This window comes from Tursiops truncatus, chromosome 18 (assembly GCF_011762595.2).
Source record: "Tursiops truncatus isolate mTurTru1 chromosome 18, mTurTru1.mat.Y, whole genome shotgun sequence".
Taxonomy (NCBI): domain Eukaryota; kingdom Metazoa; phylum Chordata; class Mammalia; order Artiodactyla; family Delphinidae; genus Tursiops; species Tursiops truncatus.
This window is the reverse complement of record NC_047051.1, coordinates 52,629,184-52,701,272: the sequence shown is the minus strand read 5'-3', so window position 1 is coordinate 52,701,272 and position 72,089 is coordinate 52,629,184. Positions and strand designations below refer to the sequence as shown.

General features: G+C 39.4%; 1 protein-coding gene and 1 long non-coding RNA gene across 4 annotated transcripts; both read left to right on the top strand.

Annotated features, from left to right (window-relative positions):
* Window positions 1-5,734: 5,734 nt before the first annotated feature.
* On the top strand, window positions 5,735-10,139 carry SPRY2 (sprouty RTK signaling antagonist 2). Its single transcript, XM_019921152.3, has 2 exons — window positions 5,735-6,212; window positions 9,070-10,139. Exon 2 carries the CDS (start codon window positions 9,121-9,123, stop codon window positions 10,066-10,068), a length of 948 nt encoding a protein of 315 aa, XP_019776711.1. The 5' UTR covers window positions 5,735-6,212; window positions 9,070-9,120; the 3' UTR covers window positions 10,069-10,139.
* A 15,126-nt stretch (window positions 10,140-25,265) lies between these two features.
* LOC109547620 (uncharacterized) lies at window positions 25,266-65,748 on the top strand. 3 transcript variants are annotated; one of them, XR_012327728.1, is made up of 5 exons: window positions 25,266-25,377; window positions 25,551-25,631; window positions 32,293-32,550; window positions 45,003-45,142; window positions 63,936-65,748. It is a non-coding gene; the product is annotated as an uncharacterized lncRNA (long non-coding RNA). The 3 variants fall into 3 exon arrangements; XR_012327727.1 differs by having other exon boundaries at window positions 62,679-65,748; XR_002173461.3 differs by lacking the exon at window positions 32,293-32,550 and having other exon boundaries at window positions 62,679-65,748.
* The last annotated feature ends 6,341 nt before the right edge of the window (window positions 65,749-72,089 follow it).

Below are 72,089 nucleotides of genomic sequence, written 5' to 3'. Positions count from 1 at the left end.
GCTATTTTAAAAATGCTTCGTTGAAGGTTAGCAAAGTGCTAACTTCTTAATTTGAAACTACAGATTAGTACTTAATTTTAATTATTAATATACTTAGACTTTTGCCAAATGGACTTTTTCAGTAAAAAATTCATGAGTTTTCTTTTACCTATTCTTTAGCACCCCATGATCAGCCTTTTTGTTAATTTCTTTATTATATAGTTTGAGAATAGATGTGGATTTTCTTCCAAACACATAAAATTTCCATAAAGATTTCTTTTTTTTTTTTAAGATTTCTTTTGAAACTTTATAATATTTACTATTTCAGGGGTTAAAAATCATGGTCTGAACAAACTTATTTCAGTCACTTCCTAATAATTACACAAAACACAGTAGTAATTTGCAGGTTAACGGAATGATTCAAGTTCTGCCATTAAAAAATCCAAAAACTCTTTATTTGCTTTAAGAAAATTAAGGCAAGGGATTTCCCTGGTGGTGCAGTGGTTAAGAATCCGCCTGTCAATGCAGAGAACACAGGTTCGAGCCCTGGTCCAGGAAGATCCCACATGCCGTGGAGCAACTAAGCCCGTGCGCCACAACTAGTGAGCCTGCTCTTTTGAGCCCACAAGCCACAACTACTGAGCCCGGTGACACAACTACTGAAGCCCACATGCCTAGAGTCTGTGCTCCGCAACAAGAGAAGCCACCACAGTGAGAAGCCCGTGCACCAAAACGAAGAATAGCCCCCGCTCGCTGCAACTAGAGAAAGCCCGCACGCAACAACGAAGACCCAACACAGTTGAAAATAAATAAATAAATTTAACCAAAAAAAGGATGAAAGAAAATTAAGGCAAAAAATATTTACTTATTTTAATTACATTCATTAATTCATTCATTTATTGGAAAGCACTTATTGAGTGGATAACGTTTAGAGTGATTTTTTTTAAAGAATAAGATGGTGAAGAACCTTTCTATTTCAGTTCCAGCCCACTAAGTCCAAGGCAGTCCTGACATAGACTCCCTCAGACCCTTGGAGCAGTCTAGCCTTTCGAAGAGTCACACCCAATACACAGTTTGTATAGAAAAGCTGGTTTATATAACACCACAATATTCTCAAATGATTCACAATTCACTGAAACTTCGAAATACTTCCTGTGCAAAGGAACAGGACAGGAAGAACAAATTGAATCTGCATGCACCCATATTCCATTTACCATATTGAAGATTTTTAGACCTGACCTGTTAACTGAGATTATTAATTCAGGGCTGGCTGGAAGCCTGGATTTTATGTCTTCTGGATCATAAGAATGGCTGTCGTGGAATCTGTTTGATGAAATCTTCCTTAGAGAACAGGATGAACTTCCTATGCCCTTTTGATCACGGGTCCACATAATGGGAAGTATAAAACCCAAAGTTCCTATTTATTCAGAGGCTAAAATCTTCCTACTGCTACTAAGCTTGGCCAGTAATATCCAAATACTCATTTCAATTTATGATTTTCACTTTAGCATCTGGGTTAAAAAGATTCCAAAATAAAGGGATCAAATGTTAAAAACAAACAGAATAAAACTAATAAACCTAGGGCTATTTGGGGACAGGCAAAGCAACAATGCTGTGGTCTCACTGATTAGACTTTCTCTGCACACATCAGTGCTACAAAGAAAGAAGCTTGACTGTAAGGTCAAGGGATAAATATATTGGAAATATAATGAGAAAAATCATGTTGGACTGCAGAGAAATTTTGCCTTGTTACAGAAATTCAGTCCACTTCTGACTTTGCATAACTTGTAGTAATAAAGTGCATGGAGCCAGCAGGAAGACTGATTAACCAGTAGAAACCACCAGGTGGATTCAGGTTGAATATAAGATCTCTGAAAAAAGACCCGACCAACCAGAGCCTCTGGTTTAAGATCAACTCATCAAACCACTTCTCTTACCCAGGGATAACTCCAGATCTTTCCCCCAGTTTAGATAAAAGGACATCACCAAAGAAGGTCAGATGCAGAGATAAGCTGTCCCCAGTCCTCCTAGGGATGTAGATAAGAACTCAAGTGTTCTATTCTGAATTCCTATTGCAGCCACTTCCAGTTCCCTCCAAAAGGTAGCAGCTATAGATTTGGAGATTCAAAGCAATTCAAAAAAGTAAAATGACTACAGTCCTGGCTGTCAAATCAAAAGGTCATTATTGCAAAACCATTTCTTTAACTTAGGAAGGTCCCTCCCAGAAGAGTCCATGCATAAATTGTTTACTAAGGCAATTGGGATACTAAATTGTTACTCGTGGAAGCAGTATACGCTGTTGTATTCTGGGCCATCTTTAAATACGAATACATATATAATTCACCTTGGTTATAAAACTAAAAAAAAATAAAATAAAATAACCATATAATCAATATTCTTCTTTGTCTTAAAAACACATCATATCACTGCAAGATATCTCTCTGGTTATCAAACCTGGGCCTGAACCAAGTAAGCCCAAGTGGTTTGGTCAATCTCACAAAGAAACTGGAAATAGAGTTGTTTAAAACTACATTCTCCCATTACTAAGACATAAATCAGAAGCTCAGATGATTACGTGCAACCTTGAAAATATCTGACTTAACTTGGCCAACAGACCTACTGGTAAAGAAGCATGTCCACAGTGTCTACCAAAGACTGGGGGAGGCAAAATTCATGTCAGTTTAGAGTAAGAGTAAGAAGGCATGTTACCTAGTCCCTCCAGAGAACTTAGAGGTGAGTACCAGTGTAGCAGGCGTTTCCAAGGATTGGACATTTTTCAACATCAGGGAACAGGAACACGTGTTCAAACATCAGGGCTGCCTCTCTAGAACCCTCCACAGCACGTTTGAAAATGGGCTTCATTGTGAAGTTTTACATAACATCCTTTCAAAATTTAAAGTATCTTCCAAAATTAACCCCAGTTATAATTTTGGCATGTAACGTGAGAATCAATTTTGGGACACATTACAATAGCTGCACCAAACACTTCATTGTGTGTGCATGCACACGCATACCTGGAAGCATAATTCCTCTTTGGGATGACAACTAAGTAAACTTTGCAGGCAGAATATAGTGCTTTATACACCACTTCTGAAAGGTAGTAATAATAAATAATAAATTAAATAGTAAGGAGTAAATTAGAACGACTCCAATAGATTCTCGTTTTTACCTTGTGCTTAAGTTAAAGGGTAAATGTTTTCCCAGCTTGCAAACAGGAGGCTGCTGGGGAAGAAGGAAGAGCTAGATTACATGGGATTCCTTCTAGCTCGTGAAAGATAAGTATAAATTCCTAGATTCTTCTCTATTGATTCAGTAAAAATGGAAGGTACTCTCAGCAGCCGGAGGCTTCTAATTTAAATTCCATTTTATACTTTGAACCAGAACAACGTGTTTTCACAGAGTTCCTGCAGCGCCGGGAGCACAGCCTGGGCACAAGTGTCTCCTAAGAAGCAGCCATCGGGTGCAGGGGTTTGAGGAAGCGAAGAGAAGGCGTTTCTTTCACCTGTTCTGCCGGAGACTTGGCCATATTCTGGCAGCGCATTCCCACCAGCCTTGCACACCCTGGTTTTGGCCCCCAAGTCCGTCCCCTCGGTAAAAGCCGGGGTTCTTCTGCACCTGGTACCTCATCTCACATTCAAAAGGAATGTGTCCGAAAAGAGGGTAGGGAAAGCCACCTGCTGTTGCACTTACATAATAAATGTCTTTTTATTCATTGTGAACCAGTCGGCCCAAGGTACATTCTGGAAGGCACCTCCGCCTGCCTTCGTTGAGTCCCGGGTAAGAAAGCACCTCAGCCCCGCGCCGGGCGGGCGGGCGCCCCCTGGTGGCCCGACGGGCCGTGAGCGCCGCGGCGCTTGAGTTCACCCGGAGGCTCAAAAGACTCGGGCGTCGGGCGAGCGGCCAGAGCTGGGGTGGGGGTGGGGGGCAGTCGTTCCGTGTCCTCAGGCCCGGGGACGCCGTGGAGCAGGCGGACGTAGCCCGGTCCACCCTCACCCGAGGGGTGGGGGGACGTAGGCCAGCGCCCGGAAATAACGCATGCCACTTCCCCTGCCACCTCTGGGTCCAAACCTCGGGCGAGGAGAGAGAGCCCTAGAGAAACATGGAGAAGGCAGGGCGAGAGCGCAGCGCGGCCGGGAACGGTCCGGGGACGTTCCAGCACGAGAGCTCGGGAGAAGGCAACGAGTGCCAGGGTAGCTGTGAACGGATGTGGGCTGGAGCCGGACCCGGGAAATCTAGCACCAACCACGTTTTCCTAGCACTGTTTCAAGAACTCTAACCCCAGCACGGCGAGATCGCAGGTGCTCTTCGGGAGTTTTGACCGTGCTTCTCTGTAAAGTAAAACCGTTCTGTAAATCATTAGAATCCAACATTAGGAGTGTGTTGGGAGGGGTGTTAATTTCCCACCGGTGCTCTCACGTGCAAGCACGTTTGCTTAGTAAATGAACGGCAGTTAGAGCAGTGCATATGTATGCATTTTCTATCTTTATATACGTATACATATTTTCTTAAAGTGGGAAAACACAGACCACCTTCAAAATGGACAATAGGATCTTCTTGGGAAATGTTCTACGTGACAAGGAGAGTCGGAAATGAAGGGTGACTCTTTAAGTGGAGGAGGACATCTGCAGTGAAACAGCGTGCCCCCTCCCATTTCAGAAGCCCGTGATGTCGCCCTTAGTAATCGTTTATGTGTGTATGACTGAATTAACTAATTTTAAGAAGGCCTGTATTGTACAGTTTCCTTCCGCTGTTGCGTCAAACAAAACAGTAAGAAAGATCTTCAGAAAGCCTCCATCTGTAGCTAACTGCCCCTTTAAAATTAAAATCTAATATTAAACAGAAAAACGACACAATCAAAAGCAAATCCCGGCAAGAGCAGAAGGCACTTGAAACTCGAATCTGCATTCCGTTCCTCTCGTACGCAGCTCTGAGGTGGGAGTGGCGGTTTGTGCTGGTGCCTGGTGTATAATCGGGTTAATCCAGTAGACAAAGAATAAACCAATAGCCCTCCCACCTCACTTCCCGCTCCCCTTCCCCTCCCCCTTCTTCTCTCCCCGTCGCCCCCTCGAGGGGGAACAGAAAAGGGGAGAGGTTGGCTTGCAATGGATTCCGAATAAAGTCTCAAAACCTGCAACTTGCTTTTAATGCTAACGCTGCGTGGCCCGGATTAGTTTGAAATGTTCATTCCCTTTTCCTAGTGGCGGGGAGAAAGTTCCCTAAGGCCAGCCGAACTAAGGCTCGTCCTCATGGCCCCTGGGGAAACCTTAAGGTCAGTGTTTCCTTGAAACTAGATAAACTGACCCCGCCGTGCCCAGCCCGGCCCCGCGGGCACCCCGCGTGACGGCGCCCGGGCGGCAGGACCAGCCTAGGGACGCGCGGGGCGGCGCAGTTGCCCTTTTGAATGCCTCCTGCGGCTCGGAGCGCTGGCGGGCGCTGGAGTGTGAGTGAATGTAGCCCCGCGGAGCCAATGAGCTGGGACCGGATGCGATATATCCTCTGGGACAACAACTGCTCTGTTCCGCCTCGGATCCACATGACGCCATTTACTGCTGCCGCGGCCGCCGCAGAGCTGCTCCCTGCCTCCTCCGGAAAGGCGAGGGCGCAAGCCAACGGCGGGCCCCCCCCCCGTCCGGGCCCCAGACCCTCCCCCTTCTCCTCCTCCTTCGCACCCACCGCCCCCGCCTCGGCCTCGCCGCCGCGCCTCCACAACGCCCAGTCTGCACCGCCGAGAGCTGCGCGCCGCAGCGCGAGCGGAGGAGAGGGGCCGGCGGAGCGCGCAGCGCCCAGGCCCCCGCGCCCGCCCGGCCCGCAGCCCTGCCGCCCCGCACCCCCGCGCCGCCTCCGCTCGGACGCGGCCGCGGCCGCGCGACTTGGCCATCTGGCTTTAGGTTCCCTGTAAGGCCGTTTTCTTTTCTCATTCGCTCATCTGCCAAGAAAGGAGACTCGCCGTTGGCGCTTTGGCCTCCAGTTCATTGAGAAAAAAGAGGAAATACTCCGCGTGCGCGTTTAGAAAGGGGGTCGCCTCCAGCCCCGAACTCCAGAGTGTTCATCGCCTGGGGACTTCGCTCCGGATTTTCCTCTCCTTTTCTCGTCCAGCCGATTGCTCGGAAGTTAGGCTGAAGCAGAGTTTAGAAGCAAGAGGGGAAAAAGTTTGCATCGGGGCTGGATTTATTTGCACATCGCAGGAAGAAGAGAATCCAACGGAGAGGGGTTGGTGCAAAGCCGCGATCACGGTGAGGCGCGTTTGGCTGGCTCTTCCCCGTCCTGGCTCCGTGGCCGGCGCGTTGTGGGCAACATGGAGTAGGTGCAGCCGGACCGGGAGTGGGGTCTGTCTTTCCTCCGGCCTCCCTTTCTCTAACCCCGCAGGTTTTCCGTGGGGAACCCGGGAGCTGCCCGCGGGTCTGCCTCGCCTCGGGCTCTGTCTGCCTCGGCGGGGGCTGCAGTGCGCGCCGGGTGCAGTGTCCCCGACCCCACGCGCCCGCGCTCTGGGGGGTTGGGGTGGCGGACGGCTCGCGGCGAGTCGGGTCCCGGCGGTGCACTGGCCGCGAATTAGGCGCTGAGAGCGGGAGAGGGAGGGAAAACACTTTGTGTTTTCCAGGTCGCCGTTGCAGGCGCCCGCATTGCTAACCTGTTCCTCTCCGGGGAAGGCACGTCCTGAGAGAGGCTGTCCCGAGGCAGGGGCGCCGGGGTTACCGAGGGAGCGTGGGTAGCTCGCCTCGCGGGGGCAGCTAGACCTCGCGGGTGAAAAAAGGACAGGGTGCCGGGTGGAGGGAGCCTCCGCCTCTGCTCGGTGTGAACACAGGCGAGCACGGAGCCGGGTGGGAGCGTCGCCCTGCCTGGCGCCGCGTCTCTGCGGTTCGAAGTGCAGCTTTCTCTTTTTTCCGTTCGCCGTGGTCGGCTTGGGTCATGCTTTTTTTTATTTTTGGAAGATTGGGCCGACCCAGCACAGGAAGAAAGTCATCAAGCGGTCGCGATCGTTTTCCATTACCTGAAAGTAGGTGGCAAAAGTGGCTAAGGTTTTTTTTTTTTTTTTTTTCCCTCCCTTTTCCTTTGATGGGCTGATCCACTTTTTTGTTGCTGCTGCTGTTTCTTAATTCGGAATCTTGTGCGTTTTTACAAAGCGGTTTCTGTGTCGGTTTGCCCCACCCTTGCTTGTGCTGAAGTCCTTTCCCCCTAATCCTTAGTCTGATCACACACTGTCCTTAATGGGGGTTTCGAAGCGGGGGGCGGGGGGGCGGGGGCGAGGGAGCGGGGGAAGGAGGGGTGCTGCGAAGGAGGCCAGGGATAAGCAGAAATCTCTCTAGTAAACCTCCTTACCCGCAAAGATGCTACTTTGCACTGCAAGCAAATCTGCGCGGAAACTTTCCAGTTTGGGGATCTGGGTCTTGCACGCCCGGCGTGGGACCCTGGAAAATGTTCTTTCTTTTAAAAGCATTTTTTATTTGACTTTAAGAAGTATATACATGTATATAGATATATATTTTTTCAATATATAGGCGTTTGCAGATTGCAGGCAATGCCCCTTCGGTCAGCGCAGGGTGGAGTCGCCCGGTGTGCATGGGTTAGACCTCGAAGTACCGGCTCTATGTCCAAGGCAGGGCCAGTGCCCCGTGTTCGAGGGCCTTGGCCGCAACGTGTTGCAATGGGCGGTGTGACCTCCGCCTAAGGGTGGAGTGGCTCCCTCTTGGAGCTGGGAGGCAGTTCTCTGGGGTGGGGGAGATTCTATCTGCGAATGAAGAGAGGGGGAAGCGCGCTCTAGCGTTTCAGGGCACGTCCCCTTCCGAGGCGCCCGCGTCCCCCGCCTGTCTGTCCGTCTCGGAATTGTGCGCAGGGGGGCCAGCTTGGCTTCTGGGCTGCGTCAGTCCTCCCGGAAAAAAGTCCCTTGGGGCTCCGACTGTGTGTCCCACCTGCTGGGGACCGTGTCGGGGCGCAGATAGAGCCGATAAACGGAGTGAAAGCAAAGAGCAGCGCGATCTCGTCTAGCCTCTCTGTTGGAACTGAGATCCGGTCTCCAGCTCTGCCTTTTTCCGAATTGGAAGGCGTGTGTCACCTGCCTGTGTCTCTTTTCTAAAAAGCCAGACTGGATGAAGGTCCACTTTTGCGCGTTTTTAGTCATTGTAGACTTGGTTGGCAAAGGGGGTGGTAGTTTTGAAATTTTACAGAGAGGTGGCGATTTAAGCGGTTACTTGTCAGGATGATAGATTTGAGATGTGACACTTGAATTTTTAAAACACTTCCTGTTACCGCCAATCAGTTTATTAGGTTCTTGGAAATGCGCAAAGTAGTTAAGATTTTGGCAGAATTTAAAATGTTCTCCCAGGCTCTCGGGTTGTACAATATGTGATTCTCAAGTTGTTGGGAAGTTGAAAATAAGTTCCTGTCTTTTTGTTGCTCCTGGTTGTAAGTTTGCTTTATTGTAGTCCTGGCACCTGACAGGATTTGAATTGGTGTGTTTTTAATTCTATTACTTTGTGCTACTGTGTAGTTAATGATAATTCATGATTGTTGTATAAAATGTATAACTATTCCTGGGGGGGGGATATTTAGTTTTTTGCATGTCAGATTCATCCTATGAGGTTTTATAAAGTTACAGAATAGTTCAAGGTATTTAATGCAAAAGCAGACTTAATTAAGAACCAAGAATTTCTAGGCTGTATTTATTGATGTTTAAGGCAAAAATGACCATAATAAGTTTAAACCTGTTTCAGAATCTGAAAAGGTATTCAACTTTTGAATATGTCAGTATCAATGTTATATTCCAACACTACTTTCCCACAGTGTTTTACATGGAACCTGAACCTTGCAGATTTTATGCTTATTTGAGTAAGGAATTGTTACTTACGCGATTGAAACAAAGATCAGCCTGGTGTCACCACACATCACAGGATTGAAGAATTGCTGATGCACAGCCGTAATTTTTACTTTTTGGTACAGGCGTGGCTCAGATGGCTGTCCGAATACCCTCCACAGCAACTCCGCTTGAAAGCCTGTTTCTCTGGGGGAGGTGGGGAGTGAAGAGTTAACTCAAGGGGGTGGAGAGTGGGAAGTATCCTGGAGTGTAAACCGTCTCCTTCCTCTTGGTTTCCGCAGGAATTCAGATGTGTTCTAAGCCTGCTGGGGTGAGCATACTTCCAAGACCTGATGGAGGCCAGAGCTCAGAGTGGCAGCGGATCGCAGCCCTTGCTGCAGGCAGCCCGTGACGGTGGCAGGCAGCGTGGGGAGCCCGACCCCAGAGACGCCCTCGCCCAGCAGGTACACGTGCTGTCTCTGGATCAGATCAGAGCCATCCGAAACACCAATGAGTACACAGAGGGGCCTACTGTGGTCCCCAGACCTGGGCTCAAGCCTGCACCTCGCCCCTCCGCTCAGCACAAGCACGAGAGACTCCACGGTCTGCCTGAGCACCGCCAGCCCCCCAGGCCCCAGCACTCACAGGCCCACGCTTCTGCGAGGGCCACTCTGTCCAGGTCCGTCAGCACAGTCAGCTCGGGGTCTCGCAGCAGTACTAGGACAAGTACCAGCAGCATTTCCTCTGAACAGAGGCTCTTGGGATCATCCTTCTCCTCGGGGCCTGTTGCTGATGGGATAATCCGGGTGCAGCCCAAATCAGAGCTCCAGCCAGGTGAGCTTAAGCCGCTGAGCAAGGAGGATTTGGGGCTGCACGCCTACAGGTGTGAGGACTGCGGCAAGTGCAAATGTAAGGAGTGCACCTACCCAAGGCCTCTGCCATCGGATTGGATCTGCCACGAGCAGTGCCTTTGCTCGGCCCAGAACGTGATCGACTACGGGACCTGCGTGTGCTGTGTGAAAGGCCTCTTCTATCACTGTTCTAACGATGACGAGGACAACTGTGCTGACAACCCGTGTTCCTGCAGCCAGTCTCACTGTTGTACACGGTGGTCGGCCATGGGCGTCATGTCCCTCTTTTTGCCTTGTTTATGGTGTTACCTTCCAGCCAAGGGTTGCCTTAAATTGTGCCAGGGGTGTTATGACCGGGTGAACAGGCCTGGATGCCGTTGTAAAAATTCAAACACAGTCTGCTGCAAAGTTCCCACTGTCCCACCCAGGAACTTTGAAAAACCAACATAGCATCATTAATCAGGAATATTGCTGTGATAAGGATTGTTCCCTTTTTTTTTCTTTCTTTTTTTTTTTTTTTTAACACACACATATGCAACCAACTAAACAGTTAGAAATCTTGGCACTGTTGATAGAGGGTTGGGATATCCTTTGCTGTTTGCAGTGAAATGCTTTTTGTCCATGTGCCATTTTACGCGTGTTAGAATTCAGCTAATGGAGCTCAGAGTATGTGATGCAGATCTTGGCAACCTACATGTTGCATAAGCTAAAGCAACAGACACTCCTAGGCAAAGTTTTTGTTTGTGAATAGTACTTGCAAAATTTGTAAATTAGCAAATGACTTTTTTCCCCCATTGTTTTCTCCAGAGATAATGTGCTATATTTTTGTATATACAATAATATTTGCAACTGTGAAAAACAAGTTGTGCCATACTATATGGCACAGTCACAAAATATTATACTAATATGTTGTACATTCGGAAGAATGTGAATCAATCAGTATGTTTTTAGATTGTATTTTGCCTTACAGAAAGCCTTTATTGTAAGACTCTGATTTCCCTTTGGACTTCATGTATATTGTACAGTTACAGTAAAATTCTACCTTTATTTTCTAATTTTTTCAACATATTGTTTAGTGTAAAGAATATTTATTTGAAGTTTTATTATTTTATAAAGAAGAATATTTATTTTAAGAGGCATCTTACAAATTTTGCCCCTTTTATGAGGATGGGATAGTTGCTGCAAATGAGGGGTTACAGATGCATATGTTCAATATAAAATAGAAAATATATTAACGTTTGAAATTAAACTGAGCTGGATTGTCTTATTTTACCTTTTCTTTTGTTTTTTGAAGTGAAAAACCATTTTATGTCAAGGATAGCACTTCAGTGAAATTGTTTCACTTATCTATGAGATTATCTTACGGTTGCTGCTTTAAAGTAGAGTGGAGATTTGGTGATTTTCAGAGATAACTCTAGCCATCAGGAGAGAAATAGCTGAGCGCCTGACTCAATAGTATAAATCGAATGAGGGCTCATTTTCGGCTCCTGTTGTTTTACTGATTTGCAGACTAGCCTTTGTTTTGCAGGTTTAAAAAAAAAAAAAGTCTTATTCGTTCAGGAGACTTCCCTAAAAGATGAACCATTAGACTTTTTCTTTATATACAATATTAAGAATTAATGTCATAAGGCTAATTCAGGACCAGAGAAATGAGTTCATTTCAACAAATATTTATTGACTGTCCTCTGTGTGTCAGGCACGCAGTATACACAGATCAATGCTTATAATTGAGGCAAAAATGTTTTCTTGACTTAGCAGATCATGGCTCTGTTTTTTCTAGTCTCTTTGGTTTTAGACTCTTAAGTTTATCACCATGATACCAAGTTCCTTATGTTAGGAAAGACATGGAAAACATAACTTGTTTTGGTTCAGGCACTGGGTATCATGAAATTTCATCCTGTATTGGTCTAATAATTCAAGCACAAGCAGGCCAACTTGAGAGGCCCTGTTGTATTTAATCAAATTATCCAGAAAATTGTTAAATTTTACACTGAGAAAAAGATGCAGAATGGCAAAAAAGTCAGTGTTTGCGGTTATCTTTTGGACGCAAACACAGCAAGCTGCTAAAAGCCCATCTTGACAAATATTGGGTTTTCTTACTTGTAATAAGTCACTTGATTAATTAGTCACTTTATGGCTGATTTTTTTTTTTCCCAAAGCACAACCTTTTGCTGCCAAGAATCACCGGAAGTCTAGGAAATGATTTACCTGACATTATTGTTTAATCTCTCGTTTCCTGTTCTAAGGCTCCTTCTCTTAGGTTAAGAGCTCTTAGTACAGGCTGTCTTCTGTTTTGTTTTTTGAAATTGGCTTTCAAGAAACTATATAGCCTCCTAAACCAAGACATTGCTATAAGGACCTTCAGTTTCCTCTAAGCTTTCTCCAAAAAAAACCCCCCAAAAAACACAAGGGTAAATCAATTTAGAAATTACTCTTAAGTTTCAACTCTGGGATACTGAATGTTGCAATTCTAATACTCATATCTAACCATTATGGTCTAAGAGGAATTAAAATATTGAAAAAAAATAGGACAGGGTTTCTTATTCATCACATAGTTTTCAGGATTTGTAAAGCACAAAAATTTTGACTCCCGGTTTCTGACTGTATCAGAAACTGCCATACGCACTGAGAACTGTTTTGTGTAGAAACTGTGAGAGGCCTTTTTTTTTTTTTTTAAACCACATGAGCAGCTTTCAAAGTGTTACATAGACAAATTGAATCAGATGCAATTCGGTGTTTATTGAAGATGTAGAATAAAGACCTCTTTCCATGGTTATGGACTCAATCTCTGATCGTGTGGCCTAGGGATTTGCATTTTTAATCATTCCACTGGTGATTATGTACAGTTTGAGCACTACTGACCTAGATATTGCTTTCTAATTTAGCTTTGTTTTTTTTAATGGATTCCATTGTAAAGCATAATTCACGAGTTTGAATGTAGAACATAGTGATAAACCAGCTGAAGTTAGAAGAGGACTTGGTGTAAGTATATATGAAGTCTTGATCAAAATTATTTAAAGATAAATAAGGAAAATTGGATTCCTCAAGAAGCTTCTAACTATTAAATGTTGAATTTGTCTATAAACCAGTATAGAATTCATTTTCAGAATATAAAGAATGTTTCTATCTAAACAGATTGAAAACAGATGGTGCTCACTCTTCAGTGTGTTAAAAGAGTTTTTAAATATTCCAGGTCATCTCACTGAGGTAAAAGAATAATCACCTCAAGTTCTTTTCTTTTTTTTTTTTTTTTTTGCGGTACGCGGGCCTCTCACTGTTGTGGCCTCTCCCGTTGCGGAGCACAGGCTCCGGACGCACAGGCTCAGCGGCCACGGCTCACGGGTCCAGCCGCTCCGCGGCATGTGGGATCTTTCCGGACCGGGGCATGAACCCGCGTCCCCTGCATCGGCAGGCGGACTCTCAACCACTGCGCCACCAGGGAAGCCCCTCACCTCAAATTCTTAATCTCAAGTTCGTGAAAATTCTTATTATAAATACCAGTTGATAATGCAATGGCCATTATTCGGATATTGCGATAGATTAAAAGTATAATGATACAGCCAACATTAGTTGACCCCTTACCATTTAGGGGCCTCTTAACTATATATTTTTCTGGTTTCTTACCTTTTTATTTTTTTAGAAACCTGTGCATTCTCTATATTGAGATTCATTTAAGGATGACAACTTGATTGCTGTTACTGAAAACAGTCATTTATGTGTGTTGAGGAGGAGACTAAGGCCCTGCCAGGTTTCTCCATGTTGGAGCATGCTCTGGGCATTGTCTGTGAAAGAAGAAAGCCAAAACCAAATACAGGTACTCTCAACCAAACTCTGCATGACTTTTTTCTCCAATACACCTTTGTCTCAAGGACTGCTTGCCTCCAGGATATATAAGATAGTGATAATGTCAGATAAATGAGTTTGCTCTTTGCACAGTGCAGTGAGGTATTGGATAGACAGTTGATGGGTTTAATGCTTTTGAACGTATATGTCAGAACTTTCAAGGGTTTAACGGGTTTCGAGTTTCACTTGTAGTTATATCCAAATCTGGCCGTTTGCCTTCCTCTCTTAAATATGCAGAAGGACCAGGATGTACGTGCAAAAGTCTCAACTTTGAAAATGGGTTAAACTGTGTAGATCAAAAACATTAAGTTTGTCATCTTGTGCGCAATCTTTTACACTACTTTAGTAAAGAACAATAAAAATAGGCATTAACTAGTTACATCAATACTGTATCAGTATCCATTCTTTGGTTTTCAATATTCATTAAGACACAAGTTATGTTAATTTCTACTTTAATTAGGCCAGTTGCCTCATTTCTCTGCAAGATACCAAGGGTGGGTCTCCAATGATTGAAGACTAGAGCAGAATTTTAAAATCAGGTGTGTCTGATTTGCCTGAACTGATCGTTAGAGTGAAGCTTTACATCTGGAATGTTTAACCACTGGTTTAGCCATTCATGGGAGGATAAAGCTGTCAGACTGTATCCTATAGTTGCATTTTATTTGGATATCATACACCACCTTCCTTACATCATGAGAGACAACCATTTGAATAATGAGAGATAAAATGTGAATTCCACTAATAGTGCACCTCTGGTCAAAATTAAATTTAAGAGACTCATTTAACTTGTAGTTGAAAAAAGAGAGAAAAATATCTAGAATATATGTTATATAGAATATAATACACATTATATATTCTCTATATAGAGAGAATGTAAAAATATATAGAAATAGAGCAAATTAAAAAAGATTAGCACTTAAACCTTTACCAAATGTTTCACATTTTTATTTAAAACTGCATTTTGATTGACCTAAAGAAATTTTAAAAGCCAGTCTTACTTGGCAACTAATATTTTTTTAATAAACTATTAAAGGAGGTTAGAACGAAGCCTGTTTGTTGCCTTGGCCTCTGGCTTGGCTACATGGGGCATGTAAGGCTTCAGCATACCTTGAAGGAGTCAATTTCTCAAAACAGTTCTAATGCACACAGAAGACATGAAAAATTCGGCTGAATGCAAGAACCACACTCCCCACCCCTGGAATGGAATTTGGGTCCCCAAAATTAGGCATTTCAATTGAACACATTTTTTTTGAATGCCTACTCCTTAACCATCACAGGGCTAGTGGCTGAAGTACAAAAGGAAAGGGTTAGCGACTCTAATGCAAGCCAGGACTTTCCACAGCAAAGGCACAAGCAAGGTGCTATGAGAGACAGAAAATGGGTAAAGCACTGATGCGTTCACGATGGGTTTGATCTCCAAGGCTTTGCAATGGTTACAGATAGTTAAATAGGCACAGAGTTTTTTGCTGAGTCAGAGGCAACAGAATTCCCACTACTCATTAAATAAAACTGTGTTCACCATGCTCATATCTTAAATTCTAAATGAAATGTAGAGAGGAATCCCTGGTGGTCCAGTGGTTAGGACTCCAAGCTCTCACCGCAGAGGGCCGGGGTTCAATCCCTGGTTGGGGAACTAAGATCCCACAAGCGTGAGGTGTGGCCAAAAAAAATATTTTAAATAAATAAATGTAGACATGTTTAATATTTGGACACCTATAATTTGCTGTATTTATTCTTAATTTTATGATTCATGATTGATTAAAACTTTTCCCTAAAAAATGTGGATTAAAAGATACATTTTTAAGATATATAACTAAGACATAAGTTGGAAAGATCTGTTTATTCTTGTTTTTCCAGTTTTTACTAGAGTTTCCCTCTTGTCACTAACCCATAATTTTAGCTTGCTTCTGTACCTAGAAAAATGAATACTTGTGAAGAACAAATTGGGGATAATGAAACAGAAAAAAACGCATTCATGATAGTATGAAAGAAAGTAGTTGAGCTTTGGAGCAATTCCACCCTTGCCAAAAAACAATGCCTGAGACCTGACTTCCCAGGTCCACACGGCTCACAAAGCCCAGATGACCACCTCTGGCAACTACGTTAACACAACTAACATTTTTGAAATGGTTTTGTGCTCCAAATAACATCTGGTTTATTGACTTGCATCAATAGGGCTCACAGTCAAGCAGGCTCTGGTAAATATATTTGTATCGCCTCTCATTTCTCCAAGTTCTTAATAGTCTCAAGTGCATCCTTCCTAGCCCCAGCTTTCCTGCTCCAAAGTAGGCACAAAGTAGCCCTAATATCTGCTGCTAGTCATAGCAGAAGTTGTTCCTGAGATTTCTGTTACAAGGTCATCTTTGTAAGTTCGGAACTGTGTTCCAGGATGCATATCTGAGGGTCACTGTGAACATTATAAAGCCTAGTGACAAAGCAGCCCAGCATACATCGAACAGCAGCACAACAGAGCCTTGGGATCAACATTTAGTAGCTGTTATGTTGGCAAACTAATGGCTAGGATGTGTCGGGAGATGTTTGTCTTTAACCCGTCCCTCTGCTAATGAGGAACTAACTCCAGGACCAGTGATCTCAAGATCAACATTCGCATTCAGGTCTTGATGTCACACAATTAGGATACAGCCTAATTTGGTTTCATTCCAAACATTCATTAACACTATACTGTACCTTTGAGCTTAAACTTTGGCAGTGGTTCTTTTACAGACTATTGATCTGATTCTAATAATCATTGATCTGATTCTAATCATCGTATCACAAGATACGAACCCAACAGTGTGTCTTCTGAGCCTTTGCCCTGCCATGGAAACAATAAAAACTACAGGCTCAGAGTGCAATTTCTTGTCACTGATGTCATATTTATGGTGTATCTTCAGTGTAAGAGATGTTACAGTAAGTGGGGAGAAAGCATTAGATCTGTGATTGTGGATTAGCAAAATAAGTATGATGCCCACAGCCCTTTGGAAGCTAATAATCTAGGATTTAGGTTTTTAGTCATAGGAAATGACTGGTAGCATTACCCACTTCCTGCCCTGGGCAATTTGATCCCCCAAGGGGACATTTGCCAAGGTCTGGAGACATTTCTGGGTTTCACTACTAGGGGTGGAAAGGAGGAGTTATTGGCATTTGCAGGTAGAGACAAATTGCTAAACATCCTCCACTGGCCAGCATTCCCAACAACAAAGAATTATTCAGCCCCAAATGCCAACAATGCTAAGTCTGAGAAACCCTGCTAAGAGGAAGCTAGGAGAGTAGTGGGGAGACTCAATGAGAATTGAGTAGTGGGGTACTCAATGAGAATTTGATGAATGAATGAATAGATGAATGAATTCAATCGAAAGTAAGGATATATTTATCCTTCTGAGGCAGGGCAAGGACAGCCATCAGCTGTGTTGAGGGACAGAGAGGTCAAAGGACCTGGGGGAACTGCTGTGACCATAATTTTGGAATTTCAAATCTGAGTGCTAAACCTCCGAAATTCTTCTAATGGAAAACACCCTACATTTGTAAGTATCTATATATGTCCACACACCTACTTTTCCATAGTACTTGAAGTTCATGTGCTCTGGAGACAAGCGCTGTGCAGATTCCCTTGTCTGTTACCTGTTAGCTGTGTAGCCACATGCAAGTTACTTAACGTCTCTAAGCCTGATGTCTTCATCTGAGAGATAATAATTCTTGACTCAAAAGTTGTGAAGATTGAAGAGGTATGTGTGAAATATTAACCCTTGCGATGGGTACAAAATAAGTACTAAAAAAAGTATTTACTACTATTTTGTATTTGGGTGATTTTTCTTCTTCTTCTCCTTCTCTTTCTCCTAATTCCCTCAGGCACAGTGTTAAATGCTGGAGACTAAAGACAGTATCTCCCGCCCTCTTAGAACTTGTTTGTAGGAAAACCAAATATTTACTATAGAGTATAATACATGTGATTACAGACTTAAAATACACATAAAGAGGAAATGATTAACTCTATCTTGGGTGTAGTACGTGGAATTAGGAAAGTTTCCCAGAGAGGATGATGTCTGCAAAGCAACTTGAGTGATTCTTTAAACTGAGGTGGTGGATAGGAGCCCACAGACAGCCAGGTGTAAAAGAGAAAGAATTCCATTCTTGACTGTGAAAGAAGAAAACAGAATTGACATGATGCCAAAGGACTGATAAATTTCAAATAAGTGTTTCTTTATAAGAGATTTATGAGATTTTAGTTTCTGAAAATTGGGTTCTAATAAATCTGTGTGTGTGTATGTATATATATATATATATATATGCACTCAAGAGATGTGCATCTTTAGAATTTATTGATGTAAGTGTTTCTGACATTTCTTAATGGACATAGATTTGTTTCAAGTAGCAAAACTTAGTCAACTGTGCCATCCCTTTGCCGGCTGAAAAAAACCACACCAAATGAAGCCCCTACTCCAGGATGATTCTGTAAGTGAAATTATCAGCTTTACTCTAGTTTTAATCAATTTGTGGTATGTATACTATCTTTCATATTAAGCTATTTTAAAGTTCTTGGAGAAAAGGTAAAAGTACAAATCATTGTAAATAATACTCTAGTTAAAAAAAAAATTGGGGTTGTTAAAATTGAAGATCCGTTCAGAAACCCCATTTTTTCTTTCTAGACTGATTTTTGCTTGTTGATAGGTGCTATTTTCTTCCCACTTACCTAAGTAGTTGACACACTGAAGTATACTTTAAAAATAAACTTCTGTTGAAAAAAAGACACAGGTAAATCCCTTTGTAAAGCAATGAAAATTTTCATATGACAAATAACTCCAAATCAGACTATCCATAATTAAGATAGAAGTCTGAAAAGGAACTATGTAAAACTCTTATTGCTAGATATTAACTACTTCTAAGATATTAAAGGTTTCAAATTTGTGTGGCTTAATATGAGGAACATTGGCTATAGAATCATAGGACATGCATCTTTGTGGGCAAGTTACATACCTCTCTGTGGTTAACCTCTTAGTTTCTTCCTTCAAATAAGGGGTAATAATACATACTTCAAAACTAGTCTGACAATTAAATGAGATACTACTCTTTAAATAAAGTACCTGTTAACAGAACACTGTTAAATGGACATTGTTAATAATATAGTTGTGTGTTCATTTTACTACAATTTCTCCAGAGAGACTGCGTGCATCTATATATGCATGTGTGTGTGTTGGTGTGCACATGTAGATTTTTGCAATATTTCTACTAAAACAGATAGCTATATTCATTTCATCCGATGTTAATGTACTTTGAGAACACTATCAGAAAGAGGAAATTTAGGAACTCATGCATAGTCCCAAGTACTACAGCTTCACATTGATGACTTCCCAGTTGGATCTGTCACAGTGTTACAAATTTAGGTTTGTTTTTGTTTTTGCTTTTTTGGTGAGGGGAGGTGGAGGTTAACGGTAGTTGTGCATTTGGGCAGAGCCCAGTACCGGCATGTAGGAGGTACTCCATGAGAATGTGATGAATGAATGAATAGATGAATGAATTCAATCGAAAGTAAAGGTATACTGAAGGAGCCTAAGAAGGAAAAGATATGAATAATAATACATGGCAAAATCTAAAATTAGTTGATTGGTATAGATATAGTTCTTCAATTCTAAGATGAACATTTCTATTCTCGTTTATGCATCTCTGAAATTAAGAGCATCTTACAATCAAACGTGTTTTACAGTTGCCATTGGCTAGGCGGCAGTCATGACATACCTGTCATTGTTGGCAGTGGTTGAACTTGACTGTAGCTGTTCATCCACTTCTACTGAGTTAATATGCATTGTTAGTTCTACACATTTTAAGTTTAATCGTGTTTAAAATGTCTTCATGAAACAGCATGAAAATGAACTTATCATGTGCGCCAAAAACAAAACTATTAAATATTGTGTTATTGGGCTTAAATTTAATACTAAGGAAAAATGTGCTATTTGAGAAATGATTCCAATCTGATTTTTCTTGCAAAAAAACAAATAAACGCCTATAGGACATAAGAAACAGAGAGACTCACAAGTCAATGAATAGATGAGATAAATTTCAAAGCCATGCTAAGCTGGTATGACCAATTTATGTAACTCAACAGGCTGACGTTAAGATTTTGTTATGAATTTATCAACAGTACTTTCATTTTCTTCATGGTTCAAAAACACTGGTGTCTCTTACAATCTGTGGTGTCTTAAATTTTCAGAAACAGGGTAGTCATTTGGGACATTTAGAGAAATTGGCAATGTTCAACCAGGGTACGGAGGACAGATAAAATTTTGTCTGGCTGTTGAAAACAGGTAGTGAGGAGGTGTTCTGGAAAGTCAAAAATCAGGATTGAGCAAAGTTTCATTCAGGGCAGAGTGAATAGACCAGTCTGGCTGAAATGCATGTTTATGTAAGGGAGAAGTGAAAATGAAGACTGGAGAGACAGATTTGGCCTCAACTCTGAGCAATCTGAATGTTAAACTAAAGAACCTGGATTTATTCCGAACATGTCCCCAAATCCATTTTTGGCCATTCAATAACATTTTCCAGTTAACAGTAAGCATAATCCTTCAAAAGTGTATTATAAACATTTTGATCCCTTTTTAAACAGATTTGATGACTTCCTTTTGCTCTTGGAACAGAGTTCCAGTTCTTCCAAGATCCTGAATGATCTGGTTCCTCCCCACTCCAATACCTATGCTTCTGTCCCTTTCCACCCTAACCCCAAGGGTCCGCCTTCTCTCTTTTTCTGACGTCAGTTTCTTTCCTTCCCTCCACACATCCTTCACAAATACTATTGCCTCTACATGGAATCGTCTTCCTTAGCCCTCATCTCACATCCGTTCATCTGAGAAATTCTTACTCCTCCTTTAAGATTCAGTGAAAATGTCACCTCCCAGGGAAGCAAGTTCCTTCTCACCCTTAGTCTAGATAATGTCCCCTGGTGATTCTCTCTCATATTATCCAGTCTTTTTCTTTCATAGTCTGTGTTATCAATGTAGCTACATAATCATCTGTGTGATTATTTAATTTTTCTCTCTGTTAGACCTTTTTTATTTAGTTTACAGCTGGATTTCCAGGGCCAAGTCCCATACCTGGTGCATAGGAGGTGCTCAATAAATATTTGAGGAATAAATGAATGGATGAATTTAATAGACTTCAGATATACTGATGGTGTCTGAGAAAGAGAAGATATGAAGAAGTAGCCATCTGGGGAAATTCGGCTGATCATTTCATATGGAATGAATAAGAAGAGAAAGAATTTAGTTAAAGAAAAACTTGCCTCGCATAGCCATTTGTCGGAGGGCAGCTGTAACTTGCTACTGCTCTAACTTACTTACATACCTATCCTTCGGAACTGACTGTAAGGTTTTTAAAGACTGGAATGAAATCTTCCTGTCTCCAGCACTTATCACAATGCCTGGCACAAAGCAGATGCTCTCTGAATGTCATTTCAGATGAATGGGTTTTTACTAACCACAATCCAACCATTACTGAGATGAGGCTATTATGATTTTATATGTATATATCTCTTATCTTAGATACACATGACTCTGAGATTTTCTTCGGAGGCTCTGCATTTACTCCATCAGTCCAAACAGAAATATGGACTAGCTTTCCTAGTGGCAATGAATTAGATCACAGAACTGGAGAGAGTTTTATCAAATTTTTTGAACTTTTGCAGTAGTCGACTAGAACCAGCAAAAATTTCCCTCACTTATCCCTCACTGCCCCAGAGTCTTCAACTAGCCTGAAATTAAAGGACCCTCAAATGCCCCGAAGACAGACAGCAATCTAGCAGAAATACACTTACAAACATAAAAGGAAAAGGAAAAAGAGAAAAAAACACCTTGAATTTCTGATCATCCTGGGTAGGACTTCTTTAACTTAACTGTGTGCATGAAACACCTGGGGACCCTGTTAAGATGCAGATTCTGAATAATAGCTTGAGGGAGGGGTCTGAGATTCTGCATTTCTAACAAATTCCCTGCATGTCTGCTGATCACTCTCCAGCAGTGTATTAGTCAGGGTTCTCCAGAGAAATAGAACCAATAGGGTATGTGAGTGCGCATGTGCGCTTGCACGCAGAAAAAGAGACTTATTTCAAGGAATTTACTCAGGTGGTTGTGGAGGCTGACACGTCCAAAATCTGCAGGATGGACTGTAGGATGGAGACCTAGGTAAGAGCTAGTGTTGCAGTTCAAGTCCAAAGGCATCTGCTGGTAGAATTCCTTTCTTGGAGGAGATCGGTCTTGGTTCTATTAAAGCCTTCAACTGATTGGATGAGGCTCACTCGCGTTATGGAGGGCAATCTACTTTACTCAAAATCCACCAATTTAAATGTTAATCTCATCCAAAAAACACCCTTACAGAAATACCCAGAATAATGTTTGACCAAATATCCGGGTACCATGGCCCAGCCAAGTTGACACATAAAATTATCACAAGCAACAAGGATCTAGGGAAACACTTGATTCTTAATCAGAATAGTTATGTCTGATTTGCTTTGCCTATAGGCCTTCATCAGTACATCAAAAATTCACTACATGGTGACAAAAGAATGGGACTTTTAAAAATGGGACACTAAGCCTCTGGTATTAAATAATATAAAATATATTTCTCTTCTGAAAAAGGATATATTTAAAATATCACTGTGTGTAAATAACTGTATAAGAGAACAATTTAATGTCTAAACTACCTATTAGAGCTTCAGTGGGTCTCTAAGAAAGCACCAAAAAATTGATTTTGATGCCATACAAACATAAGCAGTCCAAATCACTTACTTTAGAAATTGATAGACGGTATCTCATGTTGGTGTCATCGCTTGCTGACCGACTGGCCTTAGGGTGGTTACTTAACATCTCTGAGCATCAGTTTACTCACATATGAAAGAGAGATTTTAAACTATTCTTTTCGTGAACTGTTTTGTGATTAAAACTATGATGTATCTTCGCAGTCTTCTTTAAGTTGGTTTGTATACTCCTTGACGGGGCAGAGGATATTTTATCCCCAGTATCTGGCATGTCCTTTGCATTTGCAATATTTGTGGCATGATTACATGGCAATAAACAAAGTACTTAATAAATGGCAGCTTTGGTTGTTAGGCAGACACTTCACTTTCTTTATAGGGTGAAGCAAAATAGAAATAAGACCATTTTAGACTAAATATCATTATGTACCAAATGTACCCTGTCTCTGTTTTTGCCCCCTAGTTTTTAATATGCAAATTGGGGCCACATCTGTGCAAATCATAGTAATTTATTACAGTACCCTACTGTTGACTTGTTGCTTTCACATACAGAATCTCATTTTGACTTTTGATGGTGGCCCTGAGATGCTTGTAAGGACAGAAATTAATATTTCTATTTTACATAACAGGACGCTGGAGTTTCCGTAGATGAGAGGATTGCTCCAAATCATGTAGGAAGCAAGTAAAAATATCTTCAAGCCCAGACTTTTGATTCCAAGTCCCATGTTTTGATCATATCATAGTTGAATCTTTCTATTAATGCTTGCAGAGAAACAGCTTAAATGCATTCTGCGTTGATGACATTTTTCATTCTGGCGTCTTCATACATGGGCAACAAATTATTATTTAAAATGAGGCTATTCCAAACTATCTTCTTACATGAGGTCTAACACAATTTTTATTGTTGTAATTATCATTGCCATTGTTACTATTCCTTCAAATCAGGGATTAGTAATAGATCTCATCCAGTACTTCTCAGCAATTCTAATCCTATAAGATAATGAAAGAATACACAGACTTTCGTATTTTTTATATGAAAAGTACTTAATTTGAAAACATATCTAAAGAGAAAGCCATGAAAATATATTTTCTATCCTCTACTGTGTTGCATTTTAATGAACCAGAATTGAGAAAGTAGTTGAATAACAAGAGTTCCCTCATGGACCTTGAATTTAAGAACAATTTATATAATAGTTTACTCAAAATTTGCCATTCAATCCTCTGGTCAGTTATTATTAGGAAACATACCATTTTATTTTAATTGATTTTCCTAATAACTATAAAATGCAATTAGTTTATAATTATTCTAATCATACTAATCTAAAAATGGAAAGAGTTATGAATTTTAAAACTGAAACACTAAATTTCATATTCTATTTGAATTTGATTGAACTGATAAATAAAGGTTGCCCAAGGACTATACTGGGGTCATAATTGTGAACCTTCCAAATTCTGGGTTGGTTACTATTGTAGCTTTCTTTTCTTCCCTATAGAAAATGAAATGATGCTGATTTATTGAGTGTGGCAGATCCATTTTTATTTATTGCTTTAATTCATTGTTAATTTATTTAATTGTTTTAAATGTATTTAATTTATTATTGTTTTATTATTTATTGTTTTAATCTGTTGTCTGTCTCATATATCATTAAACCCTAGGATTCACATCTGCAAATGCACTTACCAAAGGGGGAAGAAAAGAAGAATTTACTTAAACTTTTCCCAAGTTCAACAGATTTGCAGGTGCATTCAGATACATATAATTATCTGCTATCCCATCATCCCTCTCCCCCCTCCCCTCCACAAAGAGCCTCCTTTCCTAAGACTCCGAGTTTATTTTTTTACAAGCAAAGGTCTTATACATACTTTGAAGGGAGAGATGAGGCAGGATTTGACTTAAAAGGCCAAACCCTCTCAGTTACCTGCCTAAATCCTTGGAACCAAGCCTAAACTTTAAGTAGCAATTTAAACAGTAAATAAATTCTGCTAATGGCTATTAGATTGCTAGCTGGGGAGATTAGCATAGGGAGTAATTCTAATTAAATAGAGGACACTGAAGAGAGTTGAAACGTTTCAAGAGCAGATTTTGTCTCCCATGCCTCATTAGGAATATAAAATCAGCTTCCGCTGTAAGAAAGACAACCTTTCAAAAGACTGCTCTTGGGCAATAACGAGGTTGTATAAGCTTCATTTTCAAATTTTGCATTCCTTTTTCAGCAGTGAAGGGTATTTTTTTTTTGCCCAAATCCAACAGAAACTATGCTAAATCACCATGTCTGTTGACAACAATGTATCTCCCGTTTAGACACATCGAAATCACCATGTCTGTTGACAACAATGTATCTCCCATTTAGACACATAGAAAGGCTGACTTCAGCCTCTGTAGCAGAAGGTAAGACTTCACAGACTGTGGCTTCCCAGTGGTTCTTAGATAGGCCTTGGAGGAGTGGGTGTCGGCTCACTTAACCCTCTCCACCTCACCTGCTTTCTGGACCCAGACCGCACACATCTTGCAGCCCTGTAGGTATAATTCATAAACAGAAGTGCAGAAGAAAATGAGGGTACATCACTAAGTAACTAATTGGGTCTGCCTGATAGTCTTATCAATTCAAAGTTTAATTGCACAATTGATTAACTTAAAAAAAGGTGACTGAGTTTGGTGGTAAGCGACACTATGAGCATTTATAAAAGAAAATCGTGTATTTGTTTCGTTCCTTTCTCTATGAACATAAGCGAGTTAGCACTAGTTCTTACAGCCTTTGCCTTGAATCTTTGACTCGTGTTTGCTCTGCAGGTATTAAAAACATGAGAGCATTTAATACAGGAGAGACTGTAGTTTATTCATTTTTTATTGTTGTATAATCATGATAGTTTAAAAAAAAAAGCTTAGACGTTGAAATAGACAAAAAATCACTTTCAAATTTTGGAAGTAAATTTCTAGGGGATCTCTCTGAGAATGGAAAACATAGGAACCGCCCACACTCCCCTCCCTAGCAAATGGCACTTACTGCTCTAAGCATGAGGTAATGAACCTACCAGGTAACTTAGCCAGAAGGAAGGGCCAGGTGCCTAGTTCTGTCCCCTCTCTCCTTCACTCAGTTACTCCCCACTCCTGTCTCTCCCTGTGGAACCAGAACAAATTATGCTGCGCTGTTGTCATAGATTATGTCAACATCATCAAGGTAGGCTGATCCTTTGCTTGGAATATACGTGCTCGTAGGGAGCACACCTATAACTAAGACTCTTATGAGTCATTTTATTTATTAGTTTATTTGCTTATTTTACTAAGGGAGTAATTTCCTGCAAAAAATAAGTAGGCCAATTTATTTATTTGTGTTACTGATTCATTGTGCAGTGTCCCAGAAAGAACATGAGACGAAGTCTGCAATACCCTAATTTGGCCCCTGCTCTGCCAGAAGAAACCATGTGACCTTGGGTGAGTGTCTTAACCTCTCTGGGTTTCTTCATCCTTATTGAAAGGAAAAGTAATGCTTATTTCTCAAATTTTATAAGAATTCATGATAAGATACGGTATGTGCATTTTCAAGCACAGCATCTGGCTCGTGCAGGGTGGTTCACAAGTATTAGTTCCTTTTTATCTCCAATTCTCTTTACATCTCTCAATCATATCAATCCCTGATGTGACAGTCTAGTTTCTCCTGATACCCATGGTTTTGATGTTTTAGCTTTAGATTTGTAATTAAGACACACTGAATAAGTATCTTTTAATTCTCTTTCTACTATAGTGCCCCTCTCATCCTTCTCTTGAGGAAGGATTGCAATGAAAGTCAATATCCCTTTTAAGGAATTATACTTTTTCTCTCAGGGTGACCAGCATTTCCCTGAACTGCTCAGGATCAGGGAGCCAGCCCTGGTTTTGAGATGCTAGGATGTTGGCATTATCTGAGGCAGAATCAGGTGGTAAATGCTCGCCAAGTTCAAGCAACCCTAATGTCCTGCATAGTCTCTGCAAAATCGAATGATGGGAGCCCTCCCTTTCTGTGAGGTAATTACACCGTTATGTCCTTAGAGTACAAATTCAGCCTTTCTGATAGCATGTCCTCCTACACCAGGGGACAGGACCTTGCTTTGGACTGTCAAGAGCATGCTGGGGATCCAGCACAATCAGACCTGCCAGGCATGCAAAGCAATGGCGTCATGGGGTCCTTAACCACAGGTGGGCATATATTTATGTCACAATCAACCTAAAATGAAGCTACAATAACTGCACCAGCTTTCACTGTTTCTTTACACCCTCCCACATACTTTGTTCCTGCTGCCATTAGTGCAGTCTATGGAAATAACATGGGCAAAGGGAGTAACTAGATAACACTTTCTAGAGAGTGTCCTATCCCAAGGTCATTACTTTGCTTATGTGATCCCAGATTCGCTTCTCTCTCTCTCACCTTTAAGAGTTCGATTTCTCTTCTCATTCACTCCACATGAAATGATCAGCCGAATTTTCCAAAGTGTCTACTCCTTCATACTTTTTCTTTCTTAGACACCATCAGTATATCTTCGCTCTATTAAATTCATTCATTCATTTATTCCTCAAATACTTATTGAGCGCCCCCTATGTCCCAGGTGCTAGGTTTCGCCCTGGAAATCTAGTGGCTGCCAGTTTCTTGCAACTGCCTCCCTGAGAGCCCCAGTCCAAGCTGAGCAAATTTTCCTGCCCTGTTCACTTCACATTGCAACATGGCACTGCATCTGGGGCGGCCATGACCAGGGAAAAGACACGGGACACAAAGGCGACCTGGTCCTGGGAAGGAGCCTGGGTGGGGCAGTGATAGCCATTGGTGGTGCTTACTCAAGCAGTGCCCCAGAAGCGGCCCAGGTCTCTGCTGGCAGCCACTCCACCACAGCACACCTCCCGATACACTCCAAGAGTCCACGTGGGCCCCGTCTGCCCTGCTGAGTGGTTTCACAGCAGGGTGGGGCTGGCAGAGGCTGGGGGCAGTGACTGGCTGTGAGGAACAAAGGGGACTTGCGCCTGAGGCTGTGTCTGAGTGGACACATGGGAGCCTACAGAGGCAGCACATCAGATCTCCGTCTGCGGGGGACCTGCATCCATGTCAAATGCAGCCCTCGCACTGAAGGCACCAGGCCCATGCCACCTGTATAGGGATGCTCCCACATAACATCACCACTTCAAGACCACAAGAGATGACTGTTTTACCTAAATTCATAGAAGCAGAGGAACTACTCTCAATTGAAAGAAGGGAAAACCCCTGAAAAAATTTAAAAAGAGAAAGTAAAAAAAAAAAAAAAATCCCATTTAAAATCATATCAAAAATAATAAAGTGGGCTTCCCTGGTGGCACAGTGGTTGGGAGTCCACCTGCCGATGCAGGGGACACGGGTTCGTGCCCCGGTCCGGGAAGATCCCACATGCCGCAGAGCGGCTGGGCCCGTGAGCCATGGCCGCTGAGCCTGCGCGTCCGGAGCCTGTGCTCCGCAACGGGACAGGCCACAACAGTGAGAGGCCCGCGTACCGCAAAAAAAAATAAATAAATAAAAATTAAAAAAATAATAATAAAGTACCTAGGAATAAACTTAACCAAGAAAGTGAGAGACCTGTACTTTGAAAACTATAAAACATCGATAAAGGAAATTGAAGAGGATATGAAGAAATGGAAAGATATCCCATGCTCTTGGATTAGAATAATCAATATCATTAAAATGGCCATACTACCCAAAGCAATCTACAGATTTAATGCAATCCCTATCAAAATACCCATGACTTTTTCACAGAACTAGGATAAATAATCCTAAAATTTATATGGAACTACAAAAGACCCAGAATTGCCACAGCAATCTTGAAAAACAAGAACAAAGCGGCAGGTATCACCCTCCCAGACTTCAGACTACACTACTAAGCTACAGTAATGAGTACAGTACAAAGCATAGTACTGGCACCAAAACAGACACACAGGTCAATGGAACAGAATTGAGAGTCCAGAAATGAACCCACTCAGCTACGGTCAATTAATCTACAACAAAGGAGGCAAGAATATACAATGGAGATAAGACAGTCTCTTTTCTCCATTGTATATAGTGCTGGGAAAAACTGGAGAGCTATATGTAAAATGATGAGATTAGAACATTTTCTCACACCATATAGAAAAATAAACTCAAAATGGATTAAAGAACTAAATGTAAGACCTGAAAATATAAAACGCCTAGAAGAGAACATAGGCAGAACACTCCTTGACATAACTCACAGCAATATTTTTTTGGATTTGTCTCCTAAGGCAGAAGAATAAAAGCAAATATAAACAAATGGGACCTATTTCAACTTAAAAGGTTTTGCATAGCAAAGGAAACCGCTGGGGGGGAAAAAAAAACCTACTGAATGGGAGAAAATATTTGCTAATGATATGACCGACAAGGGATTAATATCCAAAATATATAAACAGCTCATACAACTCAATAAATGGGCAGAAGACCCGAATATTTTTCTGAAGAAGGCATACAGATACATGACAGGCACATGAAAAGATGCTCAACATCACTAATTATTAGAGAAATGCAAATCAAAACAACAATGAGGTACCACCTCACACCGATCAGAATGGCCATCTTTAAAAAGGCTACAAATAATAAATGCTGGAGAGGGTATGGAGAAAAGGGAACTCTTGTACACTGTTGGTGGGAATGTAAATTGGTGCAGCCTCTATGGAAACAGTACAAGTTTCATCAAGAAAGTAAAAATAGAACTACCATATGATATAGCAATTCCACTCCTGGGTATATATCAAGAAAATATGAAAACCTTATTAGAAAATATACATGCACCCCAATGTTCATAGAAGCACTATTTACAGTAGCCAAGATATGGAAGCTACCCAAGTATCCATCAACAATCAGATGGATAAATATGATTGATACACACACACACACACACACACAAAAACACACAATGGAATATTACTCAGCCATAAAAAAGAATGAAATTCTGCCGTTCGCAGCAATGTGGATAGACCTAGAGAATATTACGCTTAGTGAAATAAGTCAGACAAAGAAACATAAATACTGCATGATATCACTATATGTGGAATCTAAAAAATAATACAAACGAACATATGTAGCAAAACAGAAACAGACTTACAGATATAGAAAACAACCTATACCAGTGAGGAGAGGGAAGAGAGGGACATATTAGGAATATGGGATTAACAAACTACTATGTATAAAACAGAGAAGCAACCAAGATATATTTAAAGCACAGGGAATTATGGCCCTTATCTTATAATAATTTTTAACGGAGTATAAACTGTAAAAATACTGAATCACTATGCTGTACACCTAAAACTAATATAATATTGTAAATCAACTATACTTCAAATAAGAAAAAAGGAAAGAAAGACAATGATAAGGATGTTATAAGTCAGGGAAACTTGGAGTTTTTTTGAAGTAGTTCGGCAGAAATATATCTTACAGATAAAATTCCGGGACAACAGATGCCACATCAGAAAAGGGTGCCTTATAAAACAGAACTCTTTTTAATTGCTTGATTGCTCAAAGAAATGCTCTGCTCATCTGCTTAATACGGTAAATTATGGGCAGTAAATAAGCTGCACGAGCGCTTTGCACCTTGGTTTCGAGGTTATTGCTCTACAAAAGGCCCCTCAGATATGCTTCTTAAGTGAGAAAATACGGAGCAAGTGGAGCTACAGTGAGGTGGACTGGCTTCTGATCCTGATTCGCTCACTAACTGTTTAGCAGCAGGCAAGTCACTTAGTCCATTTTTGCCTCCTATAAAGTAGGAGACGTGGATTAATACTAAATGATCCTTAAAATCTTTTACAGAAATAATGGGTCCTACTTTTTGGAAAAAGAAAAATAGAACTTGGCAATAGCTAAGCTCTTACATCGTTTCCCTATCTGGTCACCAAGAAGCAATTCTCCTTTGATGTCTTTAAGCACCCCTACCTTCTCCAAAGTGCACTCTCAACCCTCCTTGTTGTCCGTGAACTAAATTTTCAACACAGAATGAACAGATATCCTATGGAGTCCATTACACTGCATTTATATATGCCATTAAAAAAAAGATAAAGGTAGGCTGATTGACGATTTAAAGAACATTTGCTCAAGGGAATAGCTTTTGCTTAGAGAATAAATTTATTTTGAATCAAATGCTACTCTACTGCTAAAAAGTGTTCATTTTCAAGCGGTAACAAAATTGTTTTTTCTAACCAGTAAGAGGTTTTTTTGTGTTTGTTTTTTGCTTGTATTGAAACTAATATTTCTGATCAGGTTTCATCTTTTAGCGTGAACGGTTTAGAGGAGTAGTCTCCAAAGTGGGATGGGGACTCCCCAGAGACATGTATAATGAACTACTGGACTGTAGAAAGATTATATATATATTTTTTATTTTAGAAATAATAAAAGTTAATCTTTCTTAATTTTTAATTTAGGGTTACATACTAATGACTTCAAAGTTCTCATGCAAGTGTGTGATGTTCATCCCAGGTGTGGGGAGAAGGACACTGAGGGAGAGTGGAGGAATTAACACAGCTCTCACTAGCACCTTGCTTTCAGCACATACTAACATTTGATAGCTATGTGTTCTGGGTTAACTGCATTTGCCCATTATATTATCCAGTTTAACCTAACCTAACGCTCAAAGCCTAAACAAATGCTTAAAAATTTAGTTCAACTAGTGCAAGCACAAATAAGCAGTAAGAAAATGAAATAGCTGATATTTCTACTCCAAATCCTAGTTCTTCATTGGTCAAGATACAAGAAAAAAAGAATGATAGTCTGAACAGAAATGGAAAGAAAACAAGAGTATGTAAACTATGGACATATTCACTAGCATGAGCAATAAACATACCTTAAGTGTTTATTTTATATAACAGCACTTTGTAACATGTCTTTCCCAACAGCCAAACGAATTATCAACATTAACTGAGCCTAACCTAGAATCAGATTTTTTTTTTTTTTTTTTTTTTTGCGGTATGCGGGCCTCTCACTGTTGCGGCCTCTCCCGCTGCGGAGCACAGGCTCCGGACACGCAGGCTCAGCGGCCATGGCTCATGGGCCCAGCCGCTCCACAGCATGTGGGATCTTCCTGGACCGGGGCACGAACCTGTGTCCCCTGCATCGGCAGGCAGACTCCCAACCACTGCGCCACCAGGGAAGCCCTAGAATCAGATTTTTAAACCACTGTGTCACAAAACATTAAATTTAAAATATTCAATGATGGTGGTTTTATCATTTGTAGTAAGGGCAAATTTATTTTTGTGCTCTTAATAATAAGATAAAGGATTACTTTAAAGCATTCATTATTCTATTTTTATCATAACCTTTTTAATTTTTTGCTCTATTTTATTATAGACACAATACATTAATATAGTAATATTTGTATATTTGTAAGTTATGATGTAGTACACTGTAAACTGTTACTGATGGGTACATGAACAAATGTTTGGTTATCACTGAGTTAGAGAAAAATTTAGAAAGTGACTTGGAGGAGGACTTCTTTATTGTCTATGTGACTTTGGGAAAGTGTTTTAGGTTTCTCACCTGTACAATGTGAATATTAATAGTACCTAATATATATGATATTTGTGGGGATTAAGTGTGTGTATATGTATGAGTATGTGTATTTTTTAAAAGTGCATGATGTTGACATGTTAGATATTCACTCATTCATTCATGTTACTGCAGAATTTCCCGAACTGTGTTCCAACATACTTTTCCGGAAAAGTGTCTGTATAAATGTGAGCAATGCTGCATACTCATCTTTTCTTGGAGATTTGCAAAACACATTACTATGTCAATAGTTCTGAGACTTCCTAAAGTAAAGGAATCTGTTTAATTTTATTTAATTCTTCATTGCTCAGATGTATTTGAGCCCAGAAGCCATTTTGTTTTTAAGGAACACATATGAATATCTCTCAAAACATGGTTTGGAAAAACTGCCTTCCTGATTATTTGTGTCTTGTCTTAATATTGTTCTGCTACCTTAGATGTCCTGAATGTTAAAGGTCAAGTTGGTTGATACAAACCCTCAGTGTTAGGTCCATGTCCAGAGAAAACTCACCCTTACGTGAGTTCTAATTCTAATCATAGCACCTCCTTTTATTTCAGTGCTTCCCAGAAATCAGAAAGATACCAGGACAACCCACTCAAATCATAATAACACAGGGGATACCTCAATTTAAAAACAAAAAGAGGGCTTCCCTGGTGGCGCAGTGGTTGAGAGTCCGTCTGCCAATGCAGGGGACGCGGGTTCGTGCCCAGGTCTGGGAAGATCCCACATGCCGCGGAGCTGCTGGGCCCATGAGCCATGGCCGGCTGAGCCTGCGCGTCCGGAGCCTGTGCTCCGCAACGGGAGAGGCCACAAAGGTGAGAGGCCCGCGTACCGCAAAAAAACCCAAAAAACAAAAAGAAAAGAATGAAGAAAATACTGCTACTACTATTAATAATAATACTAGCACAGTGGCTCCATTAGGGAGGTGAAGGGGGATTCTAATCTCACTGAAATCTTTAGGCTAAGATAAATGCACTTGAACATCCCTTGACCTTCTGATATAGAGCATAAACCAAGTATGAATATTGCTGAACACAAATTTCACAGCAAGTTTTCAGGGGAGAGTTTGCAAAGTCCAGTACACCGCTGTTAACTCTCTCAGAAGAATGAGTTTCCATTTCCGTCTCTGGTGTTTAAGGTTAAAGTCAGACCAGCAGAATCCCTGTTCCCCTTCCCTCCTGGGAAAGTCACATTTCCTTCCAATCTCCTATAAAAACTTTTCTGAACAACTGTCAACATTAGCTAGCAAAACTTCTAACCCTTCCAGCAAATAACAAAGGACAAGGAGAGGCTTTTGAAAATTCTTATTTAAAATGTCATTGGAATCTTTCCTGGTTCTCTTCATTCATTTTTTGTGCTTTTTCAGTAATACTATTCCTATATTCCCCTGGAAATTCACATTCAAAAGTATTTCAGTATTCGTGTTTCTGAAAAAAATATGTGTAATATATGAAATGAAAAGCAGGATATAATGGAATAACCTCTTTAAACTGCTTTAAGAAAACTTAATAGCCTTGAATAAACAGAACTATTTCCAGGAATAACAACAGTTCTTAGAGCATTTTTTCTCCTTTTTATTTCAAAATAAAATACAGCATAAAATCTAAGCTTCATAAATCACTGAGATATGGAAATAAAGGAAGCTATGTAACTTCCTAAATCAGGGAAAAAATATTTTTAAATTTATTTTATCTATTTATAAGGATAAATATATCATATCTGAAGTATAAATAATTATAAAGTTACAAGTAATTTATTCTTCAGAGTGACAAACTTTTGAACAATTTCCAAATTTTCAACACTGTAAATAATATATAATTTAAGATTCTGTTCTTTAAGTTACAGGATGATGAAAGATATTTTTCTTCTGAAATGCTGTCATAACTAGTTTGTAAATTTGCTCAAGTTAAAAGCCAGATATTTCATAATTAGATGATTAATGAGTTTCTTTCTTTAGTTCATGGGTCAGTTAGGGGTCTGAGTTAAAGATTTCTTAGGGTTTATTAAAAAGAAATACATTCATTCACATCCTTTTCTGCTTAAGAAAGCCTAAGACACCCTTCCATGGTTCCCTAACACAGGGGTCATTTGGAGATCTGGCCTTGAAAAGGTCAGAGCCTCTTATACCCTATGGAGAGTCTCCTACAAGCTTTCTTCCTGAAACTCAGAACTGATCACATAACTCTCCTGCTCAAAACTCTACCATACCAATTCACATCCTCTACAAGTTGCCCCATCATCTATCCAGCTCTACCAACCACTACCCAGTTTCTCTCCTACCCAACCCAACTTTACCCTTCCCATGTACACTCTTAAGTTCCTGAAATGACTTTCGTCAACTATTATTCAAACTGTTTTCTCAGCCCGGAATTCCCATCTTCCACTACTCTCTCCATCTGCACCTTTAAATTCCACCATGAGTCCCACCTCCTCCAAGATGCCTTTCTTAATGTCCGCAGTCAGAATTAAACTCTGCCATCTTTACACTCTTACAGCATCTGTGTTGACCACTGGTATACCTTGGATTTTTCCAGTACTCTAGCCTGTTTCTTCATCTCGTCTTACTACAGATTCTTGCCTTGGTTAAAGTCATCTTTAGGGATTAGCTATTATTGAAATGAAACTGATTCCAGAATGTGTATTTTCAGTTCCAACCACTCCTCTGAGTGTCCCACCAGACCCTGCTCATTGGCCTGCATGCCCTGTGTTGGATGATATATCATCATCTGCCAGGTCACTTAAGCTATATTCCTGAATCACCTTTTTTTTTTTTTTTTGCGGTACGCGGGCCTCTCACTGCTGTGGCCTCTCCCGTTGCAGACCACAGGCTCTGGATGCGCAGGCTCAGCGGCCATGGCTCACGGGCCCAGCCGCTCCGCGGCATGTGGGATCTTCCCAGACCAGGGCACGAACCCGCGTCCCCTGCATTGGCAGGCGGACTCTCAACCACTGCGCCACCAGGGAAGCACTGGCTTTCACTTATTGTTAGAATTATCTTTCTAAGACAACAATAGGAACAATATTAAGAATGTCATTTCCAAAGTCAGATAGATATTGAGGCTAGATTTGCAACTAAGTGTACGACCTTAGGAAAGATACACTGTCTTTTTGAGCTTCAGTTTCTTCAAGGGCCAATGGAATAAAAACAGTATCTACCTCAGAGGATTTTTTGTGACAACTAAAGAGTATAGTGCATATAAAGCTTTCAGGACAAAATGCACTCTACAAAAATTCCCTATCAAAAAGCTTCGAATATGAGCTCCTATTTTATTATTATCATTATCATTTTCACCATCACACTGGCTAGACACCTCAGTGTTGAAAGGGTAATTATTAATCATCATTCAATAAAAATGGTCTTTATTAAGTAAATAAACGCTAATGAAAAGCAGGTGGATTGCAAATCAATGCCTGCAGTTTGGAACATTGGCTCTCAGGGCTTATAAACCACTTTGTTCATGGTATTTGACTTTGTTGTTAGTTCTCTCCCATCAGCTGTCACACAAGCCTCTTTTTGCTGTCTGGAGGATAGCTGCTCCTATGGTCCCCAAAGTAAACTTAATGTATGTCAAGAACTTTGTGTTTTAGGGCTCATCAACTCAAATATAAATTCCAAATTTGATGAAATAAATTCAACTCTTGCTATGATGAGGTAAAGGGCACTCAGAGGATTTAATGTATATTAAAGACTCTATTGTTTTAAAAATTAAAGTTCTTTATTACCCTGTTCAAAAATTTGACACTCTGGCTTAAATGATCTGGCTTAAATGTACATTTCTGGGTTTATCTCTCTCCACTACTTCAATTCCCCTACTCAATGCAAACACACTTTTCTTGTAAGATCTTGTTTTCTTAATGTCTTTCCTTATGGGTCCAGAATCCTCTTCTCTGGCTATGCCTAGTAACACGTTGTCTTCTTCTAGGTCTATCCTAAATGTTAGTCCTACAGTAAAACCATTCCCATGACTGATTTCCCTACCCATTCACTTTCTTTTGGAGTCCACACAGCATTTTATTCTTCATGTAGATGAACAGATCTCATTGTTGTGTAGTTAACTTTATAGATCTGAATCTCTTGGTTAGATTGTCAGCTTCTTAAGGATCATGAGTACTTGTACAAATAATGTCTGGTACAGCACCTGGAATACAGATACTGACTGGATCTTTGCTGCATAGAATGATATTATACTGATGTTTAGTACCCCTTTTGTATACTGACTTTTATTGGAGCTACTTCCAAACAAGTTTTCCCAACTAGATTGTCTCCTGGATGGAAAACATCATGTTTCATCCTTCTTTATATTTCTCAGAGGGCGTATTACAGCATTTTGACCAGAGTAGGAGCATAAACTGACAAAAGATTAACATGAGAAAAGATATATACATTTTATTCGATGTTAATATTTTAATTATTACATGCACAAAGGCTTTCTTAGAAAAGAAATGAAGACAGACTCAAAGAGGCATTAAACCCAAGGGGTTATATATCAACAAAGGGTGATAAATTTGGGGAGAGATGAGGAGACAAAAAAAAAGAGGTTTGAAATTCTAGGGATGGTGAATTATGGGAAGGTAAATACATGGGGTAAACTAATGGAAGAAAGGGATTTTAGTAAGGTTTGTTTGTGCAGGCTCATGTCAGTGCCTACCTTCTGTCTCCAGTGATAATTGTTGTGATTTCTCTTCTTGGTACGGGAAAGGAAAGGGGGTAAACCTTCACAAAGGGGAATTTATGCACTGCTTTTAGGCAGATAGGGGGAGGGCAGAGACCCCTTTCTATGTCTGTTTTTTTAATTGCCTTCAGCTTAAAACAAGTTTTATGCTAAAATGGCATATTTGAGGATGGCATATTCTGATCCCCTTAATATAACAAAAGTGACGTTTAAAAATCAAAGAAGAGGACTACCCTGGTGGCACAGTGGTCAAGAATCCACCTACCAATACAGAGGACATGAGTTCATGCCTTGGTCCAGGAAGATCCCACATGCCACGGAGCAACTGCGCCCATGCGCCACAGCTGCTGAGCCTGCACTTTAGGGCCCGCGAGCCACAACTACTGAGCCTGTGTGCTGCAACTACTGAAGCCCGCGCACCTACAGCCCGTGCTCCACAGCAAGAGAAGCCACCGCAGTGAGAGGCCCACGCACCACAGCGAAGACTGGCACCCGCTCGCTGCAACTAGAGAAAGCTTGCACGTGTCAGCAAAGACCCAATGCAGCCAAAAATAAAGAAAGAAATAGAAAAAAAAATTAAAATAAATAAATAAATAAAAATCAAAGAGGAAATGATTGATTGTTTAATAAATGATTTGGAGTTTATTGACAAGTGTTTTGGGGAAAATATAAGTTTGCTCCCTTAAAAGTACAAATACATTAAAAAGGAATGAATAGTCAAATGTGTAAATTAAAAAAAAATAAAAAACAGGAAACAAAAACTAAAAGATACATGAGTTTTTTCTTTTAATTAAAAAGAGACCTTTTTTTCAACACCAAAATCAGGAACTTTAATGTAAAATAGTGGCAGGTGGCTACATAGATTTTTTTGAATGTCTAAATGGTAAAGGCCTAAACAAAGTTGAAAGACAGTTTATCTATCTATCTATCTATCTATCTCTACCTGCCTACTTATGTATCTACCTATACTTACCTACCTATGGGAAAAAGATGAGCCAAATGATACAAAATGGGCAAACAGTATAAAGAGATAAGTAAAAAAAAAATTGTGCAAGTGAAATATTGAAAGATGTTTAAATTTAGGAAAAGAAAGAAAAATGAGATGTTATTTATTCCTTAAAAAACGGACAAAGATTAAAAATAAGATGATATCCATTGTTGGTGAAAGGGAGGAAAGTCCATAATTGAGGAAATGAAAATGGGTACAAACTTTCTAGAGAACTAATGTGAAGTACTAATAATATCAAAAATATGCATACTCTGATACTGTAAATAGAGTTTAAGAAAACTTTCTTCGGGAATTATTAGACAAATGTTATGAGCTTTGTATCTAAAGATGTCTAATGCACATGTTTATAATAGCTACGATCAAGCAAACTAAATTGTTATTGATATGATTGTTAAATAAATTGTGACACACTTATGTAATGAAAAGTGTTTCATTGCATGTGCCAGTTAAAAAGGATGCCATATATCTATATTAATGGTCAGACAGGAAAAGTATCCAAAAAGCAGACCAGAGAGTGGTCTGTATTTAAAAATCTCATTCTTGGAAATATGTGTGTGTTGGTGCTTGTGTGTGTGTGTGTGTGTGTGTGTGTGTGTGTTTCTGTTTATTTAGGGTGGGACATACACCAAATTGTTAACGGTGGTGATTTTGTCTGGGGATACAGGACTTACATTTTTTTTTTTTTTTAATTCGGTACGTGGGCCTCTCAGTGTTGTGGTCTCTCCTGTTGCAAAGCACAGGCTCCAGACGCGCAGGCTCAGCGGCCATGGCTCACGGGCCCAGCCGCTTCGTGGCATGTGGGATCTTCCCAGACCGGGGCACGAACCCGCGTCCCCTGCATCAGCAGGCAGACTCTCAACCACTGCGCCACCAGGGAAGCCCAGCACTTACATTTTATACATTGCTGAATCATGTATTACTGGAACACTTTCAAGTTTTTCTCTTAGTTTTATAATTTTAAAATGCAGACATTTAATAAAATGGAAAACTTAAGAATAAACAATGAATGGGGCTACGTTCTTGATTTCATCTTTTAGATCAGCGGTCCCCAACCTTTTTTTGGCACCAGGGACCGGTTTCGTGGAAGACAATTTTTCCACAGACAAGGTGGGAGAATGGTTCAGGCAGTAGTGATGTGTGTGATGCTGGCTTGCTCGCAGCTCACCTCCTGCTGTGCGGCCTGGTTCCTAACAGGCCGTGGATCACCTCTGGCCCGGGGGTTGGGGACCCCTGTTTTAGATGGACACTACTGGATCGGAGTGGGAGCAAACATCCACTGAAGGGGTTGAGAAGAACTGAATAGAGGGGGCAGTGCAGTTGTTTCTTGAAATAGGAGCAGATATTCCTGAGGTGGAGAAGGGAGGGCAACAGCATTTCAAGTGAGAAGAATTGGGTGTATTGAGGCTAAGGGGTGGATCAAAGCCTGGGTTTAAGAAAAAGCAGTAGTGATAAAGATCAAGAAGAAATGACATTGGGTAAAAGTTCCTACAGAACCTGGTGACTAATTGAATGTCCTTGACATAGATAAAGTTAACGATGCAATCCGGTTTTCCAGGCTAGATAATAACATCAGTCATAAAGCTGGAGAACCCAAGGTGCAGAGCCGACTGAATGGAGAAGTTCGAGCATTTTGGTTTTGACATGAGAGGTTTGAGATGAATGTGGAACATGCAGGTAGAGTCCAGGAGCTCCTCTGTATACAGGTTCAGGCTCCAGGCCTGAGATGGAGCCCTCTGAGGTGGAGCTTGTTACCTACTGAAAAGGAGGGGTTGGCAAAAGGGATGTGGTGACAGCAGAGAGCCTCTAATTCAAACCAATCTACTCCGCACTTTCCTGAGTTTTACCCTGTGTTGTTCATCTTCCATCAGATCCCTTCTCAGAACCCAGCTGAGCTTCACATTGATATTAGACTAAGTTCCTCAATCCATTCTTCCTAAAGCCATCCTCTGGGTGAATAACCCAGCTACAAAATAAGCAAGTTCTTACTCTCTGAAGACAGTAGTTCAGCATGGGTTGAGTAGCTCCCAGATACAGGCACCTACGTGAGATTTCTTACAAACATGATTCCATTTAATCCCCACAACCTGCTGTGAGGTAGATATTATCCTACGCTTGTAGATAAGATACTAAAGCCCGCAGATGTCAAACTGATATAAATGGCAGAGATGCCTCCATTCAGACTTTTATCTCATTCTAAAGTTTGCATCTTTATCAACTAACTTCCACCCTATTGCCTCTGTATTCACTGTGATTTACAGCGTTTCTTTAAAGATGTACAAAACTAACCAAACAAACAAGAAATAAAACAAGACAGTGGGAGGAAGTATCTACTCTCCAATCGCAATGTCAACCTAAAGAGAAGGACAGTTCCTTGGAACTTTCGAGGAAAATTCCTTGACAAAATGATAATTTTCAGAGAATGCCTTTCTTAGAACTGTTTATCTGATACTAATGATTGTCTCCTGGATTTTATATGTGGATTTTACCGTTGGTAAATTTCAGAGCAGAAACTTACCAGCGTTACCTGGGCGTGAAATTAAAAATGATGAATAAATACCTCTGTGTTATCTATGGGGAATTCAGGTGTCTGGTGTGGTGCTCTTAAACTGCTAAATTTTTAAGCACTAATATTATAAACAGTACTATTCAAGACACTGAGAAAGACCATATTTGTTCTCAAAAAAATTGTATGTATCTGGAGAAATAAGAGGAATAGGGTTAGTTAAGAATGTCATTGTAAAATAAAACAAAATAAAAACCAAAGCTTTCTGTGGCCCTGCTTCCCCTCCTTTGCAATGGAAACACTGTGACTATGACATAATAGACTGTAAAAACCCATTACAGGCATGCCCAACATGTGCTCTGTCTCCCAGCCCTCTCCCTTTCAATATTATCATATAAATGACTATTTTGGATATCTTAGGATTTATTTTTTACAAACTCTCTCTGCTTCAATGACATATATCTTCTTCAGCAATTACAACGTTTGTCCAAATTAGTCTTACCATAAACTTAAGGCTCAGAGATAAACATGAATCTGAAGGGAACACAGAAGGTATTTAATAAATAATTATAGTAATGATTTCTGATCTCTATCATTAGAACAAGAACTGGTCTCTCCAAATTATGCACTCTCTTTTTTAATAACCATTTTTTTATTGAAGTATAGTTAATTCACATGCTGTGCCAGTCTTAGGTGTACAGCATAGTGATTCAGTTATATATATACATATATTATATATGTAATATATGTATATATTCATTTTCAGATTCTTTTCCATTATAAGTTATTATAAGGCATTGAATACAGTTTCCTGTGCTATACAGTAGGTCCATTTTATATATAGCAGTGTGTATATGTTAATCCCAAACTCCTAATTTATCCCAACCAGCCCATCCCTTTTCCTGTTTGGTAACCATAAGTTTGTTTTCTATGTCTGTGAGTCTGTTTCTGTTTTGTAAATAAGTTCATTTGTGTCAGATTTTAGATTCCATATATAAGTGATATGATATTATTCTTTCTCTTCCTGACTTGCTTCACTTAGTATGATAATATCTAGGTCCATCCATGTTGCTGCAAATGGCATCATTTCATTCTTTTTTATGGCTGGGTAATATTCCACCATATATATACATATATGGTCAACAACAAATTGGCACTTGCCAAATAACTCTACAAGGATTAAATCATGTTTTGCTGCAGCTGCTGATTTTCAACACCTCCTGAAAGGAGTTCAGGGTGGAGAGCAGAAATGAGGCACTCTGTGCTCTGGGAAAAACTGGCAGAACCGGTCTTCAGATAGTTAGATATTTTCAGGAGCCGATTTTATGAGCCCAATTCTTGCATCTCATATCTAGAAAAGCACTAAAATCCTTCATAGTGACGACTGCTCCACGTGACTAGCAGAAACCTTCTGCAAAAAAATATGTGCTTGATTTTATGTACTCCCCCTTCACCAAAATCACATATGTACTGATATTCCCCCTACCTCTCTAGAACAGTTCCTCAGAGCTATCTGAAATGCTGTCTCCTGGGCTGCAGTCCTCATTTTGCCCCAAATAAAACTTAACTCGCAACTCTCACGTTGTACATTTTTTTAAGTCGACAATATCTCCTTTATCCATTCATCTGTCGAAGGACATATAGGTTGCTTCCATGTCTTGGCTAGTGCAAATGGTGCTACAGTGAACACTGGGGTGCATGTATCTTTTCGAATTAGAGTTTTCTCCGGATATATGCCCTGGAGTGGGATTGCTGGGTCATATGGTAGTTCTATTTTTAGTTTTTTATGGAACCTCCATACTGTTCTCCATAGTGTCTATACCAATTTGCATTCCCACCAACAGAGTAGGAGAGTTCCTTTTTCTCCACACCCTCTCCAGCATTTATTATTTGTAGACTTTTTAATGATGGCCATTCTTACTGGTGTTAGGTAATTCTTCATTGTAGTTTTGATTTGCATTTCTCTAATAATTAGCAATTTCGAGCATCTTCTCATGCGCCTGTGGTCTGGAAATGAACTCTTAATTAATATAAAAACTTTTAGTTCTAAGTCAAATATACTGTTGTAGTAGAAGCCCTGAGTTTTAATTAAGCTGTATACTTACTTCTGTGTCCCTTGGTTGCCTTAAAAAATGACTAAGGCATCTTGCTAGTCTCTAGTTCTGTTTCTAATCACTGAGATAGCATCATGCTTAAACATCTAGATTTGAGTTTGAGAATGTGTATGCACATTGCTGGTTGCTTTGCCTCCAGTATTTCTTTTGGGACATCCAAGTCTCAGGATATCCAAAGCTTCGGCAATCTAGGAAAAAACTTAGTCACTGATCTCATAATTGTTACAGAAAGCCGTGGCGAGGCTCTGCCATTGATTACTAGATCAGGTAGAGCTAATTAAAAAATAAGATTCAAGCTTCCAGCCAAACTCACCTCCCAAATCAAAATTCAGCCAAATGTAAATGCAGTGAAACACTACTTACATTGAGCTAAAAGCAGTGACCAAAAGGAAAAAGGGAAACTCACTAGTCAGCTAATGTGGACCTCTTTTTTTTTCTTTTTAATAAAAAGCCTACTAGGAAATTATTCAGTGTCCCAGACTATCTATGGTATTTTTGTCAGACATAGGCCCCAGTGAATATCTAATTTTATCATTATACCTTATGAAAGGAAACACGATACCTTTTTTTTACCCTGAAACTCTTGATTGCAAAGCTCTATTATTTGATGAGGGGTAGTCTCTAGAAGGCAAAGAGTTAAAGACGTCACTTTAAATGACAAAAGCGAAACACTTTACCCCACTTTCAGTCTCTCATCCATTCACCCTTCTCATTGTGACCGATTTCAGCTTTCTAAGCTCTTCAACTACCTGCCCCTAATTTGTATTCCTAGGGAGAGGCTTGGCTGGTGATTTTGCATTTGTGTGCTAATGTTGATGAGCCTCCTTCTCTGGGGGAGGGGAGAGGAGGAAACCACAGGGCTGGACTGGGGGTGGGAGTGAAGGTGCTGGGTTTGCTCAGAGAGTCAAGCTGAATTTTAACCTTGAATTGCCTCTTAACAGAGCTTCTAACAAAGCCTTCCTGGTTTGGAGAAACCCTGTTCAAACTCCCATGTATACCCATTTGAACCAAACAGTTTAGCCAAAAGTGAAATGTGGATTTTGGGAAATTATTTTGTTATTATAAGGATAACTAAAGAATAATAATGTGCAAAACCTTCAAGGCATATGAATGGCTCAGGAGAGCTCTTATAAATCGAGAAAGATGGATTTACTGCTTTTGGGGAGGGAAAAAGGGAAAGAAAAAAAGTCAAGTATTTTACTAAAAGAAAGAATATTTTTTTCTCCATTGTTAATAGACTATGGGAAACAAAATCTGAAATAATCATTTCAGATATTTTCAAAGTATTAAGACCCTGATTTAGTTAGACCAGTGTTTCATTCTACTTCTGAGGGCACAATTCAGTCAGACTAAATGAATGAAATACTTCTTTTTATTTTATTTTATTTATTTTTTATACAGCAGGTTCTTACTAGTTATCTATTTTATACATATTAGTGTACATATGTCATGAGTATATCTGCTATTTGTAAAACAAAATAATAGTGTACTCATATCTTTTAATTAACTTATAAGGGGTGCCAAAACACCCACCAGAAGGGACAGCTTTGACCCACTATGGAGGTGTATTAATTCACCAGCTAACAAGGGGAAAATTTCATTTCTCTACCAGCTAATGCCCAAATTCAAAATTCTAATGAAGGTGTAGAATATCACTGGCTTTGCCTGATCAGTAATTATTAGAGGTTGTTGTGTGGTCCTTTTTGAAAGTAAGAGTAAATCATATTATTCAACAACAACAAAAAACTTGTGAGACGTAATCCTTATAACATTTTCTGAGGGAGATTGCAAAAGGATCTTGAGGGGAAAACAGGCATTCATTCAGGATATCACAAACTAGTGAGCAGAGTTCTGAAGTAAATGAGCAGAAATCAGAGATCAATCAACATTCAAACTTTGCATCGAGTATAAGCCCCTCAGACAAACTGTATGACTTGGTATGTCTTTGACTTCTCTATAGCTCCGTTCTTTTATTTCTAAATTTAGGCTAATTCTAAAAGAGAGAATAACAAACATGCTAAAAAAAAAAAAAAGATTTAAATAGTCTTAAAAATATCAAAAAGGGGATTATTGTCTTCCTACTAATAGTGCAAATATTTATTGGCTGATTTACTCCCTTTTCCTCTGCAGTTTTACCCAGTTTACACAGTAATCTCTGCCCTCCCGTGCTGTGTTTATTTTCATCCTATGAACACACTTAATGCACTCATCTTGCTGTACATGACAAATACAGGAATTCACAACAAGTGAAAATAATGCTGAGGTCTAAAGTCTCTGGTTAACTTGACAAACATAGTCTTCAAGAAAGAAATGTGCTTCTTATCTCATCATCCTAGTCTGTTTTGGGATTGGAGTCTAGGTAATACTCTGAAATGGATTTTCCCTGTCAGATCAAGGCAAGGGTCTGGCATTTGACCTTTCCTCCATTGAAAGACCTGAAAACTGGCCATTCTATTCATTTATTATTTATTCCAATATTCATTGAATAAATACTTGTTAACACATTTTGTGCTAGGTACTATATAAGGAAGATCTATACCTCTGTGGCACTGTGACCAAGGAGAGAAGGCACACACACAACATTATTAGAGTAAGTAGTAAGCCAAACCGGCGGTGTGTGCACAAAAAACTGCGGGAGGTTAGAGAATACGTAAGGAAAGAGCAAAAATAAAACAAAACCAAATAAAACACTGGAGATGACAGAGAAAGTTTCACAACGAACACTGAAACTAATAGCCCAGACATTTTAGTATGCAAATTATGATTCCTGGAAACATGCGATCTCACCCCAAGAATAAAGATATTAGAAAAGCTAGCAAGGATAGGGAATAACTGTTTCGTTAAAATGTGTTAGATATAAAAAAAAAATGTGTTAGATTTAATTTGTCAATGACCATCAGTTTTACATTATTTGAGGTGCTTTCATGAAAATGAGCTATTTCACTTTTCTAACACATCTCTTGGTCAGGGTTGGACCACCACAACCAAGGTTGTTTCCATGCACCTCCAGGACATGCACCTCCAGGACTCAGAGAGAGTTTACGGTAAATGGTGTGGTCCAACTACATGCTGAAGTTACTGTCCTTTAACAAGGAGAATAACATTTAGGTGAGTAGTTTTGACTTTTATTTATTTCAGTAATTTATTTTATTTATATTTTTATGTGAATATTTTAATGATAATTATATTATAATCATTTAATTAAATATATAATTAATTATATATAATTATTTAATTATAATTTCAGGGAGTTTAATAAACAACCACGTCCAATGCTTTCCTTCCCCTTACAAGGTTCAGTTTCACATTAACTTTTGTTTATACAAATTATAATAGCCTTTCAAACACACTCTCACTTCCTTTCTCTTTCCCACTGAAGTCCACCCTTCTCAAAGCTGCCCACATTATCCTTAAAAACAACAAATACAACCATGCTCCCCTCTTCACAAATGTCATGGCATCTCTGCTGCTTATAAAGTCAATTCCCAATCTTTTTGCGCTGATAAGGACGTCCCAGCCTCAACTCACCCATCCCTCAGCCTCATCTCCAGAACCTCACTACCTCCTTGAAGTTCAAGGTCTGTTCTCACTTATGACACCATTTCTTTCAGGATCCATGACTCTGAACAGGTGCTTTTCCTCACTGAAAATGAAGCTCCCCATATTTTTCCCTCCATTGCATCATCACTTCTATGAGACTTTCTCCAACCCTCTCACCATAGTTGGTTGTGGTTTCCTCATGTCCCCACATACTTTGAACACAATTCTATCAAAAATTTTAAGTGTTTCAACTACTTGCTTACATATGTGTAGGGGAAGAAAATTTTTCCTTTACCCTTCTAGGTTCTTTCATCTTGTTAAGGGAGTCTCTAAGGCTCTCTGTTACATTCCTTTGTGTATAATTTTTTTTTTTTTGCCATGTGGCATGTGGGATCTTAGTTTCCCAACCAGGGATCGAACCTGCGCCCCCTACATTGGAAGCATGGAGTCTTAACCACTGAACCACCAGAGAAGTGGTTTTTGTGTCTAATTTTTAACTTGGATCTTTCCATAGGTATCAACAAGACAGTTGTTTAGGATGAGAGCTCTCTATTTTTTTCTTTTTTCTTTCAAATATAGCCAATTCAAAGTATCCATTATCTGGACATTGATGAGTAGGATCTTATACAGATCTCAATAGCTACTCAAACAGATAAGCCTTCTTATGGCTTAACCATGAACATAAGAGGTGTCCCAAAAGAGGGCTGAAAAAATGCAGCACTTGAAAGAACCAGAGAATTTATTGCTAAGTATAATCTAAGAAAGTAAAGCCCTTTGTTGTCATAGGAGGTAAGAATGGTGTAGTGACAATGCTGTCTCTGGTTTCCCATTAGAATGTGAGATACCTCCAGTCACAAACTCGCTAGTCTGTGACACCCTGCAGGTCCCTAATGGGACTTTTCCAGCACTAACAAAACAACAAAAGTCGAGACAACAAAAGCCCCTTATGGATTGAGACCCCTTATGACAAACTCTCCTGAGAGCTGGCAGAGACAGACAGAGTGCCACTTCTGACTTTGTGCTGGTTTTTCCTTTTTCTTTATTTTTTGGTATTAATTTACAATATTATATTAGTTTCAGATATAGAACATAGTGACTAAGTATCTTTACATATTACAAAATAATCACCATGATAAGTCTACTACATTCTATCTGTCACAATACTAAGTACAACATTTTTCTCTTTTTTTTTTAACATCTTTATTGGAGTATAATTGCTTTACAATGGTGTGTTAAGTTTCTGCTTTATAACAAGGTGAATCAGCTATACGTATACATATATCCCCATATCCCCTCCCTCTTGCATCTCCCTCCGACCCTCCCCATCCCACCCCTCTAGGTGGTCACAAATCACCAAGCTGATCTCCCTGTGTTATGCGGCTGCTTCCCACTAGCTATCTATTTTACATCTGGTAGTGTATATATGTCCATGCAACTCTCTCACTTCCTCCCAGTTTACCCTTCCCCCTCCCCATTGTCCTCAGGCCTATTCTCTATGTCTGCATCTTTATTCCTGTCTTGCCCCTAGGTTCTTCAGAACCTTTTTTTTTTTTTTTAGATTCCATATATATGTGTTAGCATATGGTATTTGTTTTTCTCTTTCTGACTTACTTCACTCTGTATGACAGACTCTAGGTCCATCCACCTCACTACAAGTAACTCAATTTCATTTCTTTTTATGGCTGAGTAATATTCCATTGTATATATGTGCCACATCTTCTTTATCCATTCATCTGTCGATGGACACTTAGGTTGCTTCCATGTCCTACTATTGTAAATAGTGCTGCAATGAAGATTGTGTTACATGACTCTTTTTGAATTATGGTTTTCTCAGGGTATATACCCAGTAGTGGGATTGCTGGGTTACATGGTAGTTCTATTTTTAGTTTTTTAAGGAACCTCCATGCTGTTCTCCATAGTGACCCTATCAATTTACATTCCCACCAACAGTGCAAGAGGGTTCCCTTTTCTCCATACCCTCTCCAGCATTTATTGTTTGTAGACTTTTTGTTGATGGCTATGCTGACTGGTGTCAGGTGATACCTCATTGATTAATGATTAATGATGTTGAGCATTCTTTCATGTGTTAGTTGGCAATCTGTATATCTTCTTTGGACAAATGTCTATTCAGGTCTTCTGCCCATTTTTGGATTGGGTTGTTTGTTTTTTTGATATTGACCTGCATGAACTGCTTGTATATTTTGGAGATTAATCCTTTGTCAGTTGCTTCATTTGCAAATATTTTCTCCCATTCTGAGGGTTGTCGTTTCATCTTGTTTATGGTTTCCTTTGCTGTGCAAAACCTTTTAAGTTTCATTAGGTCCCATTTTTTTATTTTAATTTTCATTTCCCTTTCTCTAGGAGGTGGGTCAAAAAAGATCTTGCTGTGATTTACGTCACAGGGCGTTCTGCCTATGTTTTCCTCTAAGAGCTTTATAGTGTCTGGCCTTACACGTAGGTCTTTAATCCATTTTGAGTTTATTTTTGTGTACGGTGTTAGGAATTGTTCTAATTTCATTCTTCTACATGTAGCTGTCCAGTTTTCCCAGCACCATTTATTGAAGAGGTTATCTTTTCTCCGTTGTATATTCTTGCCTACTTTATCAAAGATAAGATGACCATATGTGCATGGGTTTATATCTGGGCTTTCTATCCTGTTCCATTGATTTATATTTCTGTTTTAGTGCTAGTACCATACTGTCTTGACTACTGTAGCTTCGTAGTATAGTCTGAAGTCAGGGAGCCTGATTCCTCCAGCTCTGTTTTTCTTTCTCAAGATTGCTTTGGCTATTCAGGGTCTTTTGTATTCCCATACAAATTATGCAATTTTTTGTTCTAGTTCTGTGGAAATTGCCATTGGTAGTTTGATAGGGATTGCATTGAATCTGTAGATTACTTTGGGTAGTATAGTCATTTTCACAAAGTTGATTTTTTCAGTCCAAGAACATGGTATCTCTCTCCATCTGTTTGTATCATCTTTAATTTCTTTCATCAGTGTCATAGTTTTCTGCCTATACGTCTTTGTCTCCTTAGGTAGGTTTATTCCTAGGGTATTTATTCTTTTTTTGCAATTCCATTTTTTGCAGTTCCATTATCTCTTCAGTCAGCCTGTGAGCTATTTCCTTAAATATCTGAATTTTTAAAAACTATGTATGTCTTTAAATCTTTCAGTAGAAGCTGTTTCTGGGGACTCCACTGCAGTCTGAGGGGGCCAAAACAAAGGCAAGAGTCTGCACCTGTTTCTCAGGGAAGAGCCAAACCATCCAAAACATACAACCTTAAATTTGTGGAGAACAAGGTCCTTCCTGTCTACCCTAGCACTTGCCCTTTGCTCTAGGAGTATGGGCTGCCATCTCCAAGGCCAACGTGGGCTGAGGAATAAGGGTTCATAGCTGGTTCATGCAGGTCACATTCTTACCAAAGTTCAGCAGCCTCTTCCTTTACCAAGTGCTTCTCTGGTTGTTGTAAATGTCTGACCATGTTCCCAAGTTCCAAATTAGATGATTCTGATAGGTTTTTTCCCCAACTTAATTGTTCTTTTGGTGAAGAGACTGATCCCTGGAGTTTCCTGTTCTGCCATTTTCCATGGCATCACTTGATGTATAGTATCTTAATTGTTTACATTGTGTGTGTGTATTTCCCCAAATAACTGACCCTCTAAATTTCTGACACTTTTCATAGACTAATTCATCTGAGAATATTCAATTTTGCTAAGTTTTAATAAAATTTAAAGTAAATTCTTCTCGTAAACCTTAAGTGTCATTAATTTTCCTAACCATTATTGAAAGTGGTATTTTAACTGAATAATATAAATATGTTTCCTTTATAAATCTTTCTTCATAAATAGAAACAATGAGCTTTGTCATCATTTTTGTTTGGTTATACTGTGGTTTGAATCAGTCAAAATGTTAATGAGCTTAAACTACATTTCAATATTCCTGAGTCTGCAGGTTAAAAGATTTCCAGTTTAGCACTCACTAACTATGCAAATCATGTCAGATATCAGTGGAAATTTGGTAGTGAGTACTAGGTTTACTAAATTATAGATAGCTATTAAAAGATATTTTGGTTTAGAACTGTATATGGGTATTGAAAGCATATGACAGATTTTGATAGATTAGGGACCAGAGTTAACAGATCTATATTCAGTACTGTTTGTGTATGTCTGTTAAAGCAAAAATATGACAATGTTCAGCTTATTTGTACCCTCATACTTTGGGGATGATCTTATATGCTCAGATGTGTGATGTGGAAGGAACAGAGGCAGATATGAAGGGGAACTATCTTATAACCACAGGTAGGATTGGTCTCAGGTGTTTCAGTGAATGAGAAGAAAGTGACTTTGAAATTATAATGATCCACGTCACCCCTTGTTTCTTCATAAGGAATATGAGAACTCTTGTCCCCCATAGCAGCATGTGCTGGAGGACAAAAATAGCATATGGGCTTCCCTGGTGGCGCAGTGGTTGAGAATCCGCCCACCAATGCAGGGGACATGGATTCGAGCCCTGGTCTGGGAAGATCCCACATGCTGCGGAGCAACTAAGCCCTCGTGCACCACAACTACTGAAGCCCATGGGCCTAGAGCCCGTGCTCCGCAACAAGAGAAGCCACTGTAATGAGAAGCCTGTGCACCGCAACAAAGAGCCCCCGCTCTCTGCAACTAGAGAGAGCCCGCGTGCAGCAACGAAGACTCAACGCAGCCAAAAATAAAATAAATTAAATAAATTAAAAAAAATAGAATATAAATACATACATACATGGATATATATATTTACATGTAAACCAATAGTTTGGTAATGAAAACTTTATTATTTGCTTTGTGTTACGAGAAGGATCAAAAGAAACTTCACTTTATAGCTCCTGAAGTTCTCTCATTTACTCAATCATTCAATCATCCATTAAAAATTTTTTAGGAGCCTATTGTGCTTCAGGCACTAGGGATACAAAGATAAATACAATGTGGGCCTTGAAACTTCTAAATTAGTTGGCAACACAAAGTGGTGTTAAGTGAAACAATTAGCTAATATGATAGTACTGAAGGCTGACTTAGAAGTGGTGCCTTTCTACATATGGAGCTGAGCTAACACCAAGGGAATTTATCCTTTATGGAGGCAGAGCCTAGGCTATTTATAAGAGACTAAAGTGGTGAATGCTTCACCATTTCCTGTAAAGAATAAAATAGAAGTTGTCCTGCTCATTAAGCATGAATCTCCTAATGCCTTGTAGAAGCTACTCAAAAAGAAGGGGCTCATGTCCTGGAAAAGAGAGATGACTGGGCAGGATGGAATCACTGGGAACAGAATTATCCAGTTTGGTTTATTTTGATTAGGGTATCTCAGAAATCAGGGGGAAATGAATTACCTAATTCTCTCTCTCTTTTCCTGAGCATGTAGGTTCAGCAGCAGCTGTTACCCATCAGGACAGGTACAAATACTTATAAATGAAATCATTATGTGGTAAAGGTGTAATAGGTTCATTCTTCTCCTTGCCCATGACAGTGCATAAGAACGAGGCTCTAGTGTGTGGACAGCTTCCTGCAAGAGAAAGGCCTAATGACGCTATGGGAGCTCAAGTATGGTGACACAGTTTCACATGTGGGGTGGTCTGGTGGGTGTCAGTGACTAGGAAGGGTATTCATGCAGGGCTGGCCAGCTTGGTGAAATGCAGAGTCTAAGCAAGGTTATGAAATTGTCCATGTGGACAAACTGATGGAGTTTTTGGAGCTGAAGCATATGAGGAGGGCTTCTAGATGTGGGGATGGCCCAGATAGAGGTGTTATATCCCAATAATAGTGAGAGGGGGGTTGTAGTGGTGATGGGAGTTTGGATCAATCCACTGTGAGATTGATCAAATGTATAAATATATGGATAATGTGAGATAGGCTCTTACTTCTAACAAGGAAGTTACAGATAAGGAAAGGGAGAAAATTACAGTGAATTCTGATGTTGGATTGGAATACAGGATATTGGTGTGAACTCATGGATTTCAATGTAGAGAGATATAAATAGAAATAAAAGTAGATGTTAATGTGTATGAATACACACACATATATTCCTTAGTGCTGTGAAAGGGCCTGGGAACAGCGCTCTAATAGCAATGAGAACACCTAACACCCAAAACTGGGCTGCTAAATATCATTCTTTATACAAAGGAACCAGAAATGGCTCGTTCATGAAGAAATGGCTGATTCTAGGGCCTTTGTTAATGTGTCAAATGGACACACCAACCAGCTTAAGTGGCTCCCACTGGCCAAAATAAAAATACAAATAAATAATGATATGAATGGATTATAAATCACTGAATAAAGTAGAAATCTATGAGATGATACTGATATAAATTAATAAATGAATAAACTGAAAGTTTATTGAGGAATAGGATAATTCTTATCTCCAAAAAACCTCCCCCACAATATACTTTTAATTATAAACGAACAAAAATAGCTTCACAGCAGGAAAATCTGTGAGGCATCACCTTAATTAATCAAGAGATTAAAGTGAACATCACTATGTGCTCTCAATACGGTGCAATGAGGAGAGCACAGAATTACTTTTGTGATATGGCTGTCAAAGACGCCTAACTAATCAAGAGGAAACAATAGAAAAACAGAAATTGAGGGATATTTTACAAAGTAAGTGGCCTATAATTTTCAAAAGTGTTGAGAATTAAGCACAGACTGTGGAACGGTTCCAGAATGAAAAAGATTAAAGAGATGTGGCATCAAAATGAAATGTGTGATTCTGAACTGGATCCATTTCTCATAAAGAATATTATTGGATCAACTGGGTCTGAGGATTAGATGGTAACATATCAAGGTTAACTCCTAATGTTGACGATCATTTTGTGCTTATACAAATGTCCTTATTTGTATGAAATATACACCTACGTACTTGGTGGTGATGGGGCTTCAGATCAGCTACTTAGTCTCAAATGGTTCAGGAAAAAAGTCCTTTGTTCTGTACTTGCAGCTCTTATCTATGTTTGAAATTCTCTCAAAATAAAATCATATTTTACACTGCTAAAAATAAAAAGAACTAGGGCTCTGTTGTCAAGTTGCCTTAGCTCAAATTCCAGCTCCAACTGTGTGAGCTTGGGTAAATCCTGTAATCTCTCTGAGCTGCTGTTACTTCCTCTATGAAAGAACTATAATAATAGTAACTTCTTAAAGGGGTCGTTTTAAAGTTTAAATGAAAAGAGACTTCACATAGCTTCTGGCTCATAGGAAATTTTATTATTCTTCATTAGAGGTTATTTTTCTTACTCATTTTTATGGAATAAAATAAAGGGCTTAATTAGCTCAGTGTAAATGACTACAAATTAGCTAGCATTCATGTACAGTTCGATTTTTTCATACTGGAAGATGAAGCATTATATGTTTTAGTCACTTAAAAAAGAATCTTATCTTTCATCTTCAGTTTTGAATACAAGATAGGTTTCAGTTCAAGTCCATTACTTGAATAATATAATTTAGTTCAACCATATTGTGGTTTCATGTACTCTAAATTCCTCTGTAATAACAATGTTAGATGCCACCAAGTTCCAGCTGTGAAAACATCCATGTATAAATACACAGACACTTTTACTGCCAGAAATATTCAAATATTATAGACATCACAGTGGCAGAAACTATTTCTAAATCAACAACAAAAGATGACAAAATAAATTTTCATATTCAAAAGATTACAGTTGCAATTGAGAAAATTCAGTATAGTGAAGAAGAGGAAAGATGTATTCGTTTTTTTAAAAAATTATTGAAGTATAATTGACATACAACATTATGTTAGTTTCAGGTGTATAACATAGTGATTTGACATTTAAATACATTACAAAAGTATTACTATGATAAGTCTAGTGACCATCTGTCACCATACAAAGTTATTATAGTATTACAGATTATATTCCTTATACTGTATATTACATTCCAGTGACTTCTTTATTTTATAACTGGAAGTTTGTACCTCTTAAGTCTTTTCACCTATTTCTCCCAACCACACACCCAAAGATATATGCACCCCTATGTTCACTGCAGCATTATTTACAATGGCCAAGATAAGGAAGCAACCTAAGTGTCCACTGACAGACGAATGGATAAAGAATATGTGGTGTATACATACAGTGGAATATTACTCGGCCATAAAAAAGAATGAAATCTGCCATTTGTGACAACATGGGTGGATCTACAAGGTATTTTACTGATATATTAGTTTTTTATTGTTACCCTGACAAATAATCATAAACTTGGCTTAAAACAGAATCCATTTATTATCTCACAGTTATGTAGATACAGATCTGGGTGGGCTTGGCTTGGTCTTTGATTGGGGTCTTACAAGGCAAAGTCAAGGTTATCTCCTGGGCTGGACCCTTTTTTGGAGGCTCTGGGGGAGAATCATCTTGTAAGCTCATTCAGGTTGTTGGCAGAATCTAGTTCTTAGCACATATAGCACCAAAAGAGTGTGAAGAGAATCATCCTCAATGTTATTTCCCTTGTTTATAAATGCAACATAGGTAATTTAAAAGACATTTTAAATTATACACTCTACATATATATACACATGCTTCTACAGAGAAAACAAAATTATTTCAATTTTGACTTAGAAATTTAGGTTTAGTTAAAACAGAACTATACAGTATTAAACATTCACTGTGTTCCACACCTTCTCTGGCTCCCATTCTTAATGGCCAAACTGGCCAAATTATCATCTACATAGGTGTTTTCACACTTTGAATCTCTGTCGGCCGGGGTTGGGGGGGGAGGTGTGTGGAGGAAGAAGGATGGCTTACTGGAAGAGTATTTAAGATGATTCTAGAGTTACCATCACCACAGTTGTCCATACCAATTTTGTTTTTGTTGCCACAATGAAGAAAGTTTTGAAACATTTCAGAGAATGGTAGATTAGAAAGTGGAACATGACAACAACGACACTGGGCAATTACAGATGCATGGAGTAGCATAAACGGTGGCCCTTAACATAAACAATAACCTGCATTTACGTGCTTTCATGCACAGAGCCCCAGGAGGGCCTGAATCTGGCCGCCCCCTCCCCCATGGTTCTATAGCTCAGAGGCTTGGCTTAGGTGGGGTTGGAAATGCCCTAGAATGGCTCTTTGTTGATTTTCCCTCGTGCTAGAGCCTAGTGTTGCTGTGAAGCAAAGTGCTATTGAATTTGCCCACTCAGGCAGAACACTCAACAGGAAGGAAGGAAGCGGCCATTCTTTCTGGTCCTATTGTCTGGCCACCCAGCTTAAGCAATCAAACAGCTCTGTGGCCATAGCTGGGTGCTTACAAGCCTGTCTAGTATTTTTTTTTTTTTTTGCCCAGTGGTGGTCACTGGGGAAGGGGGCAGGGATGGCTGAAAACTGGCTCTTTATGGTTTTCACTTATTTTTGATTCAGCCTGATGGCAACTTTACATGCTCACTCTCAGGTACCCATTTCCTTATAGCAAAGTGAAAGGAGAGTCAGAGTGATGAGAATGTATAGATTTTGGAAGTGGACTAGCTATATATTGGGCTTTCTCTATGGATGTGTTGTGAAAACAGGAAGAAGTAAACATTTTCTATCACTAATAAATTTTGAGATGTGTCACTCCTTCTGAATTATAGTGTTTAATGTGTCTCTAACCTTGTCTTTGGACAAGTCATTTATCTTCTTTGCACATTCTTCTCTGTCATAAACTTCTCTGCAGTTTTCTTTTCCTTTTTAATTAATAGAATAAGGATAATGACCTTATTTTGCTTATGTCACAAGGTTAGTATAATAATAGAATGTATGAAGAACTACTTAGAAAAATATTGCATCATCCTAATATGCAATATTATACAATATACAATATTAAGATTCTCCTGAGGAAAAAATGCCACCAATTAAAATAAGTAACCAGGTGAGAAAGAAAACTTAATGAAAGCTAAGAATTACTGAATTAAAATAATAAATTTTGTCTCTGACATATCTGTTTATAAATTATTAAAAAAAATAAATTATGGACAGCTTCCTTCAAAGTTTGAAGTTTCTCCAATACACTATAGCTTTGGGATTGCCACAAGAAGGCAGTTAGTAGAAATCTATACCCGGCAGCAAATACTATTAGGGAGGGACAATTTTTTTTCCCCAAGCATAATTCTTAATTTTTAAGTGCAGTTTTTTTTTTTTTTTTCTCCCGTTGCGGAGCACAGGCTCCGGACACACAAGCTCAGTGGCCATGGCTCACAGGCCTAGCCGCTCCACAGCATGTGGGATCTTCCCGGACTGGGGCACGAACCTGTGTCCCCTGCATCGGCAGGCGGACTCTCAACCGCTGCGCCACCAGGGAAGCCCCCTAAGTGCAGTTTTAAAACTCATTTATTAAAAGACTAAAACTTCATATGATTATTATTCTTTTACATATAAATTTTAGAGGAAATGAAAATTTTTAAATCAAATAAAATGTTGAGTAATTATAGTTAAATTATGTGGGGAAAATATTGCCTTCACTAAAATGAGCTTTAAGTTTAAACATTTTTTGACAAGAGTCCTAAGTAATTATACTGATTAGAGTTATATCTTGTAAAATTCAGAAGTCGTGAGGAGTTTAAATTACTCTGGGTTATTTGGGACTTTCTGATAATAGTTTCCCCATAGTCTGGGGAAACTATGCCGTAATCTTGAATAAGTAATAACCTTTAACATTAAAGTGTGAAGAATGGCAGTAGCTTTTAAGGCATGAGACAGTCATCAAGGATAGGATAAATTATATCCTTTAAGGAATATAGTCAAGGAAATATTTTCCTTTTCTTGGAAAGGATTTGAACGGATTTTTCTTTCCTAGGGACCCGATCGATGTCAGGAGAAGCTGTGGCTAGCTTGTTAAGGATCTAGAGCAGAGCTCAGATGGGCATATTGAGATATTACCTGCTGATCTAGGAGCCTTCCCTCTTTGATTTGCCACTTTTAGAAGTCGGGTCATGATGCCACACTTTTCTTCTTGCCTATGCCCACTACCCTTCTCATTAGCAATTCAGTATTTGGCACTGTCAGCATAATTTTCACAAGTAGAAGTCAAAAGCAGTTCTTTAGGAAAAGACTGAGGACACTTGAGTAGAGAATCTGTTTCATCCTGCTACTTATGGATATCCGGGTTATAAAGCCAGGGCTATCAGAACAGTGGTGGGAGCTCTCAAAACCTGAGAACATTATAGGAATTACAAGAGACCAATAATTCCTCAACTGTAGACTAGGTTTAGATCGTCTCTTGTGTCATAATTTATAGGCAGGCTTGGAGAGCGTCCAACCCTCGAAAAACTACCCAGTTAACCCAGTGTCAAACTTCATTGTTTTAAGTTTACTCCTTTGGATTCTTATACCTTCGGGTTGAGGTCCCTTCTTATTTAGAGTGAATGTGTTTTCCAGGCTCACTTCCTAGGGGTGAGTCATTGTGAAAATACCAGAGCCTACAGAGTAGTAAGGGAAAGTTGTGCTGAAAAGGGAGAAAAGTTACTCAACAGAGAAGAGAGGCACTGAAAAAGAGATTTTTCCTTTACATTTTTGTCTATTGCCCCTCATGTAAAGCTTCAATCCCTTAAGTTTTAGGTAGAAAAAATAGGGAAGGTGATTAGATTGAAAGTCTAGAGAGCTCAGATAAAGCTCCTGCATTTCCACCGAAGGCATGTAATTTAAATTTCCAGGGCTTCCCTGGTGGCGCAGTGGTTGAGAGCCCGCCTGCCGATGCAGGGGACACGGGTTCGTGCCCCGGTCCGGGAAGATCCCACATGCCGCAGAGCGGCTGGGCCCGTGAGCCATGGCCGCTGAGCCTGCGCGTCCGGAGCCTGTGCTCCACAACGGGAGAGGCCACAGCAGTGAGAGGCCCGTGTACCACAAAAAAAAAAAAAAAAAGAGTAGTTTGAACAGTATTAAAAAATAAAAAATGTAGATTCTGTTTCAGTAGATAAAGGACAGAGATTCTGCATTTCTAACAAGCTCCCAGGTAGTGTCCATGCCCGTGGTGTGCAAACCAAACCTTGTTTAGCAAGGAGTTAAGAGATTATTGCAGACATCCAGGTGATAGATAATGTGGCTCAAAGTGGTAGAGGTGGAAAGGAATGGTATTGAGGGAAATACTGGGATGCTGGATTTATTTAAAAAATGTAACTGAGAAGATTCCTTGATGGCTTGGATATAAGGTATGGAAGAAAACAAGTCAAAGCTCCTTCCAAAGTTTTTGCCTTGAGACAACTAGAGGAATGGGGAAGCCTGTAGGAGAAGCAAGTTTTGTCAGGAAGTCAGAAATATGATTTCTGACAACTTAATCTTGAGATATTTATTAAGCAGGCAAACGATGAAGATGAGTTGGTGATTGGATACATGAGTCTGAAGTTCAGGGGAGTGGTTGAGATTGCAGCTGAAATTTATGAGTCTATATATAGTATTTAATGCCATGAGAATGGAGGTCAGTTAGAGAATCAGTGCAGATAGAAATAAAAAGAGATTCTAGGACTGAGCCTTGGGACCATCCAACATTTAGGGATTAGAAAGATGAAGATAAACTAACAAAGGAAACTGAGAAGATGAGGAAAACCGAGATAGTTTGTGTCCTGGAAAACAGTGAAGAAAGTGAAATCAACAAGACAACAATGAAATTAACAAATACCACATCATCAGGTTCAGATCTAGGATGGCTCCATAAATTTAAATTTAATTCGGAGCATTTTAAATTGAAATTTTGAGCCATGAAGCTGTTTCAGAGAGAGTTTAGAAATGAGGGACAGAGCTGACATAGTATCTAAGTAGCTATATATTTTGTACTGAATTAGTCAAATCACTGAAACAACTAGACTTTAGTAATTCATTGGTTTGAGTTCTTTTCTTCTTCTTAAAGAGACTGTTTACATTAATGTTATTTTGGCATCATGCATAACTTAAAAATAAAACATATGTGCCTCATCAGGAAATATCTAGCCTTTTATTACTGGGTATCATATGGTGAGTTAGTACTGGTCACCTCAGATCTCTTTTGTGTGATCTTCATCTCATCACCTGCCTCAGTTTCCTTACTAATAGTAGGAGAAATTCCTATCCTACCTAGGTCACAAAGTTGTTGTGACAATGAAATGAAATAACAGGCCTCTATGGAGACACCAATATTATAGAAAGAGAAATATTTCTGGAAATAACACTATTAAAAGGATCTCCTTGAGTCAGCTTCTCAGTCTATATGATTCATAAGTGTATCTTATGAAATTAGCATTCTTTCCACCATTATATGAAAGGCTCAGAGTAAAGGTAAAATACCTTCAATATCTTGAAGGTATTTTACCTTTACGAAAGCATTTTGACCCATATAAATGATAATTTCACATGGTTCCAGCTAATTCTTCAGAGTTGACAGTAAAAAAGAGAAGATAGTTGATATTCTGAAGTCAGCAGGTTTTTTTCTATCATATTCCCAATATAGCAAAAAAGGATATTTCTATCGAGTCCTAAATGGAAAGCTTCCATGTTTACCTTCTGTATCTGTAAACATCTCCCTCCACTTCTGCCCCAGAGTCTATAAAGTATCATTTTAGGGCTCAAGATTTACCATAGGAAGATGAGAAATGAAAGAAGTAAAGGTGAGAGAAAGCAGCAGCAGCATAAAGGCATTTCTTCTCCCTTTTTATTCCTTCCAAAGAAATTAGCTTTATGTGTTCCAGACTAACAATAGTAAGTTGCAAGAAGCAATTGGCTATCATTCAGGAAGAGCTAGATTATGCTGCAGCAACAAACAAGTCCAAAATCTTAGTAACTCAACAACAAAAATTTTTTTTATAATTATTCTACATATTCAAGTTGTTCTTCTGGGCTGGGGGGTGGGCTTTACTTATGGTAGTCACTCTGGGACTCAGGTTGATGAAATCATCATCTTGATAAGACCTTCCATGATCATCAAGGCAATAGGAAAGGGACATTGAGAATCACACACGAGCAATTCCATTTTTTTCATGGAAATGACAGAGACTTCTTGTGCAGACATTTCTTTAACCAAACGAGTCATTCATCTGTTCCCAACTTACCATGTGCCCAGAAGGAGGAGCATTAGAATATCTGTGGGCATCCCTAGTGACTACCACTACCGTATTTGATGAAGGAGTGGGGTGATAATAATAGCTCTTATCTCATAGATTATTGTGAGGATCTATATCACACGTAAGCATAGAGTAAGCTCTATTATATGAATTACATTTTTAAAAATACTTAACTTATACAATAAATATTTTTAGAAAACTAACAATTTGTATGGGGACCATGATTGGCTAATATATTCTCTAGGAGACTTATGTGGAATTCTTATGTTTTATTTATGTCATTCTATCTCCAGCTCATTTCCATGTTAACAAAATCATTGATATATCTAGACAATTTTCATGTTTAAATAATTATTGACTTACTTTCATTGATGAAAATAGAGGCTGGAGGAGAAACATCAATTTTATCACTCTGAAAACACACACACACACACACACACACACACGAATTCAGAATATATTCTTATCAGATATTGTTTCCATGGAATGTTAAATCCTCTCACAAAGAACTGTACATGATCTTTACATAATATAAATAAAATAAGTGATCTTTGTTATGGTCAACCAAGCTTTCAAAAACCATTCCATCAAATACTTCACAAAGAGTTATGCAGATAACAGAAAAGCCATCTCTGTTGCGTGTTAACATAGACATGCCTCTGAAAAACTTTGGTAGGAGGCAACTAAACTCAGAACTGCTCAGGATTAGATAGCAAGCTGAAGTCAGGTCTTGTCTACACAAAGGGAGTGTCTGTGGATGCAAAATACGACAATTATGCAATGAGTTTCATCCATGTAGACAATACCAATTTTTAAAAATTTTATTTATTTTTGGCTGCGTTAGGTCTTCGTTGCTGTGCGTGGGCTTTCTCTACTTGCAGTGAGCGGGTGCTACTCTTTGTTGCGGGGCATGGGCTTCTCCTCGCAGTGGCTTCTCTTGTTGTGGAGCACGGGTTCTAAGCACGCGGGCTCAGTAGTTGTGGCGCATGGGCTTAGTTGTTCTGCGGCATGTGGGATCTTCCTGGACCAGGGCTCGAACCCATGTCCTCTGCATTGGCAGGCGGATTCTTAGCCCCTGCACCACCAGGGAAGTCCGAGGATACCAATCTTGATAAAGTCCAAAAAGGCAGATTTTTTCTCAATGCATTTCTTTTGGACTGAATTATCTCAATAATTGTCTTAGCTCTCCACTTCACTTGAGGAGCTCTTTCTAAAGAAAAGTTGTGGTTTGGCAGGTAGCCAATGATTTGGACAGTAAAGTAGACAGTTCAAGCCAGTGCAATACTTGGGATAGGGATGGAAATTTGTAGGCCTGGCTGAAATGATGACAGGGGAGAACTGTAAAACCCTTCCCCCCCTGCAATTGATGGGTTCAATGGCTCCGTCTGGACCCTCTTCTGCAATCTCCTTCTACTCAGATCTTTTTTTCCCAGGTTAGGCTAACCTGAGGCACATGAGAAATAATGTGGTCACAAAATATTCAAATCCTAGAAAAGCTTATTGTTTTTTCTAAACTGTATGAAATATGGAAGGGGATTCAGATATATTATAAACATAGTGATTTGTAAAACCAAATTAGAAAATAATAATTTTACTAGATGTAAAACCAAAGATAAATATAACCAGATGTAGAAAACTAATAAGAATCTGAGAGTAATGGAATGTGGCTGCCTCGAGAGGGGCAAAGCCATATTCTCAGGAAGTAAACATTATATTAGACATTTTTTCCCAGAACCTAAAGAATTTTATAGTAGTGTATTTCATTCCCAGAAATTAATAAAAATAAGTCACACAATTCCCAGAAAATACAGTTTAAAAGTTGCTTTTACAGAAAAGGAAATACTCTATTAGCAATTGTTACCAAAAGAAGAATTTATTGCCTTGAGAGAAAAATAAAACTGGAAGTTCAAAAAGCTTTGGAATCCAGATTTTTCTTTTTCAGCTAAAAAAGATTAAGTATTTGTAACAACATTTGGAAAGCCTATCAAATTTAAACAATTAAAGTTTTTGCAAAAGAGATCTTTCTTTTTATTGTGCAAAGTTCTTAAATGATGTTAGGATTGTAAAAGAAGATCAAATATAGAACAAACGTCTTTTTATAGATACACACAATTTTTTATTACCATAAATGAATGGATTGGCTGATTTAAATTTTTTCAGAAGAGTGCCTTTCAGAAGTTGTACATACAGCTGCCACTGGTCTGTTAGAAACTCCCCTTTTGAATCAGAGAAAACTTTATTGTCTTCGAGATGGTGGGTTTTTTTTTTTCTTTTTTAGCCTTTTTATTTCTTTCTTGCAATTGAAGATGCAAGTCAACATGTTCCTTTATTATGAGTTAATACACTTAGATTTTTATAAAAAGCAGATGTTCTGATTTTTAAATTCAAATCATATTGTTAAGAAGCATCCTTTTACTTACTTTTTTCTTCCTCATCCTCCCCCCACCCTTTATTCTATTTTCAATTCCTTTATTATTCACAGATCTTTCCATAGATTTCTGCCCTTCAGAAGATTATGGTCTTCCAAAGTTAAACCACTTAAATCTGTCCTTCTAATGGAAATGCTTTTTTTCAGTAGTTAAGAAGGACATTGCTCTTGACATGACTGAGTCTAAATTTCCTCCCTCATTCTTTTATGTAGCTTTTATTTTCTCACTGTCCACATTTTTCCCCAAATGCCATTTTACGGTTTGCTTTTGGAGTAACATTGCCAGTGTTATAATACCTGTTATTTATATGGTGTTTTACAGCTTTATAAAGCACCTTTATTTCTTTGGTTTATTTATTACATTTTGCTTCTTCCAAATGTATTTGTCAAAACTTTTTTCATGTGGAAAATGAGTCATGAATGAGGCATATATTGTTTTAGACCATCTATTGTCAGAAATAGTTTTCTTTTCACTACTTTCAGAATTATATTAATCCTGGAGTTTATATCGTTTCTGAAATATATCAATCCTGAATTTAAAGCTACAAAGCACTAAAGGCCATTATCATAATTTCTCATCCTAAAGTTACTTTAGATAATGGTATGATTTCTTTATTATTATTATTATTATTTTCTACAGACTAACTATTAGAGATATTACCAGCTTCAGTTTGGAAGAACCATGCCAAGATGTTAGTGTCTTAAAAGATAAGTATTTCTTGGGGAATATTTCTGGCTATGCGTATGTCATTGTCACACACTGGATCTATTTTAAAGTGAGTGCTGAAATTATGAATGTAATTTTGATGTTTTTTGTTTGTTTTAAATTTATTTATTTGTTTATTTTTGGCTGTGTTGGGTCTTTGTTGCTGCACGCGGGCCTTCTCTAGTTGTGGCGAGCAGGGGCTACTCTTCATCGCAGTGTGCAGACTTCTCATTGTGGTGGCTTCTCTTGTTGCAGAGCACGGGCTCTAGGTGCACGGGCTTCAGTAGTTATGGCATGCGGGCTTCAGTAGTTGTGGCTCATGGGCTCTAGAGCTCAGGCTCAGTAGATGTGGTGCACGGACTTAGTTGCTCCGCGGCATGTGGGATCTTCCTGGACCAGAGCTCGAACCCGTGGCCCCTGCATTGGCAGGCGGATTCTTAACCACTGCGCCACCAGGGAAGCCCTTGATGGCGCTTCCTAGCAGGAATTATTATCTTCTTAGTGCTAAAGAGCAATAACTCTTTAGTGAGGAATAGTAAACATTTCATTTTTTTATTTCTTAAGAAAACAAATGACTATAGTTCAATTTTCATTGTGAAAGCAGGACAAAGTGAACTATGGATTGTCCATAGTGGTGAACACAGCTTGTGATACTTCAGATATCTTTTATTTTACTGAGATTTGAGGATTTCATAGTTGAATTTGTTATGCTGAAATTTCTCTTTAGACACTTGAGGCATTCTGTCTGTTGTTAGAGTTATTGGGAGATGGAATTTCCCATGATGATATGTTGGCCTTTGGATAGTACTTTTATTATCGTTTTTTGGGAGCATTTTCTTTTATTTTACACTTGTAACAGTTTTCCGAAGTAGGTGCTATGTAAGAAATTATATTCAACCTTAGCAGCTTAAACCATTTATTAGCTCACAATTTCTGAGGGTCTAGCATCTGGAAGCAGCCTACCTGGTTGGTTCTGGCTCTAGGGTCTCTCTAGAGGTTATAGTCAAGATATCAGCTAGGGTTGTAGTCACCTCAAGACTTGACTGGTTGAAGGATGTAGTTTCAAGTTCACTCACATGGTTATCAGGAGGCTTCAATTCCTTACTATGTGTTGGCCAGAGACTTCAGTTTCTTGCCATGTGTGCCTCCCCATGGGCAGAATCAATGTTAATGGAAACTGTCTTATTCCAGAAGAAAGAAAGAGAATGAGAGAGAGAGAGAGGAAGATGGGAGAAGAAGAAGAATAAGAAGGAGGAGGAGGAGGAGGAGGAGGAGGAGGAGGAGGAGGAGAAGAAGGAGGAGAAGGAGGAGGAGGAAAAGGAGGAGGAGAAGGAGGAGAAGAAGGAGAAGAAGAAGGAGAAGAAGAAGGAGAAGAAGAAGAAATCATGCAAGACAGAAGCCCAGAAGCCGCAGTCTTTTATATAACCTAATCTCAGAAGTGATATCCATTACTTCTGCTGTATGCTGTTGTTCACAGACCTCCCCTGGTACAGTATGAGGGGACTACACATGAATATGAACACATCACTGGGGGGGTCATCTGGGAGGCTGGCTACCACAATAGGCAATCAGACATTACAAGGCTAAGTCAACTGAGGCTTCGGGAAACAACTGACTTACTGTAGATCATATACATGATTTTGTGGCTTTGAATGTGGCAGTAAATTTTCCACATGAGAATCTCATGCTCTTCACAAGTTTTTTCCCCCCATAGTCATGGTTTCCTACCTTATGATAAAAATTTACAAGTTAAAAAAATTGTTACTGGATTCTATGAAATATTTTTCAATCCACGACTAGCTAGTTTTTTAAGCACAGAAAATGAGGCCTGCTGCACGTCTACCATTCCCATCATTTGTGCATTGAACCAGGGCACCACTCAAGTAGAGAATGTAATACCTCCCGTATGATTTTTGATCACACTTTCTTCCCTAGTTTCATCAGCCAAACCAGGAACTGTAAAAATGGACAGCTGTGACTACAAAGGCCCTTTACACCCTGAGTGCAGAGATTTGGAAAAGCTGTATGAGAAAGCGATGTGAATGGTGTCTCAGAACTTAAGCATGGTTAAGGTTTTTATCTACAAAGCAGTAAGTGACAAAATATGTGGTAATTACCAGGAGAATTTTCTACATTGTTCAGTCACACTATTGAAAAAAGCGCATATAACTAGAAATTTACAGTAATCAAATTGATGATCTACTATTTTCCATCACAAGACTGTTACGCCCAACACGTGGTGTTAGTCATCGTACTTTCTGCTAATTATTGTTTATAATTTCGCAGCGTGGCACCCGTGGTCCTCTGGAATTGGATTTTTACCTCTCTCAACAGCTTCCATTCCTCAGTTCCTGTGATTTGTATTTGATGATTCCTGACATTGAAAGTATTTTCCCATATCTGTATTTCTTGCCACCTTTGTGCAGGCATTCATTTACCTGATAAATGCAAAAGCACGTGACTGTGCCAGGCATAGGGTTAGATGACAGGAGAAAATGTGAAGGAGGCAGGCCACTTCCCTCCTCTTAATCTCTCTGTGGGAGATATTCCTGAATAAATGATTATAGATAAACTTATCAAATTATAATTGTAAAAATGGTATAAAAAGGGAGGACCAAGTGTTGCAGTACTGCGCAGGAGGGGGTCTAACCTAATGTGTATGGTGGGGGAGGGAAGTTGACAAAGTTCTCCCTGAGGGAGTTTTTAATAGTCGGAGACTTACATGAGGCTTGACACAGGCAGATGCTTAGGTAGGTTCAAGACTGTTCTTTAATATCCAATTAATTTAGTGAGAATTTCTGAATTGCCAAGTGCAAAGTTACAGATGTTATACTGTTATCCCCTGAATGTTATTGTAAATGCGTAAGTATTGGTCAACTGTTTTATGCAAAATAGGTGAAAATAAAGCATACATTTAAGCATAGAGTTAATGATAACTTTATATAATTCATCATTATAATTAAAGTGTTTATTCATACATTTAATAAACTTCTATTAAATAGTGTCTCATGGTGGCAAGAGAATGAACCTTAGAATCAGAGATTTGGGGTCAGTCTTCACTTTAACATTACTGGTTTGGGGAATAAGCTGAACCTCACTGAGATTTAGTCTATTCATCTGTAAAATGGGGACAGTGATGTATACTTTGAGAGCTGTTGAGATAACGAGATGAAGTATCTACCAGCAGTTGCGGCACTGTGGGTCTTCAATACATGGTAACTATCATCATCATCATTATTATTGTTAATTATTATTTGCCAGGGTTGAAAATAAATCAGATTTAGCTTGAACCATAAGAATTTTTCTGTAATTCAGTTGTGGAAATGTTATCAAAGTTTAAATATCTTAATACAGAGCCCAAGAATTACATTTGCAATTATCATTATCCAAGAATACTTGACTACTGTGTGAGCTTTAGAGAATGTTGTAATATATTCTAATTCAATAATTAGAGGTGTTGAAGAACCACAGGTTGTGCATAAAAGACCGGGAAATGACTAAATAGCCTTGATTTTGGTAACCTGTATTTATGGTTATGCTAATGTATGTAATTAGGAACTACTTAGTGAAACCAGGGGTGGTGGGAGTTGGTGGGAAGGAGGAGGTGGAATCTTAGAGGACACTGTCAGCCCTGCTAAAGCTCTACGTGGTGTGGGTGACAGAGAGACAGTGAAATGTAAGCAGAGGTGTTATATGTGGGCCGATCTGTTTTCGATGGCTTGCTTGGGGGAAGGAGTGGAAGATGGATTGAGTGAGAAGAGGAGTCAGCTATGAGTCCCTTACTAGACTGGGTGAAAATTGCTGAGGAACTGAACTGGTCAGGAGATTACAAAGCAATAAAATAATCAGACTGAGAAATGGCGATGGCCTGAGCCAGATGAAATTAAAATAAATCTTTAGGAGATTTCATTGGCAGGGGTTTTTTGATGAGTTGAATGGAGCAAAGGTAGTCGTGTTTAAGGAAATGGATTACTGGGAGGTAGTGACAATATTGACAGAAAGGCAAGGACAGATTTGGAAAAAAATAGATATATTTCAAAGGTAAAAATCAACTGGACTTGGTGATTAAGTGGATGGGTGGAAGTGAGTGAAAGGACTCACAAATGATCCCTGGGAGGGGCCACCTTTTGAGCAACAGAACATAGCTGAGAAATGCATTTAGAGGAGTTTACAATTTCTACTTTAATCCAACCTGTTGACTTTGAAGTGCACATGGGACATCCAGGTGGTTATACAGGTAGATGCTGGATAACATTCGTCTGTCCTGTATATGTAAGTCTGGGAGACACAAACAGGTACGTACAGCTGACCCCATGATTGGGGGATATCTCTTAGAAGCAATGGGTTGAGTGAGAGCTGTGCCACCCTTAACTTCTTCCTTGCCCTTGTTCATCAAAAGAAACATCTTGCAAATGGGTCCCTTTTATTACATTATTCCATGCCAGGATCCTGATTCAGGCTCTTACTATCTGTTTCTCAGAGAGCCTCTGGAAAACTCTCCCTTTTCCCAGTTTTCTCCTCTAGTGCCACCAGAATTTTCTTTCTGTAATAAAAATCTAATCTGTAATCATCTGATTTGGTGATTAAAGACTGGTAATGGGTCTTCACTGCTCACAGTGTATAAATCCCACTTTGTAATGTGAAAATACAAGGGGTGCTTACCTCATACTACACCTTCCCATTGTGCCCAAGATCTCACCAAAGTCACCACCATCTCCTGCACACATCATGTATTTCTATGTGTCTAACATCTTTGCTCACGCTCTTGGTACCCACTAAAATATCCCTCTCTACCTTGTTTGCACGATGAGCTACTATTCGGGCTTTAAGAATCACTTGGATGCCATTCTACGTTCTGAACTTTTCCTTGATTCCTGAATTCTCATCCCATTCCCAATTCAACTGTCTGTATGTGCACTACTACATATGTGTCCACGTTTGTTTACATGCGTGTGAGCTTTTTAAAGATAATGCATTGTCTTTTTCATCTTGTTATCCCATTGCTGGTACATAAAAGGCATCTAATAATTGCTTACTGAATTGAGTATGGCAGAAATGAATTCAATAAATTCTGTGGATAAACATGAAAACAATGACTAAATTAGGTATTTGATTGCTGTGAAGAGACCAATTTAGACCAGGGCTTGATTATTAGAAGTATATGTAGAGATGTTCATCCTTTCCCAAGAACCTAAATCTTGAGAGAAACAGCTCCTGCAGTGGTTTAAAGGAAGAAGTATGGTAAACTTGGAAGAGGGCTGGGAAAACAACAATTAATAGAGACAATCTTAATCACTGAGTTTAAATAATATTAACTATTTCCTGAAATAAATGCCTCTTAGAAAAAAATTAGGCACTTTTTACCCTTCATAAACTGAATAGAAAAACATTTCTTCCTAATTATCTCAGGAACATTGTTATAAGGATCAAATATAGTTTAGAATAAGTTTGTATATGTGTACATATGCACACATATAATTTATAGAAAATTAACACAGAATTTCAATAAAAAGAAACAATCTTTACAAAGTAACTTTTATTACTTTCTGTTTATAAAAATTGCACATATTCACTGTAGAAAAATTAGAAGTTATATGCACATTTAAAGAAAATGAAAATCACTCAAAATTTTTCCATCCAGAGTAAACAATCATTTTTAACATATCACGGAATTTCTTTTATATGAAAATGTTTTTTAATAATTGGGGTCACATCATATATGTCATTTTTATTCTAGTTTTTCACTTTGGTATTGCAGAGTAAGTCTGTGAGTCAGTAAATATCCTTCAAAAAATCTAAATTTAACAGGTTTGCCATATTTCATCACACTGTCATTTCTTACTTTAATAATTCCCCTATTCCAAGCATTTGTGATGTTTCCATTTGCTAGTTTTTAAAATTAGTCACAATCTTCATTTCTTCACTGCCTGCGCTATTTTTTTTTTAACACATTATACCCTATACTTCTGTTCGTAAGTCACCAAAGAAGACATTATGGCAAAGGTCACCCAAACCTTCCAATAGCCCAAATCATAGGATTCTTTGCAGCAACAGAGGCACAATGACTACAGACTCTAGAATTAGGTGCAACTGAGTCTAAATTCTGTCTTCACCACTTAGAAGCTATGTGATTGTGGGAAAGTGATTTAATTCTCTGTGGATCAGTTTTCTTATCTGTAGAATGGAGCCCATTTTTACAAATGTGATTTTCCCAGGATTGCTGGAGAATTCCTTGAGCTATCCATCTCAAGTGCTTGAGGAAACGTCTGCCGTGCGGTAAGCACAAAATAAGTGCTACGTAAGATGTTTTAAAACTCTTTTCCCGTTAATTCTTGTCTAAATTCTCTCCTCTCTCAGCTTCTGTAACTGTCTAATAGTACTTCCTCCACTTCTTTCTGTCCAGAGTCCTCAAGGTTCTTCTGTTAATTTTCTAACTCCATTCTACTTACGGCCCTTGGATGACTCTCCTCGTATTTCTCATACCTCTCTAGCTGCTCCTTTACTGACCTTTAACAAACTCACCCTCTTCTACTCACCATGAATTAAACATTGTAGCTCCTCAGTGTCGACACCTTTCTTGCCCGACACTCCTCTCTCTCCCCTGCTATTTTCTCCATGCGTTAAGCATTCAACTACCAGCTACGCAAAATTGATTCACAAACATGTATTTCTAGCCCAGACCTCTCCTCTGAGTTTCAAATTTTCATCCCATGTGGGTGTATTTGCCATCATTTGACTGTCTATTTGATATCTCCTCTTTAGTTCCCAAAGGCACCAAAAATTCAACACGGCTCCAAAACAAAATTTTGATCTTCCCAATCCTATTCCTCTTTCAGTATCACCTGGGCATCATTCTTAACCCCTTCTCCCCCATCCTCATCCAATCAGTCATCAATGCATTGATTTTACCTCCTGAGTATTGTTTGAATCCACGTACATTTCCCCACCAGCACCCTGGTCCAGACTACCGCCATAGCTTATCTTGAAATTTTAGTAGCTCCCTGTTCACTCCATCCCCTAAGAGTGGTCACAAAACTCCATCATCCATCCATAGTGAATTTTTCTGTATACAAATATGATTGGGTCACATTCCTGCTTTAAAAATTCCCCTGGCTTCCTGGTGCTTTAAGGATAAAAAAGGGGTGGTAGTGGATGACAATCTCTTTAGCAAAACATCTAAGACATCTTCCCTCAGTGTGTCCTTCCAGTTACAGCTTTTACAACCCTTTCCCCCCTTTTCCTTCCTCTTCCCCCATGTTTAGTACTCAGTCACACTAAGATTCCTTTTGATTTCACATCTTTGTTTTTCATGTAACATCCTCTGCTTGGAATGATTTTTTTCCATACCTCAAAATGCCCAGCAAATTCCTAATCTTCATTAAAGACTCAAATCAAAGGTTACCCCCTGTATAAACCTCTGGTCTAAACCAACTGACTACTTCTCCCTCTGACCCATCTGTGCATGGCCAAAATTTAACTATACCACTGCAACATTTTATTGTGCTTATTTATTTATAGGCCTTATGTCCCTCTACTAGAAAGTAAGTTCCATGATGATAAGATTTAAAAGAACACACAGCACATTGCCCAATACGAGGTAATAAGAAAAGCTAACATCTATTCTACTCTTAGTAAATATCAGGCAGTTTGAAGTGCTTTACGTGTTTTAGCTCATCTAACTTTCAAACAGTCCTATCAGAAAGGTAGCATTAACAGATGGAGAAAGGGTTTCCCTGGTGGTGCAGTGGTTAAGAATCCACCTGCCAGTGCAGGGGACATGGGTTCGAGCCCTGGTCTGGGAAGATCCCACATGCCGCGGAGCAACTAAGCAAGTGTGCCACAACTACTGAGCCTGCACTCTGGAGCCCGCGAGCCACAATTACTGAGCCCACGAGCCTAGAGCCCGTGGTCCGCAACAAAGAGAAGCCACCGCAATGAGAAGCCCATGCACCGCAACAAAGAGTAGCCCCTGCTCACCACAACTAGAGAAAGCCCCCATGCAGCAACGAAGACCCAACACAGTCAAAAATAAATAAATAAAATAAATAAATTTATTAAAAAAAACAGATGAAGAAAAAGAGACACAATTAGTAAATGGTGCCTTCAGACTTTGAAATCAGAGAAACCAGCTCCAAATTCTGGTTTTTAAGTACCCCCCATATTGCCTTTCACAGTCAGTACTTAAAAATATTTGCTGACTGAATTAATGCATTTCTTTCTAGCAGAACATCTTTGATTGACTTCTCTTCCCCCTTGTTAGAAACTAGGCTGAACCAAAACTAGGCTTAAGATAATTAGGCTACCTGGTGACTGCCCTCATGTCACATGTGATGGGCACAGAGCTGAGGGTGTCCCCAGTCATACTGCAGGGAGAAGTTTTATTTCATGGTTGAGGAAGCACTTTCCTCTATCTCTTCTGCTTGACTTGAGCAAAGAAGATGGTTATCCCAGTTGTGCTGGCAGCTGTTTTGCACCCATGAAGGGAGCCAGCGTGAAGATAAAGCTAACCCAGAGAAGAGGACCAAGAGCATTGCCAAGATAAAACTGAAGACCTGATACTACCGAACCTGGAACCTGGCTTATTTCTAGATTCCTGTTCCTATAAGGTGATTCCTATTTCATATGCCCACTTGAGGAGATTCCTGATTCTTGCAGCATTTCATTTCCAAGCTGCTATGACTTTGCAATAGCTAACGTTTCTTGAGTGCTTACTATTTGACATTTACAGCACTGAGTGCCATAAGCCACAGGGTAGGTGCTATTATTAGCCTCATTGTACACGAGAAAGCTAAGGCTTTGAAAGCTTCATTAATTAGTATTGCTCACGTCACTCATAAGTACTTTGATTGTAGTCCAAACCTAAGTTCGTCTGATTCCACCCTCATCCTCTAGCAGCATGGCACTCAGTTTGACATGAACTCACTTTTTGGACAACTACTGCATGACTGTACCTCAGTAACTCACTTCCAAGCAACCGAGGCACTGCCAGAAGCTTTCCGTCTAGATTACTTCACATTCTGATAACAGAGATGAGGTCCATTTTTAATGGCCAATAGCATGTTTGGATATGGAGTTCAGTGTTAGGTAAAGAGTAACCGTAAAGAAATGTGTGGTCAAAACTCAAGCAAGAAGAACATTTTGAAAGTGAGATTACTGTTCACCTAGGTGATGATGGCAATTCATATAAATCATGCAAACTCACTGGGAAAACAATCAAGAATGTTAATGAAGTTCTAGGGTGGGTGCCTAGGGAAATAATTTGTAGATGATCTTACTTGGGGAGAATATGCCAATGTCATATTTTCAATATAAGTTTTAAATAAAGTTCGAGATTATAAAATGCAA

Bases quoted from the DNA above. Each gene is read 5' to 3' on its own strand.
- SPRY2 (XM_019921152.3), top strand. From the start codon at position 9,121: ATGGAGGCCAGAGCTCAGAGTGGCAGCGGATCGCAGCCCTTGCTGCAG.